Here is a 72089-nt window from a genome sequence, read left to right on the forward strand (position 1 = left end):
AATCACCTAAGGCCACACGGATTGTGAGACAAAAGGTCTAGCCCTTTGACAGCAACACATTGTTAAAAGGGGTAGACATAAATTTCAATAGCCTTGCAAGGTATCGTATATTCTCGGATCATTGGGATAATAATTGCATCCCACATCTTGTTGCTTAATTTGCAACAACTACCACTCATGGGGGCAACCTATAGATGGTCTTGAGGCACGGTCACTTTGAAACCTACCTCTCAACTAGGGGAGGGAACTATTATTATGCCTCTACCTTGATAGGGACATGTGACAACACGAAAACCAGTTGGAGAGATCCACGAGTAACCCTCTACCTTGTATTGTCTAAATGGTCACTTAGTGACCTACTAGCTCCCCCTCCCCTCCTCCCACAGAAGGAACCATCCATTCTTGGCCACCTAGTCGAGTCTTTTTTTAAGCCATCCGTTATTAACAAGTGTGCAATCTTCAAGAGAGGACCACCTTAGAATTATCACCTCTCCTATAAATACCCTCAAAGCACATTATAAAAAAATGGTCTCTCCTTTCCTTCTAACAAAGCCTAAAAGGCTAAGCCATCATCCTCTTCTCTCAATTCTCCCCTCTACCCTCCTACTTTTCCGAATCTTAGCCTGACATTGATGAATCAATCTTCCTCGATATCATCTCCTCCTCTTTTTCCAACATCATTACCATACTTTCCTTTTTTTCAACCTCGTTGATATCTTATATCAACACATAAATTTAATCCGACTATAATGCACGTAATAAAAACTACTCCCTAATTTAGCGACTAATTGATTATGTGCCAACCTCTTTGGCATGCAGTTCAATTCACTTAAATTTTCCCCCAACTTTGGTTTCTTGTTCAATCATTTTGTCCCATCTAAAAGGAAAATCACTTCATCTTCGAGAAGCCCTGAGAGCTAATGAATCTTTCTCGCTACTACAACTGAATTAGCTAAAAACCAAAAGCATTGTTAGCATTGTTAAATAATAATTCACTAAGATTTATAATTTCATATATATACTCTCTTTAGCCAAGTAATTCATCATATTAAAAATAAATTTTAATTTTAATTTTAAAATTTTCTAACGAAATGAATAATCTAATTAACTACTAATATATATATATATATATATATATATATATATTTGAAGTTACAACTAATAAATCATGAACTAAAAGATCTAACAAATTATATCAACCATCATAAATAAAATTAAATCATTACAAGTATTAAATTGATAGTGTTAGAATTAAGTGACCCAAATTCTTATTTAAATAAAATACGATGGAAAATAAAATAAAAGTAAAATCCATATAGAACTAGACTTCTTTTATTTTATTTTAGAATAAGGTTTTTAAACCTTATTAAACTCCATCTATTTTATATTGATTAGATAAGGTGTTTCAATCCTACTAGAATATGGCTTTGCAAGCCTATAAATAGACATAGTCTATTCCTCTTGTATTTGAGTAAAAATTTTTCGACATAGTGAATTTTCTTCTCCTCTGCTCGTGGTTTTTTTCCGAAAGGGTTTCACGTAAAATTTATGTGTTCTTTATTTTATTTATTTTATTCTATTTTATTTTTCACAAATTGGTATCGAGCATCCGGTTATTCATCTCGATCACGGTAATGGCGTCTTTGAAGTATGAAATTCATTGTTGGATCGCAACACCGATTTGCGTTGTGGCAAATTAAGATGCAAGCGCTTCTTGCAGATGGATCTAGAGGATGCCCGCTAGGATAGATAAGATGCCTTCGACATTAACGATGACGAGAAGAAGCGTAAGGATCGAAGGCATTAACACAATTACATCTCGCATTTGTCCAACGAAATTTTGCAGGATGTGATGAAAGAGAAAACTGCATTGCATTATGGAAGAGGCTAGAACAAATATGTATGTCGAAAACTCTAACAAGCAAGTTGCATATGAAGCGGCGTCTTTATGCTCATCGTTTGGAGGAAGGTGCGTCAGTACACGAACACTTAATGGTGTTTAAAGAAATTCTCTCAAACTTGGAGGCCATGGAGGTTCAAGATGATAAGGAAGATCTAGGGTTGATTCTACTTTGTTCGTTGCCCGTCTTATTCAACCTTTAGAGACACGATTTTATATAGCCGCGAGTCTCTCACAGTTGATGAGGTTTATGATTCTTTAACCTCGTATGATAAGATGAAGCATCTTGTGGTTAAACCCAACTCTCGGGAGAGGGTCTCATTGTTCGTGGGAGACAAGACCGGAATGTTGATGATGATCGTGGTAGAACACAGAACGGAATCCTCGTGGTAAATCTAAGGGTAGATCGAAATCTTCAAGCAGAGGTAAAACTTGCAACTTCGCAAGAAGAAAGGGCACATTAAATCGAAAAGCTATAAGCTACAAAATAAGATTAAAAGGGAGGTCATGAATCAAAAGGAAAACAACGGGAAAATTCGGTGAAGTGATGTTGTAGAAGACTACAACGATGGTGAACTTCTAGTTGCTTCGACAATGATTCTAAAGTAAGCGAGGAGTGGATACTTGATTCAGTTGCACCTTCCACATGAGTCCCAATCGGGATTGGTTTACAACTTATGAAACAATGATCTGAAGGTGTTGTTTTGATGGGAAATAATGCTTCATGTAAAATCGCGGTGTTGGAACAATTAAAGTTAAGATGTTTGATGGAGTTGTCGAACACTTAGTGACGTGCGGCATGTTCCGAATTGAAAAGAAATTTAATTTCGTTGAGTACTCTTGATTCAAAAGGGCAGATACACAATGAAAGTGGGGTTTTAAAGATTTCAAAGGGTCCCTTGTTGTGATGAAAGGGCAAAGAAAGATTGCCAAGTTATATGTTTCTGAGGTTCTCTCATATCGGTGATGCAATTGCCGCTTCTCTTCCTTGTCGATGATGATATTACTAAACTTTGGCATATCGCCTAGGGCATATGAGTGAGAATGGCATGGCGAATTAAGCAAAGAGGACTTCTTAATGGGCAAGGAATTTGCAAACCGAATTTCGTGAGCACCGTGTTTTTGGGAAGCAAAGAGAGTTCGATTCACTAGAGGAATCCATAACACGAAGGAAACGTTGGAGTATATCCATTACGATCGTGGGGCCGTCCGAGTGCCTTCGAGAGGTGGAGCTAATTATATGCTAACCTTTATTGATGATTTTTCCGAAAAGTTTGGGCGTTCTTCCGAAGCGAGAAAAGTGATGTGTTTTCCACATTTAAGTCTTGGAAAATTATGATTGAAAAACAGACGGAAAAGCAGATAAAATACCTCCGCATGCACAATGGCTTAGAGTTACGCTCGATGAGTTTAATAGATTGTGCAAGTCGAAGGGATCATGAGACACTTGACGATTCGTCATACTCTCTGACAAAAGCGGCGTTGCGAGCGAATGAACGAGAATGATCATGGAGAAGGTTCGATGTATGTTGTCAAATGCCAACTTACGAAGTCATTTTGGGCGAAGCGACCTCTCTTGCATGTTTTTGATCAACCGATCTCCATCCGTTGCCATTGAGAAAAAGACTCCACAAGAGGTATGGTCCGTAATCCCGCTAATTATTCGATTTAAAGATTTTTGGGTGTCTGCGTATGCTCATGTTGATAATGGAAAATTGGAACCGAGATCCATTAAATGCGTTTTCTTGGTTATAAAGTGGTGTAAAGGCTATAAGTTATGGTGTCCTGAAAATAGAAAAGTTGTGATTAGCAGAGATGTTGTTTTTGATGAAACGCTATGCTACCTAACTTATCTCTTAAAGACTCTTCCAATAAAGAAAACCAAAAGCGGTGGAGCATCGATTAATACGTAATCAACTCCTCAAGCCAAGACAAAAATTGAGAATAGAGTTGCTTCTTCACCGCAATACTCTATCGCCAAAAACAGGACAAGAAGAGAAATTAAACCTCCAAAGAAGTATGCCGAGGTTGATCTAGTTGCTTATGCTTTAAATGTGGTGAAGATATAGATGCGAATCAAGAGCCATTTAATTATTCGAGGCGATTAGTGTGAAGACTCGAAAAAGTGGATGTTTGCTATGCAAGAGGAGATGGAATCACTCCACAAAAAGCGAACATGGGATCTTGTAAAACTTCTTAAAGGTAAAAAGGTCATTCGTTGTAAATGGGTGTTTAAAAAGAAAGAAGGGACTCAGGAGTTGAAGAACCCGGATATAAAGCAAGGCTTGTTGCAAAGGGTTACTGATCAAATTCGAGTGGACTTCACAGATGTGTTCTCTCCGGTTGTTAAGCATAGTTCGATTCGAGCTTTGCTTGGTATTGTGGCCATGCATGATTTGGAGCTTAAGTAGTTAGATGTAAAACTGCATTTTGCATGGAGAACTTGAGGAAGATATTTACATGCAACAACCGGAGGGTTTTATAGTCTCGAAAAAGAGGACTATGTTTGCTTGTTGAAAAAGTCCCTTTACGGTTTGAAACAATCACCAAGACAAAGGGTACAAGAGGTTTGATTCCTTTATGACTTCTCATGATTTCAAAAGAAGTAGTTTTGACGATTGTGTCTACTTTAAGAAAAACGGTGATGGTTCTTTTGTGTATCTACTTCTTTATGTTGATGACATGTTGATAGCGACAAAAGATAAAAGAGAGATAAGAAAGGTTAAAGCCCAACTAAGTGAAGAATTTGAGATGAAAGATTTAGGACCAGCAAAGAAGATACTTGGTATGGAGATTCTCGAGATAGAAAAGCAAGTAAATTGTACCTAAGTCGGAAGGGTACATTGAGAAAGTTCTTTTGAGTTCAATATGCAGAGTGCTAAGCTCGTTAGTACTCCTTTAGTAGCCCATTTCAGACTTTCATCGGCCTTATCTCCTCAATCAGATAATGAGATTGAGTACATGTCACATGTTCCATACTCTAGTGCAGTAGGATCTCTCATGTATGCTATGGTTTGTTCACGTCCGATTTATCATATGCGATCGGTCGCGGTTAGCGATACATGGCGAATCTCGGTAAAGAACACCGGAAAGCGATTCGGTGGATTTTAAGATACTTACGAGGCACTACTAATGTTTGCTTACAGCTTTGGAAGAACTAAAGATGGAGTTATAGGGTATGTTGATGCTGATTTTGCTGGAGACCTTGATAGAAGAAGATCTCTCACGAGTTACGTCTTTACAATCGGAGGTTGTGCAATTAGTTGGAAAGCCACTTTGCAAACTACATCGCTTTGTCTACCAAGTGAGTACATGGCGATTCTTGAGGCTTGTAAAGAAGCTATTTGGTTGAAGGGACTATTTAGTGAACTCAATGAAGACCTTCAAATCAGCACGATATTTTGTGACGGTCAGTGCCATCTTTCTTACAAAAGATCAAATGTTTCATGAGAGAACAAAACACATTGATATTCGGTATCATTTTGTTCGTGATATTATTGCTCGTGGTGATATTGTTGTGAGCAAAATTAGCACTCATGAAAATCCTGCAGATATGATGACTAAGTCACTTCCTATAACCAAGTTTGAGCATTGCTTAGACTTGGTTGGTGTTCATTGTTGAAGTTAAACCCTTAAGGGGTTTTTGGAAGAGGTGAAGAACTTGTTTATTGAAAGTTCGCGATGAAGAACTTGTTCATTGAGAATTTGTGTCAAGGTGGAGATTGTTAGAATTAAGTGACCCAAATTCTTATTTAAATAAAAACGATGGAAAATAAAATAAAAGTAAAATCCATATAGAACTAGACTTCTTTTATTTTATTTTAGAATAAGGTTTTAAACCTTATTAAACTCCATCTATTTTATATTGATTAGGATAAGGTGTTTCAATCCTACTAGAATATGGCTTTGCAAGCCTATAAATAGACATAGTCTATTCCTCTTGTATTTGAGTAAAAATTTTTCGACATAGTGAATTTTCTTCTCCTCTGCCCGTGGTTTTTTTCCCGAAAGGGTTTCCACGTAAAATTTATGTGTTCTTTATTTTTATTTATTTTATTCTATTTTATTTTTCACAGATAGCTTATGTAAAAGTAATTCAACTCAATTAATTAATTAATCCATACATAATTTCGAGAATTAAATTTAAAACTTAAAATTCTAAAATAAATAATAATAAAGTTTCATTAATAATAATATATATTTTTATACCTTGTTTTTAATAATAACTTATATATTACTTTCTTGTTAGATTAATAAATGTATACATTGCCTCAAGTAATTAATTTGTTCATCTTTGAATCAAATCTAGTAGGATGGTCCACCGACAACATTGAATAATTAATTTAAATTTATCAAATGTTTAGCCGTGTTTTGTATTAAAGTTCGTTTGGTTTGTTTCATCTATTTAAACATGTTATTAAAATATATTCTAAAATAATTTTATTAATAAAATTGGCTTATTAGAAAAGTCTATCCAAAAGACTTGCATTCATCATTAGCCAGTTTTATTAATAAAATATTTTAATTATAAAATATATTATATGTTTGCATTCTTATTAGCATGTTTTGTTTTAAAATAGAAAATTATATTTTCAAATACATTTTATTGCTTTTTTGGGTTAACCCGTTGAAATGACATATTTTACACTACGATCCATTAGTTATTGCTTCACCTACTAGCTTTGAAATTGCATCAGTGAACGCCACAAATAATAGGCCCCGACCAACTCCCTCGCTAGGTGCGTGCTTGTGCCTCCGGATGGGCAGTTGAAGCTGTACCAAAGATATTTAATGCGACATTTAGAAACCACTTATCTCTTCTGCTACTATATATACACATCTATGCTACGAGGTGTATGTCAACAATCTTTCTGCCTTTTTCTCCCTTTTAGCATATAGACAATAGCAAATACAGCAATGGCTTCCAGTGGGCAGCTTCATGTGGATTTCGAGCTCAAGTCTCCTGCAGAAAAAGTGTGGGGAACCATTAGGGACTCCACCACGATTTTCCCTCAAGCCTTGTCCCATGATTACAAGAGCATTCAAGTGCTAGAAGGCGATGGCAAGGCCCCTGGATCTGTTCGTCTTATTAACTATGCCGAAGGTAACTAAAACTGTAACTTAAATTGCCAATTTAAATGCAGTACGAGGCATTCATTGATGCAAATGTACCTAAGGGTTGGACTTCAAATTCTTTTTTTTTTTTTTTTTTGCATTTTTGTTTGATTCATGGTAGGATCTCCAATCGTTAAGGTATCAAAAGAGAGAATCGAATCAGTGGATGAAGCTGAGAAGAAATATGTTTACAGCATCATTGATGGGGATCTCCTGAAATACTACAAGACTTTCATTGGCAAGATCATTGTGGTTCCCAAGGGAGAGTCGAGCTTGGTTAAATGGTCCTGTGAGTTTGAGAAGGCAAGTGAAGAGATCCCTGATCCAAGCGTCATTAAGGAATTTGCAGTGAAGAACTTTAAGGAGATCGATGACTATCTTCACGGTAAGGCTTAGAGAGGCCAGGCCATGCCATGCCATGCTATGCATGATCCTAGCCCTGTTTAATGGATTCTCTCATGTTTTATTAGTAATAAAATAACATGCAAGGATCCCACTTCAGAATATTTGTCTAGGATCCATCCTTAATTAGTTCATCTTGTTGAGTGGTGACTTCTTGCTGCAAAGTAATCCTGTTGCTTTGTATTTTCAATATTAATTTATGTATTGCCATGGGTTTTCTTAATTTCCTCTATATTGTCTTGTCTGTGAACTTATGTTGCGCTCTGGATTCAAAAAGGTAAAAGGAAAAAAAATGCAGCAAACAAGAGATAATTACATGAGCAAGTAAACAAATTAAAGAAACCTTCAAACAAACACCATAGCTGTTTTAAACACTCCAATACATAAATACAACATATACGATTTTTGTCATTTTTTTCACTGTTTTTTATTCACACAGAAACCACATATGACAGAGTCATTTAAAACTTAAGAATCTGTCCTCGAACCTCCAACAAGTAGGGGGGAAAACACAGCAAGAAGATTTACATTTTACAGTGAAAGGCCATCCTATCAAATGTATGTACATGTAATAGAAGGGGCTTCTACAAAATCACAGCACCTTCTGGTTTGACAGGCCAGGCCTCTTGCTGTTGAATCCTTCTTTTTTTTGACAGAAAAAAAGGGACACTTTCCACTTGATTTTTTAATTCAATAATAGTTGTAGAGGTTGCTTGGCCTGGCTCTAGACTTGGGCATCTTCGTTTTCCTGCAACAGAGGGGCCTTGAGGTCTGAAATATCACCCACTGTTCCAACTTCACGCTCTTTACGAAGTTCCTCTTCCCTGATTTGTCCAAACATCACAGCATAATATCCCGTTCCTATTATTATTGTACCTATCACACTGTACAACCTTTTTGTGTCAACAACATATAAAGATTTGAAAGGTAAGAGAAAAGGGAGAAAGATTTTAATTACCTTCCATAATGAAGACTGTTTGTAAAGAAAGAGGTTCCGAAAACTGTTGCAAAGACTACCCCAAAGGGCTTGAACATAGGCACATAAAAAGGGCCTTTCATTCTCGTACATGCTAAATGAACGTTGCTACGGATAATACTCCCAAATACTCCCTATAACCATCATTATGGAATCTATTAGTCACTAATTTTCTTTAACTTGTAATGTTTGGTGTTAGCTAAATTTCACTTTTTTTTTCTTTATTTTTTTTTTTTGGGGGGTCTTACTGTCACAATAATGAGTAGGAGATCCGGCTTGCGTTTCAGTTTCCATGCATCTAGATCTCCTTCCATGATCAAAGAAAAAACCAGGCACTGGATAGTCCCAACTAAGCTATAAGACGAGGCCACTTTCATCACTTGTGGATATTGTTTGACGGTTCCCATCTGACAAACAAAAAAGTTTTATTGTTTTTGAATGATAAAAGGAGGACAAGGTTTCAAGACACAAAAACCAAATACTGAGCTTAGTTTATTTGTGGACCAAAACCTTGTACCTGAACAATATTCCATACTGAAATCGACAAGGTAGCAGCCGCAAGCAAAATACCCCCAAGAACCCAACGATCTGGCGTCGAGTAGAAAACAAAAAGTTTTGGTATAACTTGAAGGTGGTGGTCAAGTGAAACAGGTGATGGTCGTGTAAACGGGCCTTTGTATAGTTCTACAAAAATTGCACCTGCAATTGATATAAAAGTTCCAATCATTTTGGCTTGGCTGCTTGTGCTTCTCCAATCCAGCCTTACCGTCCTGTGATAATTATGAAATTTCAGCCAACACTGAATAAGATGTTCCAATAGACAGTGTTTCTTTTTTCCTAAGCATCCCACCACAATGATTTTGACCTTCCTTCAACTGATATTTATTTTCTTTATTTACAATATTTGAAATTTAAGAGTTACTAACGATTGAGTCCAATGGGCCGTGGTCTTAACTTCCTCTACTCTTTAAATTGTATAATGGAAGTGATAGGTTATTTCGTTTATCAATTATTAGATTTAAGGTAATCACATTTGGATATATCTATAAAAAATCATATAAAAAGTAAATGATAATTTTATTATATGCATCTTTTTATTTTATATAAAATATAAAATGAAAATATATTCTCATAACTATATTTGTTATTTTATAAAAAATTTAATAATTTTTCAGCTTAATTAAAACGCGATGAATAAATAACACTAAGCTAACTCACCGTATATATACCATTCAATATTCTAACTATATCATTATCATGAATCATGCATGGGTGAACCCGTAGATATCTGTATTTTGAACCAAAAAGAAAAAGGATCTAGATAACTGTTTTCCGTTTGTACTCGTCAACTTTGAATATTAAATATGTTTTCTCACTTCTTCTTCTTTTTAAAAAAAGAAACTGAAATCGACAAATTAAAACAAAAAGGAAAGAAAAATGGAGATGGTTGCGAGAAAGTTAAGAACCTGAGAATGATGGAAAGCAAGAAGGAAATGGTAGGCATCAAGAGGCCCATTGCGCATACAACGATTGGTGAACTGTAGCTTAACCCGAGAAACGCAAGGTTCTGAGAGATTGCAACCCTACAAATCAACACCAGGATATAAAAAAATAAAAATAAAAAATCAATCTTCACTTTGAAAATAGCTTTGACAGTTTGTAGCAGCAGGAACATTAGAAAAGAAGAGAAAACTACCCTGTTAAACCCATGAAAAAAATACGAAAGAGGAGTGGGAAGGTGAAGAGCGATTGTTCTATTCTGCAATTAATGATAAAGAAACAATGGTGAAGAAGTGGGTTAATTGAAAATAAAGCATATGCATACGTCCTGTAAAGATACATGTAGAGCCTAGAGAGGGAGACACAGACACACCTTTCCCCACGATGATAAAGGAAGGAAAAAGGGAGTAGGAGAATGGAGCCAACAGCATTGGTATACACCACAAAAACCAAAGGGTTGATCCCAGCCGTTAAGGCTGTTTTGGCCAATATCGTCAATGCTATGGTGCAACCCTCCATTATGAGCATCACCGCAAATGGTGCCACTTCACTCCTTCTCTCTCTCCTCATCTCTGCAACCATCTTCTCTGGTTTGGCCGATAAATCAAAAACACAAAACAACGAGAGGTAATGAAGCCTAGCCTAGCCTCTCATAAAGTCAAGTTGCTCGCTTGTTCTTCTGGGACTGTGTGTGTGGCCTTGTGCTTGCGTGTGTGTGGGGATGCTATTTATAAAGAAAGAAAAGACTTTATTTTATGAGGAGAAGGCAACCATAGCTAGCCCTTGGAATAAGGGTGAAGCTACTTTGGAAGTGAAAAAGCGACTCGGTTAAATAGTTATCTGATTCCACCTCCAACGAGAGGCGGAGTTGCTGACATACGCTTTCCTTTCTCTCATTTTTAAATTTTCTTTTCTATTTGTTTAAACTAAAAAAGTTGGCTATATGTTTTCTTCTAATTCGGCATCAATAATTATGTCACACCATTGGGAAAATAGTAATATTGTTAATGATGTATCAAATGCCAAAAAAATCTTTAAAATATAAATCTTTAGTTAACTATGGGCCATAATCTTAATTGTTTTTGATTTTATGGTTGAAGTTTATGGTCGACATTCACAATGGCCCTACCTTAAATGCATTATAATAAGCATACTGACCCATCCACATGCCTCAAGGGACCTAAACTTCTCAGCCAAATCTCTATGATTAATCCTACAGGCCGAGGCTGGTACTCTAGATTCTCATTACATAAATTGGAAGCCAGCAATCTTAAGTTTACATGGATTTAAATTTATGGCACAGGTGAAAAATAAATATTATTAAAATTCACATAAAACTTAATTATGATGGTAAATTTAATTATTTATTATGTATGATATTTCAAGTTAAAATATAATTTAATTCATATATAAAAATTATTTTAATAATTGCTTAGGAGGGTAAATAACAAAACAAACGATAAAAGAAGGCTAATAGAAGAAAATAATTAAATATATGTACTGATTTGCTACAACTCAAAATTTACGCAGAATTCAAGTTATTCATTAGTTTACAAATGCTTGATAAGGTCGTTTATTCTACTTTACTCACTAGCGAAGCGTCCGCGCTGCTATTTTAGATATTTTTTTTATCTGCCATGTTTTATATTAATGATTTTTTTTTATTCTAATTTTACAAAAAAAATTATTTTAATTTTTTATCTTTTTTAGTCCTTAAACTTGTAATTTTTATTCAAGTCACTTTAAAATGAATGGAAAAGTTAATATTTGTTAACTTTTGTTGACGTAGATACACGTGAATTGCCACTTGAATAACATGTTAGCATTTAATTAATTTTTAAAATTTTAAAATTTTAAAATTTATTTTTATAAAATTTATATATTTTAATAATTTTAAAGATTTTAATTTTAAAAATAAGTTTTGAATTTTATGAATTTTAAAATTTAAAAGATTAATCAAATGTTGACGTGTCATCCACGAATATGCTATATCAAGAAAGTTTAAAAGTTAAATTTGTCATCCAGTTTGAGGTGAAAAGATAAAAATTAAATTGATGACTAAAAAAATTGAATTGGAAGGATCAAATAAGTTGTTATGCTTAAAAGAATTATTGTATTAATCAAAATTAGGATAACAAGCACAAATTTGAATATTTGTAAATATTTAATTTGTGTTTTACAAATTTAAAAATATTCAAACTCGTATATTTTAATTATTATCTACACTAAATCCAAAGCAAATGTGATTATTAACGTTCGAATATTCATAATTTAAATCTATTTTATTTTTATAAATAATAAATTTTAATTTTAATATTTGAATTTATCTTTCACATTACTCTTTAAAATTTCTTACTAAATACAGATATTTAATAGATTCAGATATCCGATGGTTAGTATAATTCAATTAATAATACTTAATTTAATCTAGATAATAAGTATATTTAATTTTTAAAGTAAATTTAGGAATTTAAATTCAAATGTTATAGAAATGGCAAATATTCAACATTCCTCAAATTGCTTTGCTTTTACATTAAGTCCAAAATTATTGGATTTAATTATTGCTATATTGGAGTATATGGTGGTGATAATTAAGGTTGAATTTCGTTAATGTTTTTCTTTTAAAATTTTCATAGTATTTATATTATTTATTAAGTATTGCATTTACACTATAACATAATATGTCAAAGGTGACAGATGACTTGAGACGTGTCAAGATCGCGTCTTCTTAAATTGACTGGCATTAATATGTAGAGATGCACATAAATAGCATTTCCTTAGATAGGCACTGAAGAGACATCATCGCGAAGCATCTCTTTAGGCCTAACTTAAGGAGACGCTTTTGTCGCGTCTCCTTAGAACAAACCAATAGAGACACTAAGTTGCGTCCCTCTAGATTACCTAAGGAGGCACTTTCTTACGTCTCCTAAGATGTCAATTGTAGAGACGTCGGTCATCATCTCTGTAGGTTTCTAAATTGTTTTGCACAACTTAAACACTGAGATGTTCTGTTCTTGCTTTCTTCGTAGGTCTCTTGAACCTTGTTTTCTTTCTTCTAATGCCAATTTCTCATTCTCCCCATTTTCGCTTCCTTACGAATTCACGATATTGGAGTAGAGACAATGGTATGTCCATCTTCACTATCTTGAAAATTTATCAATCTATACGATTTCAAATTTACTTATATCAAGTTTAATTTTTTTTTTTGCTTACTTTTATGTATATATATTGCATGAATGAATTTGTGATATAAGTATTTCATCTATACGTATTCAAATAATGAATAAGGTTGTTACTAAATTTGTTATTTTAAATCTATTCTTTTCTTCTTTGAATTGATTATTTGTTGTTTGAAATTGATTCTTTACTTATTTGAATCGATTCATTATTGTTGTTTTAAATCGATTATTTGCTTCTTTAAATTGATTCATGATTGTTGTTTTAAATTGATTCTTTACTTCTTTGAATCAATTGTTTGTTGTTTTAAATCGATTCATTATTGTTTGAATTGATTCTTTATTTTTTAACTTGATTCAAAATCCAACATAAATTCACTGCTGACATTCATTTGGTCTCTTATCAATACTTACACCGGTGTAAGTAAGTTCTTTTTCCCTCAAACCTCTTGTTAAACGTGTCGGATGTTCCTCCAATATTCTTTTAAGGGAAAATGCTTATATACACCGGTGTAAGTAAGTTCTTTGAGTTGATTGTTTGTTGTCAAATATATAGGTATTTTCCTTTTATTCATTGGAATTAACCAATGGAGACACTAGGCTACGTCTCTCTAGATTACCTATGGAGACGCGAGAAAGTCTCCTAAGCTGTTGATAGTAGAGATGTCAGCCATCATATGTAGCTCTCTTTCGATAATTTCTTTTATAAAATCCCACTGAAACCCTGCTCTCCTATTCATCAAATTGTTGCCTCCAAAGATTTTTCTGTCCTCTCTCCTCTTTAGTTTTCCCTTTTTTTCAGTTTCGTGTGGAAGAAAACAAGAAAAGAATGAAAGCTTTCAATCTTCAACAACTTTCTACACTTCTTCGTACCCCATTTTCAAATCATTTTCGGTTCCATCTCTCTGCAATTCCTCCTTCAATTTTTATTTCTTTATTTATTGTTTTTACTAATGAAAAGCTCACTTTGTATAGTTTATAAGACAGTAGAAAAAAATTATTTATGGTTAGAAAATCGAGTTGTGTCGCCAACAAACCCATCCCCAATTTTCCAAGAAGTGAGTGATTTCCTCGATTCTCTTTCATGGGTTTAGTTAAAAATGAGGGCATTTTTCTTACCTTAATCTTTTTAAGTAGGTTTGTGTGGATAAAGTGATGATACCTAGAAGGTAATGCTTGTTTGGATTTTTTTTATTTTTATTTTTTTGTATTTTTAGGTTTAATGACTTTTTGGCGATAAATTTAAGGTATCTAAGAATAGGGATTTGTCAAACCAAGTGTATACTTCAGATAAAGCTAGAGTAGAGGGTTTGGAGAAAATAAGAAAATTGGAATCTGGTTTGGACACTCATTCTCCTGTCTTCATTAAGCCCATGCTTCAATCACATGTTACTAGTAGATTTTGCCTGATTTGTTTATCATTATAATCTATTTTGTTGTTCCTTATTCAATATATAGATGATACTAGAGCTAATAATGCCAGCCACGACATGAAAATACAAAAAATGTCAACATTTATATAATTCAAAATATTAACCAATCAAAAAGTCTACACATGGACAAGAATATATACACGAATTGTTATGATAGCTATGTAATAATATCATTGATTTACGGCTTCACTGTTAATATACATGTTCTTGTATAAAGTTTGGGTTTGGGAAACAAAATTAATAGTATAGGTTAGTTTTTCCATCAAAATTTGGGATCTGTTACCATGTTGTATGTCTTCATTTTTCACTATTTGTGAAATTTCTCTTATTTTTAATTAAGTTTTTAACCTTTTTTTTCTTTATTTTACTAATAACAACTTAATTTCAATATTATCTATTTATCTTAAGAAATAAAAAAAATGATGAAAATCGTATGTTTGTGCAAATGTAGCACCATCATTGGTGCAATGAGTGGCACTTTCCACATGAGTTTTCTAATTTTATTTTCTCTTCAAAATTTGGTATGCTTTTAATCTAACATTATCAAATAGTAAGTTCTAAAAGGTGTTTATGAAGATCAATGGAAATGCTTAGTTGAGAAGTGAAGGGGTTGGCGACATGATATACGTAATTAATAGATTAAAATTATTTGTTGAAATGCTCATTACCTATTTTTACAATTAATGAGAATGATCGATAAGTATAGGTTGAATGTTGACAGAGATTAAATGCCTAGATGATTTTTTGGTAATGATTTGCAAGTATAGTCTGAATGTGACAGAGATTAAGTATAGCCTGAATATTGACAGACTGAATTTTATTGAGATGTTCACTACCTGGTTAGCAACATGTTTGTACATTAAATACATATTTGTGTACTTACGCATATATGCATATATATATACTATTAAAGTTGTGTGACTCAAATTCTAAGAGATTATTTGCAAGTCAAGTTAGACAAAATATATTTTCTTTCTAGAAGATTTAGTAGTATAATATATTTTTCATTGATTAGAATTAGACTTTTTCAACCTATAAATAGATGTGGTTGAAACTCCTCTTGTATAATCATTCGAATTCGGCATTAGTGAATTTTCTTCTCCTCTGCCCGTGGTTTTTTCTGAAAAGGTTTCTACATAAAATCTGTGTATTCTATTTTTTCTTTGCGATATTTCTACATTGCCATTATCGACATTCAATTTTTAACAAATTGGTATCAGAGCTTTTCGAGTTGCTTGTCTCGATCACAGTAATGGCAACAATGAAGTATGATATTTCACTATTGGATTGCAACACCAGATTCTCATTATGGCAAATAAAGATACAGATAGTTCTTTCGCAGATGGATTTAAAGAATGTCCTGCTAGGGTTAGATAATATGTCTTCGACATTGACAGAAGAAAAGAAGAAGTGTAAAGATCAAAAGGCTTTAACATAATTATATATGCATCTGCCAAATGAAATTCTACAGGACGTGATGAAAGAGAAGACTACTGTTGCATTATAGGCAAAGCTGCAACAACTACGCATGTCAAAAACCCTAACTAGAAAGTTGCATATGAAGCAACGGTTTTATGCTGATCGTTTGGAGGAAGGTACGTTTGTGTACGAACATTTAACTGTGTCTAAAGAAATCCTCTTGGACCTAGAGGCCATGAAGTTTTAGTATGATAAAGAAGATTTAGGATTAAATCTACTTTATTTGTTTCCCTAGTCTTATTCAACCTTTAGAGATACTATTTTGCATAGCCGCGAATCTCTCACAGTTGATGAAGTCTATACTTCCTTAACATCGTATGACAAGATGAAGCATATTGTGTCTGGATCTGGCTCTCAGGGAGAGGGTCTCATTGTTTATTATTGAAGAATACCCTTAAGGGGTTTCATAGAAGAGGTGGAAAGCTTGTTCGTTGAGAGTTCGTGGCGAATAACTTGATCGTTGAGAATTCGTGTGAAAATGGAGATTGTTAGAGTTGTGCGACTCAAATTTTAAAAGATTGCTTGCAAGTCAAATTAGACAAAATATATTTTCTTTCTAGAAGATTTAGTAGTAAAATATATTTTGCATTGATTAGAATTAGGCTTTTTCAACCTATAAATAGATATGGTTGAAACTCCTCTTATAATCATTTGAGTTTGGCATTAATGAATTTTCTTCTCCTCTGCTCGTGGTTTTTTCCAGAAAAGGTTTTCACGTAAAATCTATGTGTTCTATTTTTTTCTTTCTTTCTTCTTTGTGATCTTTCTATATTGCCATTGTTGAAGTTTAGTTTTTAACATATACATTATTTGATCACAGATTTTCTCACTTGATGATTCTTTGATGCAATGCTCGAATGATATTGAAACAGACTGTGAAGATAAGATGTGACACTTGACGACTACTACAAGTTAGTGGATACAAAATGAACTTCCTAGTGCTTTTGGATATTCTTGAGTTGGAATAGAGCTAAAAAAAACAATCACATACTTTCTTTTTGTTCATTTTGTAGACATGTAATGTTAGATTTTGATGCTCAACTTGTAACAAGCTACATTTGGAAACTTAATATATCAAGTTAATTTAATTATCAGATTTTTATATTTTTTTAGTGATTTATTTGTATTATTAATAATTGATTAGTAACATGGACTCGAGCCCCACCGAACATTATACTAGAGGCAATAGAAATACAAACCACATCTCTTTGCAAACTGTGTTATAGAGGCACACTGTGCCTCCACTAACTAAAGGTAGAGTCACAAAGAATATGTCTTCTCTAAAAAGTTATAGAGACACAAACGACATGTCTCTACAAACTAAATTATAGATACGTACATTTGCATCTTCGTTGACTAGAAGTAGAGACACGAATAATGTGTCTCCTCTAACAATGTTATAGAGATGCATGCATAGTGTCTCCATAGACTAAGCTATAGTGTTACGCACATGCGTTTCCACTTACTAGAGGTAGAGACACAATGGATGCATCTCCACTAAATAAGTTATGGAGACATGTGAGTTTTTACATCGCCAACCCTAAGAAGACATACCTAGTGGTGACGCATACGGATGTGTCACCACTCACATCACCAAACTTTATAGCGACGCCATTTTGCGTCTCCTTAGATTTCTCGGCGTGTCACTATTGACCTGTTTTGTTGTAGTGTTAGCTGATATCATTCATCAATCAGGTCTTAACTCAATAAGGAAATTACTAAAAAATCATTTTAAGTTATATGATTATATGATTGTTTTTATCTTTTATATTTTTTATAAATCAATAAAATTTATTCATAATGAAATTTGAACTAAGAGCACCGGGCATATAAAACTTTTTCATTTACCATTTAAACTAAACTAAAATCAATTTTAGTTTTTATAGGAACTTTAATAAATATATTGTTTGTTGATTCATGACACTAACTCAATTAGGGAAATTAGTTTGATGTCCTTTCATAATTAAACTAAGTTCTATAATTTGACGGTACTTTAGTTTTTTATTTTACCAAAACCAATAAAGAATGTATATGGTAAGATTTAAACCCACATCAATTTGATTAATAAAATTTTATATTTTCCATTTAACCAAATGCTACATTTTTACAATTTTATACAATTTTATATTAATATGCACAATATTAAAATAGAGTTATTACTTCAATATAATTCTAAGTATAAACAATAGAAAAAATATTGTGTTATAGGTTACAATTATTAGTTTAAAAATTTTGACTAAACAAAAGTTATGCTAATTATATTGAGGTAAAATAGAGTTTTACTTGAATAGAATTTTAAGCGTCTTAATTATCAGTTAATTAATATTAGAGTTAATTATATTAATTAATTTTTATTTTATATAAGTTTACTTTGAATTAATTACCTAAAATATAACTATATTGTATGTTGAATATTTTAAAAATGTTTTAATTAGTATTTGAATTGAAAAGTTAATATATTTTAATTTTATTCAATAATTCAAATAAAAATATTACTTTACTTATTGTAATTAAAAATAAAACATTTAAAAATTAATTAAATATTAAATGCTTGAAATCACATAATGCATGTGATATTACTAATACAAAATATAAAGTTTATCTACATAAAATGATAAATTAAACTTTTAAAGCAATAAATCAATTTATCAATAAAACGAAATTATGTGGATTGAGTTTTTACTTAATTGGTACAGTTGCTTTGCAGCAATTAGGAGAACATGATTTTGATTGCGCTTATGCATGCTTTTCTTCCAATCTAAGGTTTGAAAATGGTTATAAATAGAAGTAAGCATTCTATTTATATATATATATATATATATATATATAAAGGCTTAATACCATTTTTGGCTTCTATACCAAAGAGAGATTCTCATTTTACTCTTTTACTATTATTTCAGTCACTTTACCCTCTTCTACTTTCATTCTATCACTTAAATTAGTCCTTTGGCAGTTCCTGTTAAATAAAATTTCAATGTGTCTGTATGGCCCAAATTTTACCCGGGGCCCAATAAAACCAAACCCAAATAAACATAACTCAACTATCCAATTAAAACCCAATACCAAACCTAAAACTTAGCCCAAAACACTAACCCAACCCAAAAAAAAAAAATCAAAAAAGAAAAAACCTAATCTCACCTACTCCACACCATAATTAGCCACCCACCCCCATTTTGCTTCATTTGCCTACAAAAGAAAAGGCAAATAAATTAAAAAAAAAGAAGAAGAACAAGTGGTAAAAGCTTATAAAAAGCCACAATCTCAATGTAAAAAAGGGGGGAGGATTGGAGAGAGGAATTGATTGTATTTTGGAGAAGAAATTTTTGAGATTCAAGAAGAGATTTTTTTGAGATTCAAGAGGGATTTTTCTTTTTTTGAGATTCAAGAACAAAAATCAGTATATCAATAGCAATCAAAAGGTTCAAAGGGTTTCATTATATTCACTCCAATCGTAGTAAGAAATAAGGGATAGAATCAAAGTCTGCGCTTTTGGGTCAAAGGGCTATTGTCCGTTTAGTCCTTCCGGTTATTTGCATGTGCGAATTAATCCCTCTTCTTTTATTTATTACGGATTTGCCCTAAAATATTGCTCTCAGATTCGATTATGTCCTTCCTATTATTTTTATTTGTTTCATTTACCTTATTTATATTATTATGTTTGCATTTATCTCTTATTTCATTCTAATACTAATATTATTAGCACTTCTATTGTTTTTACTATTACTTAATGTATGTTTATTATAAATGTACGTATGTACATTTCTATATATATAAGTATTATTTTATTACGTCATTTTAATATTACTATTATATCATATTTACTTTACGCATTTTAATATTATTATTATTATTATTATTATTATTATTATTATTATTATTATTATTATTATTATTATTATTATTATTATTAGTGTATATTTTATGTACATATATGTATGTATATACTTTTATATATAGTATTGTTTTTAAATTTAATATTTTATTTGCTCTTTGTATTTCTATATTATTATTATTATTATTATTATTATTATATGGTAGTGTGTATTTGCATTATATGTATATATATATTGATATATAGTATTATTTTGTTTACTTTATTTTAATATTATTATTACCTTCATTCCATTATTATTATTACTATTATTATATTTTACTATCATTATTTTTCATACATATATATGCTCTTGTTTATATTATTATTACTATAACTACTATATTTTTTACTACATCTATTATGTATTACTAATATATTATTACTACTATTATTCTTTATTATTATCATCACTTGTTATTCTCATCACTATTATTATAATTTATTATTGTTACTTATTATTTTACTATTATTATCTAATATATCATCATTATCATTATTTTCATTATAACTTAATAGATCATCATTATTATTATTATTATTATTATTATTATTATTATTATTATTAGCACTACTTTTATTACTATTATTTAATATATTATTTTTACTATTATCGTCATATTGTTACTATTACTATTATATTATTATGTTATTATATCTTTTACTATTATTATTGTTGTATTTTTCTATTATTGTTATTATATTTTCCTTTATTTTTGTATTTACTTATACGTTATTATTTTATATTAACTAATTTGATAACTGTATATTTTTTAGCATATTTATTTTATTTACATATCATTACTTTTATTATTATTTCATCATCTATTCTATTTATAGTTTTTTTAAATAATTTCAAACATTTAGCTTATTCATTATTTCCCTTTCTTATTATTTATTCGACTCATTTATCTTACCTTCGTATTTATCGTTAGTATTCATATTTGTGTTTATGTTTATCCTGTTATGGTTATCAATTTTTATTTGTTATGCATTCTTTATTATCTCGTTTCATTACGAATTTAGGTTTTATCCAACCCGATAGTGATTCTTTCACTAAAGTAAATATTTCGTATTTGGTAATCCGAGACAATCGTTCCCTAACTTACTGGATTTCGATTTTTTTTTCTCTCACGTTTAATCTAAATAACGGCATATTCTTTTAAATCATAATACGAGTGTTAAATAAAATACTTACTCTCTGATATTTGAGGTGTTGTGTCATAACTCACTGGATATGACATCTTATTACCTCGAGATAAGATTTTTTTTGCAAATAAGGTGATGCTTGGTGTTTGGAAATTTCGAGAAAGTAGTGCCCTAACTTATTGGGTTGCCACTTTTCTCGTTGAATTCAAATAATTAAGCACCCTTCTAAGTTTTTTAAAGGTTTTCTAAATGCAAGCTAGTATCTTGGAATTTCAAAGCAATATGTCCTAACTTATTGGATATAGCGTTTTGTTGCTTTGAGATAGGAATTTCAAAAAAGGGGATAACTTAATGTTAATACTTTGACGCTAGTGAATCCCAATTTTCAAAGTTAAAATATTTTAAAGAGGACTACATCTTAAATTTTTTTTTTCTTTCGACATTAAAGACATTTGATAATCAATTAGGTACCAATTTTTGGGCGTTACGAGGGTGCTAATCCTTCCTCGTACGTAACCGACTCCCGAACCCGTTCTTTTACTTCGTGGACCAAAACTAATGATTTTAAAACAAAATGTTTTAAAGGTGATCCAATCACACCTAAAAAGATTGGTGGCGACTCCCGTTTTCATTTTTAAAATCGATTCCCATTTTCCAAAGCTCGATTTGAAAATGGTTTCGACAGTGTCTATTTACGCCAATTAAATCCATACACGTAGACAATTAATCCAAATCATTTCTAGCATTGGAATTTTTTTTAATAATAAAACATTTCACTTTTGTTTATTGTTTTATCGCTAAAGGGTAATAAAAGCCCTTATATTTTTTCAAAAAGAATTAATTAAATTCTTGAATTTTCTTGCACTCAATTAAGCTCTTGAACGTTAAAATTACAATCAATTACATCCTTTGACTGTTAAAATAATGTTACAAACCAAACATTAGTCATTTTTCCTGACTTTTTCACCACGTACCACATTAAGATTGTACCATATGATGAAAACAAGTATTTTATATAAAAATCAATAAAAATTATATAAAATCATAAAATATATAATTGATGAATAATTATATAATAATGATTATATTTAAAATACTTATATTTATAATTAATGCTTTTAAAATTTATTTTAATTTATAGTTTGACATAAATGTTTATAATTAATTACTTTTATTGCTAACAAATTCTTAATATAATTATATAATATTTATAAATATATTTTCATAAATTAAATAATAATTTATTCATTTTATTTTATTTTAAATATTATCGTATTATTACATTAATTATTAATGTCTAATTAGTTATAAATTTGAATTTTTTTAAAAATTTTAGGAGTTATCTCGAATTCAAACTCAAATCAGCTCGAGCTTCGATTTCTTTTGAGCTCAAATTGAGCTCAAATCGACATGAGCAAACTTAAACTTGAGATTATTAAAATTTGGAATTTTTTTTGTAGAGAGAAGTATTAGCTATGAAACATGCTTAATCAACTATTGCCATTGAATTAAAAAGAATAAATTAGAAGAAGGAAAGCATGATGTTTTCATTCACTATGTCAACTGTTAAAAATAAAATAGAATAAAATAAATAAAAATAAAGAACACATAAATTTTACGTGGAAACCCTTTCGGGAAAAAAACCACGGGCAGAGGAGAAGAAAATTCACTATGTCGAAAAATTTTTACTCAAAACAAGAGGAATAGACTATGTCTATTTATAGGCTTGCAAAGCCATATTCTAGTAGGATTGAAACACCTTATCCTAATCAATATAAAATAGATGGAGTTTAATAAGGTTTAAAAACCTTATTCTAAAATAAAATAAAAGAAGTCTAGTTCTATATGGATTTTACTTTTATTTTATTTTCCATCGTATTTTATTTAAATAAGAATTTGGGTCACTTAATTCTAACAATCTCCACCTTGACACAAATTCTCAATGAACAAGTTCTTCATCGCGAACTTTCAATAAACAAGTTCTTCACCTCTTCCAAAAACCCCTTAAGGGTTTAACTTCAACAATGAACACCAACCAAGTCTAAGCAATGCTCAAACTTGGTTATAGGAAGTGACTTAGTCATCATATCTGCAGGATTTTCATGAGTGCTAATTTTGCTCACAACAATATCACCACGAGCAATAATATCACGAACAAAATGATACCGAATATCGATGTGTTTTGTTCTCTCATGAAACATTTGATCTTTTGTAAGAAAGATGGCACTCTGTTGTCACAAAATCTCGTGCTGATTTGAAGGTCTTCATTGAGTTCACTAAATAGTCCCTTCAACCAAATAGCTTCTTTACAAGCCTCAATAATCGCCATGTACTCAAACTTCAGGTAGACAAAGCGATCGTAGTTTGCAAAGTGGCTTTCCAACTAATTGCACAACCTCCGATTGTAAAGACGTAACTTGTGAGAGATCTTCTTCTATCAAGGTCTCCAGCAAAATCAGCATCAACATACCCTATAACTCCATCTTTAGTTCTTCCAAACTGTAAGCAAACATTAGTAGTGCCTCGTAAGTATCTTAAAATCCATCGAATCGCTTTCCGGTGTTCTTTACCGAGATTCGCCATGTATCGCTAACTGCACCGATCGCATATGATAAATCGGGCGTGAACAAACCATAGCATACATGAGAGATCCTCTTGCACTAGAGTATGGAACATGTGACATGTACTCAATCTCATTATCGATTGAGGAGATAAGGCCGATGAAAGTCCGAAATGGTCGCTAAAGGAGTACTAACGAGCTTAGCACTCTGCATATTGAACTCGCAAAGAACTTTCTCAATGTACCCTTCCGACTTAGGTACAATTTACTTGCTTTTCTATCTCGAGAATCTCCATACCAAGTATCTTCTTTGCTGGTCCTAAATCTTTCATCTCAAATTCTTCACTTAGTTGGGCTTTAACCTTTCTTATCTCTCTTTTATCTTTTCTTGCTATCAACATGTCATCAACATAAAGAAGTAGATACACAAAAGAACCATCAACATTTTTTCTTAAAGTAGACACAACTGTCAAAACTACTTCTTTTGAAATCATGAGAAGTCATAAAGGAATCAAACCTCTTGTACCAATTGTCTTGGTGATTGTTTCAAACCGTAAAGGGACTTTTTCAGCAAGCAAACATAGTCCTCTTTTTCGAGACTATAAAACCCTCTCGTTGTTGCATGTAAATATCTTCCTCAAGTTCTCCATGCAAAATGCGCTTTTACATCTAACCGCTCAAGCTCCAAATCATGCATGGCAACAATACCAAGCAAAGCTCGAATCGAACTATGCTTAACAACCGGAGAGAACACATCTGTGAAGTCCACTCGGAATTTGACTGTAACCCTTTGCAACAAGCCTTGCTTTATATCCGGGTTCTTCAACTCCTGAGTCCCTTCTTTCTTTTAAACACCCATTTACAACGAATGCCTTTTTACCTTTAGGAAGTTTTACAAGATCCCATGTTCATTTTTGTGGAGTGATTCCATCTCCTCTTGCATAGCAAACATCCACTTTTACGAGTCTTCACACTAATCGCCTCGAAATAATTAAATGGCTCTTGATTCGCATCTATATCTTCACCACATTTAAAGCATAAGCAACTAGATCAACCTCGGCATACTTCTTTGGAGGTTTAATTTCTCTTCTTGTCCTGTTTTTGGCGATAGAGTATTGCGGTGAAGAAGCAACTCTATTCTCAATTTTGTATTGGCTTGAGGAGTTGATTCGTATTAATCTGATGCTCCACCGCTTTTGGTTTTCTTTATTGGAAGAGTCTTTAAGAGATAAGTTAGGTAGCATAGCGCTTTCATCAAAACAACATCTCTGCTAATCACAACTTTTCTATTTTCAGACACCATAACTTATAGCCTTTTACACCACTTTATAACCAAGAAAACGCATTTAATGGATCTCGGTTCCAATTTTCCATTATCAACATGAGCATACGCAGACACCCAAAATCTTTAAATCGAATAATTAGCGGGATTACGGACCATACCTCTTGTGGAGTCTTTTCTCAATGGCAATGGATGGAGATCGGTTGATCAAAAACATGCAATGAGAGGTCGCTTCGCCCAAAATGACTTCGGTAAGTTGGCATTTGACAACATACATCGAACCTTCTCCATGATCGTTCGTTCATTCGTTCGCAACGCCGCTTTTTTGTGGAGTATGACGAATCGTCAAGTGTCTCATGATCCTTTCGACTTGCACAATCTATTAAACTCATCGAGCAGAACTCTAAGCCATTATGCATGCGGAGGTATTTTATCTGCTTTTCCGTCTGTTTTTCAATCATAATTTTCCAAGACTTAAATGTGGAAAACACATCGCTTTTCCTTGGAAGAACGCCCAAACTTTTCTCGAAAAATCATCAATAAAGGTTAGCATATAATTAGCTCCACCTCTCGAAGGCACTCGGGCCCCCCACGATCGAATGGATATACTCAACGTTTCCTTCGTGTTATGGATTCCTCTAGTGAATCGAACTCTCTTTGCTTCCCAAAACACAAGGTGCTCACGAAATTCAGGTTTGCAAATTCCTTGCCCATTAAGAAGTCCTCTTTTGCTTAATTACGCCATGCCATTCTCACTCATATGCCCTAGGCGCATATGCCAAAGTTTAGTAATATCATCATCGACAAGGAAGAGGAAGCGACAATTGCATCACCAAGATATGATAGAACCACAGAAACATATAACTTGGCAATCTTTCTTTGCCCTTTCATCACAACAAGGGACCCTTTGAAATCTTTAAACCCCACTTTCAATTGTGTATCTGCCCTTTTGAATCAAGAGTACTCAACGAAATTAAATTTCTTTTCAATTCGGAACATGCCGCGTCACTAAGTGTTCGACAACTCCATCAAACATCTTAACTTTAATTGTTCCAACACCGCGATTTTACATGAAGCATTATTTCCCATCAAAACAACACCTTGAATCTTGTTTCATAAGTTGTAAACCAATCCCGATTGGGACTCATGTGGAAGGTGCAGCTGAATCAAGTATCCACTCCTCGCTTACTTTAGAATCATTGATGAAGCAACTAGAAGTTCACCATCGCTGTAGTCTTCTACAACATCGCCTTCACCGAATTTTCCGTTGTTTTCCTTTTGATTCGCACCTCCCTTTTAATCTTATTTTGTAGCTTATAGCACTTTCAGATTTAATGTGCCCTTTCTTCTTGCGAAGTTGCAAGTTTTACCTCTGTTTGAAGATTTCGATCTACCCTTAGATTTACCACGAGGATTCCGTTCTCTGTTCTACCACGATCATCATCAACATTCGGTCTTGTCTCCCACGAACAATGAGACCCTCTCCCGAGAGTTGGGTTTAACCACAAGATGCTTCATCTTATCATACGAGGTTAAAGAATCATAAACCTCATCAACTGTGAGAGACTCATGGCTATATAAAATCGTGTCTCTAAAGGTTGAATAAGGCAGGGCAACGAACAAAGTAGAATCAACCCTAGATCTTCCTTATCATCTTGAACCTCCATGGCCTCCAAGTTTGAGAGAATTTCTTTAAACAACATTAAGTGTTCGTATCTGACGCACCTTCCTCCAAACGATGAGCATAAAGACGCCGCTTCATATGCAACTTGCTTGTTAGAGTTTTCGACATACATATTTGTTCTAGCCTCTTCCATAATGCAATGGCGTTTTCTCTTTCATCACATCCTGCAAAATTTCGTTGGACAAGTGCGAGATGTAATTGTGTTAATGCCTTCGATCCTTACGCTTCTTCTCTTCATCTGTTAATGTCGAAGGCATCTTATCTATCCCTAGCGGGGCATCCTCTAGATCCATCTGCAAGAACGCTTGAATCTTAATTTGCCACAACGCAAATCGGTGTTGCGATCCAACAATGAATTTCATACTTCAAAGACGCCATTACCGTGATCGAGATGAATAACCGGAAGCTCGATACCAATTTGTGAAAAATAAAATAGAATAAAATAAATAAAATAAAGAACACATAAATTTTACGTGGAAACCCTTTCGAAAAAAACCACAGGCGGAGGAGAAGAAAATTCACTATGTCGAAAAATTTTTACTCAAAAACAAGAGGAATAGACTATGTCTATTTATAGGCTTGCAAAGCCATATTCTAGTAGGATTGAAACACCTTATCCTAATCAATATAAAATAGATGGAGTTTAATAAGGTTTAAAAACCTTATTCTAAAATAAAATAAAAGAAGTCTAGTTCTATATGGATTTTACTTTTATTTTATTTTCCATCGTATTTTATTTAAATAAGAATTTGGGTCACTTAATTCTAACATCAACAAAACCTTTTCTAATTTTTTTTAAAGTAGGAATGAATCATAGCTAAGTCACATGGTCATAGGCACTCCCTTGCAATAATACCAGACAGAATGTGTGATGTGCCAAACATACATCAACAGTATTAACTAATTATTCGAATCTATTTGCACCCATGCGATAGATATAAGGACGTCGATTTTGTAACCCTTCAATTCCCATCATTTTCCTTTTCCAGAATCTATATAGCTTATCTCTGTCCACAACCTCTGGAAATTTGATCTACCTATCAAACCCCAGTGCACATGAGACTAATACGAACAAATTGCCTGATTTTTTATGCACTACACTTACCCTAACACGTAGCTGACGCAAGACTAGGGCTTTCTCTACATAACTCTTCTGAGAGTTTACTGCAGACTGCACATGTATGCAATGCTCATATCCATGATCGTGCCTGCCATATCCATGTCCCTATATTACAGAAAATAATATGTTTGTGCATTCACATTGTTTCTATTGGACTTTATCAGCCCTTCAGGTATAGGCAAAGCAACTACATCACTATACTGAAGCTGGGAAACCGTCAAGGATTTGGATGAATCATTATAGGAGAAAACATATAGATTATCAAGGCGTTGACAAAGAAACTATAATTCTAAAGAATATGGAAGACTCTTAAAGTGTGCTTCAATGGTTTGAAAGGATAAATAACTTAGGTATTCAAGTTGTCCTCTCAAACTTGGGAGGCAGCGGATCATGTTTGAAGTAACCTTTACATTGTCTTCTGGCCTATAAATTAAGAGGGGGGGGGGGCGAACAAGAGAAAGCCACAGTGGATTAGAATGTATCAGGGGACAGATAGAAAGGGGAGTTTCAAATTTGATTATATCTACATGACAAGATAAAACACGAGCAATGTTAATATATGGCTAACTCAGACCGACCTTCGATACCAATCTGATGTAATCTATTCTGACAACATATATCTGAATGACACAAAAATATTAATAAAATATGGATACTTGTCATACCTTGTGATAGACATTAAATCATGATGCAAATCGATCGATTACCATAAATGATCAATGCTGCCTGCTCAGTTAAATTTAATCTAATCTAAAACCTTATCAGAACGGCTTTTCAGCTCTTAATTCAACCTTCAACGCTATCCTACATATAAAACAGTCATAGGTGCAAAGAAGTCAGGATATGCCCTCTGCTACAACTACGAGATTAAGAACAAATGTAAAAAGATAATGTGCAGCTCCAAAAAGATGCCAAAAGAAATGCTAAGTTGGTATTACTATACTGATGTATTGGAAAAATTGCAATTAATTCTTCTCACTAGAGTATTTTCCATCCATTCTCCCTATGGTAATGTCCATATTATTCATCAGAGAAAACAGTAAACAAAAGAGGAAAACAAGCAATTTAATATAATTATATGTATACATCAAAGAAACAAATGTAGAAGAAAGAAACATGTCAACCAACACTTATAGGTAAGGGCATATATGGAACTCAACTGTGGAGCAGGCTTAGACAGTAATAATTGTGAGTCAATATGACAAAGCAACGAAAGAAGAATTAATAGTCATCTTGGTTTTTTTTTTTTCATTTGCTTCATAATAAGGAAACAAATATGGGATGTTTTAATTTCAGTTGTCTAGATAGTACTTGTTATCCAAATTACAAGAATCATTTTCATTTGATATGGTGCTATAGTCTGCAGTGGTGGGTTGGGTATACATGGAAGAAGAAGAAGAGGTAGGAGGTGGTGGCAGTATGTGTGGGGTGGTGATGGTGGTGGTTCAGTAATTGAAAGAGCCCCAGAAGAGAGCGAGGCTACATGCGAAGAAGGTATAAGATCAGCTTCTCAACACTTAGGCCCCTTTGGATCACCAATGGCCCCTAGTGCGGTGAGATTTCGGCCTAAAGGCACCATTTTTCCGCCTTTGAATTACATAGCATCAGCACGATTGGAGAACTCTAATTTCACTGGACCCTTATATTTCGTAATTATATTTAGTAATTATGTTGTTATAGGTTTATAAATTTATATTTAGTAATTATAGGAAGTAATGGCATTAATAATTATGTTATTATATAATAATATATAAACTTTTTATTATGATAAATATATTTTAATTATTCAAAAGATATATAAATATTTAACCTTAACAAAAATATGATTTTAATTTTTTGAAATTAATATTTTATTGAATAATTTAAAAAACTTCTATTATATATAATTTTTACTCTAATGTCCTTAAAAGTCATTTTCTATTCTCACCGCTACAAAACACACACTCCACCGCTGTTTTTAATCTCACCACTATAATATCCAATCTCACCGCTACAGTAACTAATCTTACCGCCACCGCTGTTTTTAACCTCACCGGAGGTAAACACACCGCCCATCCAAACTAAGCCTAAGCCTTAGTATATTATTATCTCATCCCTCACTCCCTTTATTTCAGCTTGTAAAGATTGAACTTGCGGTTGCAAAGCTGAGAGTGCACCCATGCACCCGTACACAGGAACTCTTGGCCTCACATTAGCCTCTTAAACAGGACTACTCACAGTGTTAGCTCTTTGGCTATTTATAGGTCAATGGCTGCCCCTATTATTTGTTATAAATTCTGGCGCAAGAAAAAACAAATTGTGGTGCAAGAAAGGAAAAATGAGGGAAAGAAAAAGTAGATTTAAAGCGTGATTTGTTGTCATTAAGGCTTTTATTTCTATCTCTAAGATACAACGTATCTTAAAACTAAAATATAGAATAGTGAAAATAGCATTATAGAATTTTATATAGGCATATTATTGTATTTTATTGGAATAAAAGAAAGAATAACAAGAAAGTTAGAAAATCGGAGCATGAGATAACATTTCAGTAGGAGGAAAATAGGTGTTGTGTTGATTAAGTCAGTTTTACAGGCTATCCCGATTTATGCTATGCAATGTTTTATGTTGTCAATTTCTTTTTTCCGTGAATTAGAAAATATATTTAACAGATTTTGGTGGCAAAATTCAACAACAAATAAGGGCATACATTGGTGCAATTGGTCAGCCATGTTTACAGCGAAATCGCATGGGTGTGTGGGGTTTAGGGACTTCTCCAAGTTTAACATTGCTTTGTTAGCAAAACAAGGATGACAGTTAATTATGAAACCCAACAGTTTACTAGCACGGGTTATGAAAGCCAAGTATTACCCAAGAGGAGAATTTTTAAGTGCAAAGTTGGACCTTACCCTTCGCACACTTCGCGAAGTATCCGGAATGCCTGACAACTTCTGGAACAGGGGATAGGCTGGAAAGTGGAGAATGTTGCGTCTATAAACATTTGGAATGATTCATGACTTTCTGGACTTGGGAAAGGAAGAATATGTAATCAGAATATCAATGTGAATTTTTGAAAGTTATGGACTTAATAGAGATGGAATCATTTACTTCGAATGTTGATGTTATCAAGTGGTTGTTTAGCGAAGAACAAATCAAGCGGATTCTAGAGATTCCTACTGTTGATCGAAGTCAGCCAAACGTATTGGTGTGGAGATGTGATGATTCATGTGAGTACACAGTTAAAAACGAATACAAATGACTTTTTACAACTGACATAATCAATACGGAAGCCAACCTTACAATACACCAAGCAGAATCGAAGACCTATTATACATAATTGTGGAAACTAAAGTTGTCTAACAAAATAAAAATAGGTATGTGGAAGCTATCTAAAGAACTAATGCATACGCTCCACAATTTGAATAAGAGAGGGCTGGTAAGAGACGATCGGTGCCCATTATGTAAGTTGGATGTGGAGTCAGTGGCCCACTTGTTTCGAGACTGTAACTTCACAATTAAGATCCTGCAAGGACTGGGAGTCGCAAACTCCACCATTAACAGAAATCAGAGTTGGCATAATTGGTTAGTGGAAAAGTTATTGAGTTATGATTTACTGAAATGCAAAACTATAGCAATTACTTACTAGGCGATATGGTACAACAGGAACAGAGTGTATCATGAGGGTTTAAAATCGAATGTGTGTGAGGTGGTCTCTTTTATTAAAGCTTACATGATGGAAAATGAGTTAATAGAAAGTGTTCTGGTGCAAAAAACAGTGCTAAAAAATTTTAAATGGGAACCACCCGATGAAGACACGATTAAGATCAATTTTTATGCATGTTTTCATCAGGAATCAAACACTTCAAGAGCATGTACTATTGCTAGAAATAAAGAGAGACTTGTAATGGCAGCACGTATTTACCCGAGTAAAAATATAGCGACGCCTGCAATGGCAGAAGCCTGGGCGTGTTTGCATGTTGTCATATTTGGGGAAGATCTGGGCTTTCGACATAACTGTGTGGAAGGAGACTCCCTGTAATCAAAAGGATTAACAAGGCAAAAGATGACAAATCTCATATCAGTAATGTCCTCAAGGCAGTCCAAAACAAAATCAATAATTTCACACACATAAAAGTTTTGATTTGTACCTTGTCTGGCGAATAGCGCTTCGCACACTTTGGCCAAAGCAGGATGGCACCACGAACAACCGGAATACTGGATGGAGGAAGCCCCGGTTTCTGTGGTGGAGTTGGTTGAAAGAGAACGGACAGGGAATGAGAAGGGGGTTAGAGAGTGAGGGATGAGACCAGAAATATATCAAGGTAGTTCCGAAGAACTCAGTCATTTTACAGAAGGCTTCTAAAGAGCTTTTAATGTTTTTTCTAAAGAGCTTTTAATGTTTTTTCTTTTTTCGCCGGAGATGGGTGGGAAGCTTTTACCTCTGGTGCTGATGCAGCTAGGGCTCGTAGATTAAGGAAATTGATCGAATGCCTCTTTTTTAGTTCAGTTTAGGGTTTCATTTTCTTGCTTTTTGGATTAAGTATTTGACTGTTTTGTTTTTCCTTTTATTTGATGGTTTTAATGGTGCGTCGTTTGAGTGCCCAATAGCTGTTGAACAAGTACTTTGTGTTCGTGATAGGATTGAGGCTGTTTGATTTCTTTAATTTTAATGCATCAGTTTTGGTTAAAAAAAATGTCACTTACCATATAACTTGTGTCACAAGCCACGCTTTTCCATAATATTGGAATTTTTCAAAGCTATGTTTATCCATTACAAGTCTTCTCTGAAAGTTTTGTTTATTGGAATAAATCTTTTAATTTCAAAAAATATATATTATCACTTCAAAAAATAAAAATAAAATAATATATAAATATTATTTACACCACAAATTTAAAGCCTAAGTGACTCAAGTTCTTGTCTTTTGAGCTTATAAATACGTAAACAAAACCCAATAAGTAATGCCACTTATCCAATGAGTTACACAAAATATAAAAAAAAAAAAATTGTCTATTTAATCTTTATATTTTAAATATGTTAGCAATGTGAAAATATATTAGCAATATGGGATTACTAACATTGTAAACTACTGACATTATTTGGCCTCAAATTTGCTCAAAGTGCTTTTTCTAGAAAATAGTCCAGTTTAAACTGAGTTGTAAGCTAAAACTATATGATAATAGGTCTAATATATATGGTTATTGTGTTTAATTTTGATAAATTCTTGAATGAAACGCCAATAGTTTTGAGTTTATTATTTGATTTTTGATTAGTTGCAAAAGTAAGATCGAAAAATAAAAAAGAGTCAGAAATCGAACTCTCATAACCAAGATATATTTTTAGAACTTTATTTTGGAGATTTATTTGTAAAACTAATACTTTTAATTTTTTAAGATAATATTTAAATTTTCTATTATTTTCTATTTTAATTATTTTTATAACTCTCTAAATCCATTATCTCCTTAAATGGTATATTTACCATTCAAGTCCCTTAGTTTAAAATTTCATAGCCATTGGACCCTTTTAACTAATAGAACGGAACTTTTATACATTTTACGATTTACTCTTTTCACCTAATTAACCATTTAAACATCAAAATTTCTTAACAAAACTTTAATACGACCTTAATATAATTCTGTAGGCATTAAAATAATATAAAATAATAACTTGCTCATTGAAATTGTGGTCTCGAAACCATTGTTTCCAACATTATTGAAAACGGCCTATTACACAAATACAATTTTTTCATATGAAGAGGTCTATTATTTGTAAGCAATATACTCTAGCCACTGCTAGATATGGACAAAGATTGGCCATTAGCAACAGTCAACTTATCTATACCAATATATGGAGCACTATTTGACACCTTGGAGGCATCACGACTGAGGTGGGAAGTGGCCATTGAATCAGGAAACCAGGCATGTTCTCCAGCAATAGCAACATTTACAAAAGTAGAAGAACCATCAGCAGAAATGAAAGCACCTACTACATTCTATTTATTATCACCATCATCATCACCCATTGAACAATGATTAGCACTTGCACCTCTATGACCTGCATCAAGCTTAGGAAAACCAATAAAAGAAGTATCAAAGCGATAATATCACTTTTGTACAATAAGCCCAATTTTTCCACACAAATGGCATTGAGGTCTGTTTGAAGCATTTCCAAAACGACCTCTACCTTTACCTCGACGAAATGAACCTCCTCTGCCTTGGTATCCAAGTAAACCAGACACACCTTCTGTGGACTGCTTATAAGCTTGTGCACTATGAGAACTAGACTGACTTGTGGCAAGATTAACATTAAAAACCCCAATCATAGCACCTGACTTTTGCCTAGCTTCAAGATTAATCAGCATTGAAGACAAAACAGGTACATCATAGACTTTTCTGCTAGTGGTGATTAAGGTAACCACCGAATCAAACTCACTAGGTAAACCATTAAGAATAGTTGCAATATGCTCTGCATCAAATATCTTTTCTCCACATATACCAAGATTATTCTTAATCAATTTAAGCTGTCTCAAATAATCACGAATGTTTTGATCCCCTTTCTTTTGAGAGTACAAAGAATACCTAATATTCATAACCTTGGTAGTTGTTTTAGCAGAATACAACTGACCAATGACTTCCCAAATTTCAGTAGTCGATTGACACATGACCAAATCTGGTAGGAAATCAAGACTAACAACAGAAAGTAACCAAGATGCTATGGATTTATCTTGTTTATTAAATGAAACTCTTTCAGGATTTTTAACTAGATAACCAAACTCATTAAAAACAAACTCAGGAGGTATAGCCTGAGTACCATCAGTGTAAGGCTCCAAACCATAACTCTCCAAAGCAAAAGATACCTGTTGTTTCCATAGAGGATAATTGATTTCATCAAGCTGAATATTAATCTTCTTGTTAGTGAAATTCTTAGAAACATTGGTGGAACTGCTACCAGCAACTTCTTGATCTTCAAAAGCACCAATTGCCATCACGAATTTTAGGGAAAAAAATCAAAAGAATGGCTCAGATACCATATCAAAAGAATATGAACGGGATGAATAGAGAAAACAAACTTGTATATCATATATCTACCTTACACTCAGGTAACCATCCATATATATACATGAAGAGAATCAAGAAAGCATAACAAAGATAAACAACTGCAATTAACTAACATTAGCTAACTAACTAACAGTCTTAACAGCTAACAGATTGAACCAACTGTACATTTACTACTAACAATAGAGGGGTGGTATTACAAGTTGGAGATTTAAAAGGATTGATTTAGGATGGAGTCTTAAGTGATCTTGTTACTTCTTTGGTTCTCAAGTTAACAAGTTTAATGGAAGGTTATAGAAGGAAATTATGGTTGATTGGAGATGTAGACAGTGATGAAATATATAGAAAGTTTTCTGATAAGTTTCCCAATTTAGAAAAAGATTGAGATTTGCAATTGTTGCTCAGTGCTTCTTTCAAGACTTCTTTTGATGGGGCTTACCCCAAATTCAGGTGGGTATTTTTTACTTTGATTACAATGCTTCGAATATCTTTCATATGGATTTGAAACCATGTTTTTTTGTTATTGTTTTAAAAAGTTGGTTCTCTTAGCAATTTTTATCTACCTGATGTTGTTGTCACTCTTCTGAGTACAAAACATTCAACAAAGTAATCGTAATGTACTACTAGTTTAGGAAAGAAGGTTTTATGTCTCATGGTCTTGTCCTTTAGTACTAATTTGCAGCAGCAACAATAGAGAGCGAGAGGGATGGTGGTAGGGACGGTGGTTGTTGAGGTTTTCATTTTATTTTATTTTAATACAATTATATTTATTTAATATTAATATTAATATAAAATGTATATTTATTATTATATTTTAAAAATATTTATGTATTTTTATATGTTTATTTGAATTTTTAGAATTCGAATTAAATTGAGATCATTTGTAAAATTTGAAGGTTAATTTTTTAAATTTATGACTAAATTGATATAATATGTAAAAGTTGTGGCTAAATTTGTTATTATATCGATTTTTTAACTACCACGTTAGCTTGCCATTTGTGCATTATGTAACGTGCGTGCTTAAATTGTAACAATTTTTTTTTATTTTTAGTGCCTAAAATAAAAATTATTGATAGTTGAGTGATTATCTGTGTAGTTTACCTTTTAATTTATAAAAAATAATTTGATATACTACCTGTGGAGTTTTTAAACTTTACAAATAGAATCAAGAGGTTGATAAATGTATAATCACCTTTAATTTATTGTAATTTGAAAAACTAATATAAAAGTATTTAGTTCAACTTGATTTTTTATGATATTCACCTGTTAAAGGAAGCTGTTTTCTTTTTCTTTTCTTTTCTTTTTTTTTATGGGAAAGGTGAGCACAATATCGATGATGTTGGATACTCTTCTTTGGAGGAACATTGAAAAATGGGGCTGTTGATGTTATGTTTATTAGACCTATTCAAATTCGTGATCCAAATGGGTGTGAGCTGACTGTCATTAGGCTTGCTTTGGAGGTGTTTCTTGAAAACATCATAGAAAGGAAAAGTGGTACTTTATGTTGAGATTGATTACGCGATTGCAATAAAATGGTGTCTTGAGGCACATCAGCCGCCCTCGAAGTTGTCTTATCTGTGCAGTCATATTGAGAAACAGAGTTGGTGATGCGGAGATTGACGAAGTCCCAAAGAAAGCTACTAATATGCCCAATTCCTTGGCAAAAGGAGCCGATTGATCTCTGCTTTTTGCTGGTTGGTGGTGAATCCACTAAGATTTCTGTTTTGTAGTGTTTTTTTTATATGTTCTGTAAGGCAGCAACTTTATTTTAATCAATAAGTGGTTTATTCTTGGAAAAAAAAGCGAGAAACCTTCCGACCCAAGACTGTAGGTAATGAAAATCTGAATCACAATTTTGCTAGAAGACTTTATTTTGAGAACTGAGGTTAAATAGAAAAGGATCTATAATCTCTTTATTCCAATATTTCCCCTTCACACCTTCTAGCACCTCTCCTTTTCTATTTTTTTCCCCAAAATCATTATACCACTAAGGTATGAGTAGTATTTGGGAGTAAAGGATCTTTATTTGAGGACCGTGCGTCATGGACCATTTTCTCTTCTTGAGCTTGCCCCCAAATTACAGCATAAAATCCAATGGCTATTATCGCTGCTCCTAGCAAACTGCACCCACACATATCCAATTCAAAGCTTAATAATGCCTATAATGATTTTTATTTTTATTTATTACTGCATGAAAAAATTGCACTGACCTTCCAAGATAAAGTTTGTCACCTAGAAAGGCGATCCCCATAGCAAGAGCAATGACCATCTCAAGTGGCTTAAACATGGAAACGTAGATAGGCCCTTTCTTCCGCAACGCCCATTTGTGAACCACACTTCGAAATGCTACTGCGAAAGCTGCCTACAAATCAAGAGGTGCATCATCAAGTTTCTTTCTAGGCCTAACTATTGAGTTTGTCGAGTATTTTTATTCGAGTCTATGCTTACTGTGTATACGGTAGCTATTAATTCCATATTAAACCCAATTTTCCAAGCATTCGGGTCCTTCTCTACCATCAAAGAGACAACAGAGGATAGGATGGCCACAATGATGCTGCAAATGAGTGTTACTAGCATCTCTGCTGGGTATCTCCTTATTATCCACGTCTGCAAAATGAGTGTTACCAGCTAATTATGCATGAACCTCCTCAAGAAAAAAACCGAATGGTTGATTGTGTATTCATTAGGGGTGTGTGTACCTGAACATTAAGAATAATTGCGAAGATAACACTATGAGAGGCTAGGAAAAAGCCGCCAATGATCCAGTTTGAGTGAGGAATCCCAAGAACTTGGTGAAGGAAGCTGTACTTCCTTGGAGAAGTGGTGAGTGGAAGGCCTTTGTATAAAGTCACAACAAATGCCCCCGTGATCGATACCAAAGTTCCTAAAGACTTGGCTTGGCTGCTTTTGATCCCTAAGTCCAGCTTTTCCATCCTACAGACACCATTTCAAATCGTTTGCTAATATCAAATCAAATTAAAAATACAATGAAAATCTTTATATTATGAGTTAGATTGCATTTTATTTTTTATTCAAAAATTTAAGGTGAAATGGTATCCAAAGCGAGCATTAGAGATTTAGGCGGTTAATATTATTTTTCAAAATTTAATATCTAAGCATTTTATTATATAATTTTATAAAATTTAAAAACAGACAATAGGTTAAATTACTTGCGAAGCTATTGTATTGTAAGTAGAAAAGCAAATTAATCCATTTATGACTTAAAATGTCTGGCTAAATTGATATAATAAGTTAAGTGAACATGAGCACATTTGGAAAATAATTAAAAAATTATTTCTCTAAAAATAAAGATTAATTACGTTTATAGTCACACAATTATTGGTAAGTATTTTTAGTTACTCAATTATAAAAAGTTATAAAATAATAATCTAAATATTTAATTTTGTCTTTTTGGTGGCTAACACAAATATGACGTGATAGTTTCTAAAATTGGCGTAGTATCAACTTTAACTATCAATATTTATATATTGTACCAATTTAGTCTTGATCTTAAAAAATTAATTCTCAACATTTACACATTGTGTAATTTTATCTTTTGCTGTTTTGTTTTCTTTATCACCCTTTCACCTAAAAATTAAGGAAAAAATAAATTTATTAGCTAAATTTATCCTAAAAACTAAAGAAAAACTTACCAATAGTTAGATGACTACTAGTGTAATTTATCCTAAAAAGTAATAAATATTATTAAGAGAATGCTTTTATTTTTAATATAAAATTTATAAAAATACTTTAAATCCAAAAACCAAGACTTAAATAGAGTACCTGAAGATTTTTAAAATCTTAATCTTATCATTTCAATCAAAATTAGTCCATGTTTTATATGTTTTTTTTTCATAAAGAGAGGGGTAAAAGACTTTAATAACTATTCTTTTATTCTATTCTAGAGATGTTTATGGGTCAAGTCAAGTCGGGCTCATGTAAGGATTTAAATCAAATTTTCAAACTCGAGTTTGGCCTAACCTGAGAAATGAGTTTACTTTTTTTTGTTCAAATCTGACCCAATTTAAGAAAGATAAAACTCAAGTTCGACTCGGTCCGCTCATATGTAACTTTTTAAATTAATTTTAATTTATTTTTTAAATATATATATACTGCACACTAAAAAACCTAAAATAATTTAAAACCCTAAAATAATTTTTTTAACACATTAAAAATATTTATATTAAAAAATTATCATAAATATAACAAATATTTTATTATATTAAAAATAAAAATAAATATAATAAATATTTTATTGTATTAAAGATAATTTTAAATTTTTATATTTTGGGTTGAGTTATTTAATTGGGTAAATTTTTTTAGGTTTTAAATAATAAATTTAATTGTTATTGAATTAGTAATTTAATATAAATATATATAATTATTATTTAATATATATATAATAAACAATATAATATTTATTATATCATAATATATTCGGGTAAGGTAAAACTCGTAAAAAAAAATCTTTCTACAGGCTTGGCGAATAAAATTTAATCGCCCAATGCCATCATACATTATTATCTTATCTCACGAGTGAAGGGAACCTTGAACCACTAGTACCATTTTTATAGGCCACTGATAAGTAAAAGTAAGAAAAAGGAAACCACAGATAAAGGATTATCTAGGTAAATGATGGTGATATATCAATGAATCTGAATGAATCATCAGCCATTGACCATAACAAATTAAATAGGCAGTGAAAATAAACAGAAATAAGAGCGCACCCAGAGATGATGGAGAAGATGAAAGTGAAGGCTGGAGTAAGATCAGCCATGGCGGATGCCAGAGTTGGAGATCCATATCCTATTCCAATATATGTGCATATCTGTCCTCCATAACTGAAACCCATGTTGATTAGCAATTTCTCATCATCCCCCCATGTCCGCCTTTCTTTTATCTCTATTTCAAAGTCAACGGAAAACGTACCTGAGAACGCCTAGAAGGAAAATTTTGCAGATGGTAGACCAAGTAAGCACTGGTGGGCTTCTTTTTCTGTCATCAATTCATAAATAACTTGGTTCAAATTTCAATTCCCATTGCTACCCAAGAAGCTAAAAACTGTATATAATATATATATGGAATTAATTTATTACCTGTAGAAGATGATAATACATGGGGCAAGCATAAAGATGCCAAGAACGTTCGAGTAAAATACTAGCACGAAATCACTGAGTCCTTTGTTCATGGCAGCTTTATTTACAGTGTTTAAGCCCACCTCTAAGAACTCTGTTGCAACCATTATTGCAGTAACACTTTTTTCCCACATTATGTTATCCTCTCTAATCTAAGGGTGACTTTTGCTTTGGGGATTGTGATATTCGGTGTTTGAAGCCGAAGATAAAAGGGATCACTTTCCTGACATATAGAAAAAGAGATATTAAGTAAGAAAAAGGAGGGAAGGGGGAAGAATTGGATTTTTCAAAGATGCCACGTCCATGACATTTTTGTACCGTATAGTGGAGCCTAAATTGGTGGCCAGTGGCCACTATTCAGACACACCATACACTTAAATAGATTAATCTCAGCTCTTGACCAGCGCATAAAAAATTGATGTGTTAAGGTTTGAATAAAAATGACAACTTTTGTTAACACGTGACGGAGGTGTTTGTTTGAAGACAGTCTTTCACCTCTTGGTTGTTGGAGTGTCATTCATCGTTCAATCGCCCGAAATTAATTATCTGTTCATTATAGTTAGGTTATCCACTTTTTAATGTAAACATTTATCTAAATATAAACACTCTTTTTATGGATCAATAAAGTCGACTTGAGCATAACAACTTTATACTCTTTCAAAAGGCATAATCGAATGAATCTCACTCTGCATGTCTTTCACATACTCCAAGATAGTAAACATCACCTTGTAATGTCATTACTATCAAACAAGAGGTATCCTTATAAATACCCTCCAATTCAAAAAGAAACAGATCTTCTAAGCAAACCCTAAGCACTCATATTCTGCATTCAGCCTTTTTTACCCCTATAACAATCTCTTTCTTGCTTTTGTACTTCTTTTACTTTCTGCATGTTTTGATGAATAGGCATCCTTTATACCACTACTCCTCCTTAACTCTTCTTTTATTGAGACTTGTAACAACAATGATTTATTTTTACACAAATAAATAAAAAAAATGGTCTCTTATGGTTCCAATTTTATTCATTAGGAATATTTATTATAATGTGAATGATCCACAATCATCAAAAGATTAAACTCATGATTATGAATTGCATGTACAAGGGGAAAAAAATCAATAAGATGACGATAAACATAATAATTATAATAGCATTTGTTAGTTTTGAGCAAGTCAATTCTTTCGTATAAGAATTGCATATGATATATATTGTGAAATGGATGTGAATTATGGTTCTAAATATATTTGTTTTTGGTTATATATATATATAACCAAAACAAATATATTAGAACCATATAACTAAAACAAATATATTTAGAACCATAATTCACATCCATTTCACAATTGCTTTAGAGCAATTGGCCAACTTGTTGAGAAGTTTTATGGGTATATATATATATATATATATATATATATATATAACCAAAACAAATATATTTAGAACCATAATTCACATCCATTTCACAATTGCTTTAGAGCAATTGGCCAACTTGTTGAGAAGTTTTATGGGTATATATATATATATATATATATATATATATAACCAAAACAAATATATTTAGAACCATAATTCACATCCATTTCACAATTGCTTTAGAGCAATTGGCCAACTTGTTGAGAAGTTTTATGGGTATATATATATATATATATATATATATATATAACCAAAAACAAATATATTTAGAACCATAATTCACATCCATTTCACAATTGCTTTAGAGCAATTGGCCAACTTGTTGAGAAGTTTTTATGGGTATATATATATATATATATATATATATATATATATAACCAAAAACAAATATATTTAGAACCATAATTCACATCCATTTCACAATTGCTTTAGAGCAATTGGCCAACTTGTTGAGAAGTTTTTATGGGTTTTGACTTTTGAGCAAGCCAATGCTTTCATATAAGATTTGTATTGCTGAAGTTATAATTAAGCTGGTATGGGGACAAATTGTCATATAGGTTATCCATGTATCTTGATATATACTAGAATCATGGTAATCCATGTATCCTGATATAAACTAGAATCAGACAGCAGTGACAACTAGTCCTCCAATCACACCGTAGAGTGATGACTGATATAATTAACCAAGTTCCAATTAGTAACTTCCTTCAGTCTTGGTAATATATATATAGCAAAACAGTATTAGAACTTTTATAAACAACGGCAATGATGAAGGAAAAAAGAATCAAAATCGTAAAATAATCATTGTAATTATTGGTTGAGATCGTCCATGCTACTTACCAAGGAGTGTTATATTTCGGTTTTATGTCCCAACACAAAAAGTTTTGTTGCCATCCATATAATTTATGGCGACTAATAGTATAAAATGTACGTATGTAAGATGCCATCCACATCTAATGTTGTCGCTCTATGAATTACAGACAATGAAGCGGCCATCCTACTGACCTTCCTCACCCACGAGCAGTACTTGCATAAACAGAAGCCATTTCGCAATAAGAAGAAATCTTGATTTTGGTGTGACAATGTCCACTCAGATTTCTTCATACAAATACAGGGTTCTTTTCTAAAGAAAAAATAAAGGGCTTCAAAAGCAGCAGAATTCTTTTGTGGGAAGCGTAAAAAATAAAGCAAAACATACATATTTCCCGGTATATAGTGCTTTGAGACATGGATAATATTTTCTCTAAGAATATCCTCTTTCTGTTGTTGGCTCTACTATTTGGTATTTGTGAGTAAAATATGGCTGAATTTTGTATATGTGCAGGGCGTGGCTAAGGAAGCTGGCCGGGGCCGGCCTCTTTAAAGATGAAATTTTTTTTATTTAGGACTTTTAAATTTTTAAAATTTTAGATTAATAAAAGTAAAACTTCCTAAAAATGATAAAAATTTGATTTAATATTTTAAAATTATAAAAATATAAGTTATTCAAATGGTAAAATTATATTTTTACTATCGTAAAAATTAAAATTTAATTTTGGCCCCCCTATTTTTTTTTTTTTTTGCCTTTGCCCCTGTATATGAGGGTCCTGTTCTTTATTGAATGGGGATTATTCTAGGTGGTATCAGTAATTGATCTTGTATTATGTTGGGAAAAAAAAAGGAGAACAGGGTATTAAGAAGTTGAATTTGGGGAGCTTATATTTTTCTTCTAATTAAACTCTGCTATCTTTTCTCAGTTAAACTTTAATTATTCCAGTGATATTTTAGTATGATTAGAACTATAATCTTAGCCTATTTAAAGGGACCTTGTATCCCTATTTCAAGATGCCAATTAGAAAAAAGGTTTTCCTTTTGAGAGTAACAAGATATAGTCGCATATAAGTTTTAGTGAGAGTTTCACGGTAATTATGGAGAGTATTTTATATCCCTTTTGTGAATGCCTTATAAGATTTAGGGTTTTATTTTTTGGTTTGCTCTTTAGGATTTTGAGCTTTATTTTAGGGGTTTTGGGTAATGTACGTTTAGTACATTTGGGTTTATTTTCTTCATATTGTACTCTCATTTGTTTATTCATTTAGTGAAAAGTCAAAGCCTCATTTGCTCATAGTTTTTCCTCTTTTGAGGGTTTTCCATGTAAAATATTTGTGTTCATTATTCTCCAATTTTATTATCTCGTTGTTTATACAAGTCGATCCCTAACAAATTGGTATAAGAGCAACTGTTCAACTTTTGCAGATCGATTCTTTTGGTGGCACAACAACGTCTTTGAATATCAAGAAATTCAACGGATCACAAATTTAAGTTTTTGGCAGTTTCAGATAATTACGAAGGTGTGGTTGAGGATAAGGGTGATGATTCATTGCTCTCCACATAATTCGATTGAATGTGGAGTTGTGTTAAATGGTAGGCATGTGCTTGATTTAGAGAAAAATCTCATCCCCTTTTGATTTTAAGGACTTGAATGGTTCGCATAATGTTTTGAGGCAAGGTTGGTTGCAGAGGGTTACAGTTAGGTGGAGAGAGTTAATGTTTTCTCTCCTGTTCGGGCATTACTGGCCTTTATTGCATTATACAACTTTGATTTGAAGGCTAGGAGTCTTTCAGTTTTCAAGTTCGAGCACAATTTTGACTTGGTTGACATTCTCCAAAATTCGAGTTAGGCCCGTGATAGGAAATGAAAAAGGAGGCATGATAAATATGAGTCAAGGTGGAGATTTGTAGGGTGCCCCGTATTCTTCTCCCAATTAAACTCTGTTATATTTTTCCAGTTAAACTTTGATTATTTCAGGGATATTTTAATGTGATTAGAACTGTAATCTTAGCCTATTTAAAGGGGCCCTGTATCCCTGTTTCAAGATGCCAATTAGAAAAAAAAAAGGTTTTTCTTTTAGGAGCGACAACATGTAGTCGCATATGAGTTTTAGTGAGAGTTTGTGGTAATTATGGAGAGTATTTTATATCTCTTTTGTGAGTGCCTTATGAGATTTAGGGTTTTGTTTATCGATTTACTTTTTGAGATTTTGAGCTTTGTATCCGGGGTTTTGAGTAATGTGCGTCTAGTACATTTAGGTTTATTTTCTCTACATTGTAATCTTGTTTATTTACTCATTTAGTGAAAAGTCAAAGCTTCCTTTGTTAGCGATTTTTCCCTTTTTGAAGGCTTTTCACATAAAATATTTATGTTTGTTATTCTCCACTTTTACTATTTCGTTGTTTATATGGATCAATCCTCAACATTATTCTATTAGTCATTGCTCGGTTCATATCATATAGTGAAATAAGTCTTTAACAATATCATCAAAATGTACAAACCCCCACAAGCCCACTATCAACAGTCAGCAGAGTACAACTCAATCTTTTTGTTTTCAAATTAAACGAATTTCAAGTTAAAGGAATAAAATTATTCGAGTTAATAGAGTTATTTGAATCAACTCAATTTTTTTTTCAAATTTCGAGTTCAAATCGAGTAAAGTTTTCAAATTCGAATAATTCAAATTAATTGAATATCAAATTATAATATTTTACATTTTTACCCTAAAACCCAAATATTTTATTTTTTCCCAAAACTTTTACTCCTTCCCACTTTCCCCTAAAACTTTTACTCCATTCCCATCTCATCCCATCCCATCTACCCCAAACCCATTTCCCCCCAATTTTTTTTTTGAATATTTTTTCTCCAAAATTTTACTCCCTAATTTACTTTCCCCCAAAATTTTGAACAAATATATTTTGAGTTAGTATGTTAAAATAAGATTTGTCACCTCGATTAACTCAGAATTTTTTTATTCAATTCGATCGAACGCTCACCCCTAACTTAATGTTTAATCATTTCGATTTGATTTAATGTATGACAAATGGACTTATTCAAGAGTTAGAAGGTTTGTTCAAAATTTAAGACGGTTTGCACAAAAATATTAGACTAAAAAATGGATTTGAATAAAAAAATAGGCTCATTCAAAATATGGGCTCGGCCCAAGCTCAACCCATTTTCTAATATTGTAATATATTATATTGTGTAGTTTAAAACATACAAAAACTAAATCTATAGTATTATATGATACTACAATTTAAATATATTAAGAAAATATTTAATTGCATCTGTATAATTTCAATAAATTAAAATTATTAATATTAAATTACAAATTATATATATTTTAAAAAATATATAAAAGGCGTAAAACGACTTGGACTAACCATTTAAAAATGAGCTAGGCCTATGGACACAGCACTTCATATGATAAATTGTTGAAGTAATTTAATAAACTATACTTGAGTTTATAGTTATAGATTTATGACAATCTTTTACTACCATTATATTTGTGATAAAATTAAAAAGAGGATAAAGATTTATTTTTACTTATGTGTCTATCCAAATAAATAATTAATTTTCATGTAATTTATTAATTTTTAAATTCCTTGCCATCACAAAATACCAAGCAATTAAAATAAAAGTTTTTATACGTATAGATTAAAGAAAAAGAGCTTATTTAAGAAAACAAAATTATAATTTCTTATTTAAATAAATAAATATATCTATATATAAAAGGAAGGTTGACAGGATCTTCTTTCTTTGACACTTGTCTAGCTATTCATGCCTTTCTTCTTTTATTTTACATTATGTTGAGAATGATTAAATTGCAACTTTGGTCTCTATACTTTTTTAGGTTATATTCTCCCTTCTTCTTTTTTGGTTTGCATTCTATTAGGTCCTTCTTTGACAAGTGTCCAGCCATTCATGCTATCTCTCTCTCTCTACATTATGTTAAGAATGGTTAAATTACAATTTTGGTCCCTCTTTTAAGTTATATTTCTTTCTTTGTATTTTTTGCATTTGATCAAAATGGTTAAATTTTAGTTTTGGCCCTTCTAATATGTCTAAATTTGAGATTTTATCTCTATACTTTAATTTTCAATATATATTGGTCCCTATGTTTTTTAGTGTTATTAATTAGTCCAAGTAGTTAATATTGTTAACTTTTCAATTAAAACATTACGTTGTTATATATAATTTGAATACCCTAAAAGTCTTACATATTGACACTTGATTTCCTATTTCTTTTAGGTTTGCGTCGGTCTTACCCTTTTTTCTTTTACAATTTTAGAAAAATGATTAAATTTCAAATTTGATACCTCTATTATGCCTAAATTTGGGATTTAACTACAACACATTAAATTCTAATGTAATTTGGCCCATGTGTTTTATAATGTTATTAATTAGTCCAAATAGATAATATCTTTTATTAAAATATTATGTGGTTATATATAAATTTTCTAAGTAAGATTAAAGTATATTTTAACCTTTAAATTTTTATTTTATAATTTGACACAAAAAATAATCAACTTAATATGAAACGAGAGAATCGTATTAATTATTATAATTCAAGGGCTTTTTTTAAATATATAACTCGAATGAAATAATCCAATAAGATTATGGAAGGGATGGATTAGACCCCATTATAAAAAGGGGAGTTTGCAGTATCAGTTTCAAAATCTAAAATTGGGCTGCTCCAAAACATAGGCTTGGCCCAATTAATCTTGTTGTATTGGGCCCTCCTTAAAGTTACTGAAGAAACATTCAATGAAATCGAAGAAATAAATCAGATTTGAGTGTATTTCAATAAATATAATGATCATAATGACCAATAAAAATTGAATTGCAAAGTTTTAAGGGAATGTACATTCGAACTTTAAATTTTGGCGACGACAATGTTGGAAGGATTAATAAAATGGATGTGAGCGGTATAAAAAAAATGTTATTTATCTATCCTTTAAACTGACCAAATAAATATATTAAAATTAAATTATACCTAGACAGGGTGAAATCATATATATATATTTTAGGCATCGAAATTAAGTTATAAATTTTGATAAAAGTTAAAATGTAATTTTACTATTGTATTAGTTAATATATTTATAATATTTTAAAAGTATCATTTTGAGATAAAAATATAATTTTACTATTATTAATTTATAATTTTATATATTTTAAAGGATAAAAAATATAAAATTTCAATTTTAGGGCCAGCTCCTACCTCCCCTTCTGCTACCCTTATTATGTCTAGATAAAATCAAAATCCAACAAACTAAACTAAACGAATTGAATATGATGAATTTTAATTGATTCATTCAGTAAGCAAATGTTTTGGTGGCCTCTACTTTCCCTAGTGGCTGAAGCAGTTAATACACATATTACGTCCAAAGAGAATTTCTCAAATAAAGGTCTATCACTTGTTTTTTTAAAAGCTCAATTCTTGATGTGTTCTATGAGTGAACAACTCTTGGCCGTCAAACCAAAAATGAGAGTTCAATAATATTTCTTTTAAATAGTAATTTTTTTTATCAATAATATTAATTTATTATTTCAAGAGTATTAGTTCTCTAATCTATTTCAAAAACTGAAAAAAAAGAAGAAGAAGAAGAAGAAGAAGAAAAAACACTCAATTTGGCAATTCATATTGAAACTTGATTATTTAACATTGACATTAGAACTATTGCGAAGTGGCCATTCATGCAGTGGCGAATTCAACATTAGAAGATGCAAGCTCAAATAAGCTTGCGAGCTTTACATTTGTGAGCTCAATTGAAGTTACAAGCTCAACAACAAAATGCAAGCTCATTTAGAGATGTGAATTCAATCCAAGATGCAAGCCAAGCTAAGTGCGAGCTGTTATGGAATTTGGCGAACCACAAGATGTGTTGCAAGAAGGGTTCACATGTGTTGATATTTTGTCTAAGTTTGCTTACTTAAGGTTACTTGCTAGATAAGTAGAATTAGTATTGAAATAACCTTGATTGGTACAAATTTACCTAATTAGGTTGTGCTTTATGCTTAATTTTCCTAGAAGATTAGATATGATTAGTTGATAATTTGTAATCATTTTCATATATATTGCAATTTTTGGAATGAACAAATTGAATGAATGCACAAGCAATTTATTCCATCTGCTGTGTCGTTTCTTTGTATTATGCACTTAGATAGAAAAACCCCAACAATTGGTATCAAGAGCTTAATCTTTGATGGCCTTTTTTGAGTGTCACCATGTCATCTGGAAGCTTTCCACAACCTTCACCTCCTATTTTTGCTAGTGAAAACTACCACATCTGGGTAGTAAAAATGAAGACATATCTTCAAGCATATGATTTATGGGAAGTGGTTGAGATAGATAGAGAGCTAGCACCTTTGAGAGCTAATCAACGATAGGTCAAATCAGACAACATAGTGATAAGTATGCTAAGAAATACGAGGCTTTATCATGCCTTCAAAATGGTGTGTCAGATGTTATCTTCACAAGGATTATGGCTTGAGAGACATCAAAACAAGCTTGAGAAAAGCTGAAAGAGGAGTTCCAAGGGACTAAGAAGATAAGGCAACAACAACTCTTGAACCTGGAAAGAGACTTTCAGAACCTGAAGATGAAAGAGATTGAAATGATCAAGCAGTATGTAGACAAGATTATGTCCATTGTCAACAACATAAGGCTGTTTGGCAATCAGTTCAGTTGTAACACCCCTAACCCGTACTCGTCGCCGGAATAGGATTACTGAGCATTACCGAAAAATTTTAACTTAAAACTTTCGATTACAATCATTTAGAAAACACATCATATTCCATTCAAACACATGTTTAACGTTCCTTTTTTCGAGCCCTCAAGGCCTTAAGAACACTTTAGAAATGATTCGAGACTAAATAAAAAACATTTAAAACTTCAAGGCAAAAGATAGAAAAATTCATACTATAGGGGTCACGAGGCCATGTAACTCACACAACTGAGATACACGTTAGTTTCTCAGGCCGTGTAGGTGAATCCCTGATTGTCTCATCATTTGTGCAATCTTCTTGGCTTGTTTGTTTTTTTGACAATTTTTTGAAAAATGTCCCTTTTGATTACATATGTAGCAACGATCAGATTTTTTTGACTTTCTTTTCTTCTTGAGATATTTCCATTGAAACCTGATTCTTTTCTTTCTTTTTGAATGTCCTAACCTGTGCCCAAGCCCATGCAACTCTTTGACTTGGTTCACACGGCCAAGCCACACGCCTGTGTGCTAGGCCGTGTAACTCTCAAAATGCAACCTTAAAAAAAACTTACAAGGGACACACGACTGTATTGCATGGCCGTGTGTCACACACAGCTGAGACACACGCCCGTGTGGATAAGAAATAAACCAATTTCAAACCATTCCTTTTATCCAAATCAACCTTGAACCTACAAGCCAAAAGCATCTATGAACAAAACACAAAAACATACCAAAATATGCATAATAAGACTACTTTCAATATGTCATTGAAGCAACTCAAACACAATTCATCAAATTCACCCAAAACATATGCATAATTGATCATTCATTTGGCATTTATATCTAATCTATTTCCATACCAAAACTTACCTCAAATGACCTTAATGAAACCTCATCATCACATACCAAGTTTGGTCATAAAACCTTGTATCAACTTGACCAAATAAACATCAACCATTTAGCATCAAAGTACCACAAACATACCAACCATCAAGGTATGAAAATACCATTAATTTCGCATTTCAAAACAACACTACAAGTCATACACATTAATTAAACCTTAAACCTAATTCCACTTATACATGCCATTATAACCATGACCCAAAACGTCAAAATCTACTGATATTATCGCTGGATAGTGTGATAAATTTACGATGAGCTTCCAAATCGATCGAGCTTCCGATAATCTGTAAAGTAAGGTAAATACAACTACGTAAGTAATGAATACTTAGTAAGCTTGTATAAACTTTAAACATAACATTCCATTTTCAAAAATGAACTTTGTAGATTAAATATAAACCTGTACCCATGCCTCAAGATTTATCAACTACATAATCATCAACTCATAAATGAGTAAGTCTATCAACACCATATATGTTTTTCATTCCTAACTTAATAGGATTTTATAAAATAATATACACCATTATTAACCTTTTCATAAAACTATGAATTACTTCATTTACTTACTTTCCATTCCATTTACTAAGCATAAACTTAAATAACAACATCAATTTACTAATTAGTATATTTATTCACATCATAGGTAAGTTCGTCCATAACATATGTAATTTCTCATATATAAGTATATCTTTCAATTCATCAATCCCTTTTTCTTCATATCATATTTCATTAATGAACTTACCGTTTCATTTGTATAATACCATACATAAGCATAAACATCAATCATAATCTCAAGATTGACATAAGCCTAATCACCATCATCAATACACAAGTTAGTGCATTTATGTATACAACTCATTTGGGTTCAATCACATGCTAAACCATTTTATAAAAAAAATACACCTTTTGAATCGTACCACCTTCTCATGAACATAAGCATATTCTTATTTTTTTCATTTACCATTTCAATGTATATCATTAATATTAAACATGATATAATGTATCCTTAAGCTTAACATAAACCTAAGCATTATCCACAGTCTCAACTATTGAATTCTTTTATGTTGAGATTAATATTCAATAAATAACAAATCTTTCAAATTCATTATGTAGATTACCTTACCGAGATTTTCCATTTGAAGAACGACTTACGAATAAGAGTACATCATCAGTCCAACCAAACACACCAGATGCTCACACGAGCCAATCCCTCCAATACACCAATGCTCATAAGAGCTAATCCAACCAGCACACCAATGCTCATAAGAGCTAATCCAACTAGCACACTAATGCTCATAAGAGCTAATCCAACCAACACACCAAACAGAGAGTATAACACGAAAATCGCAACAAATGCTGAACCTCTGTTTACTCGAGTAATATGAATATACACCAATCCATAGCCATGTCCACTTCAATCCCCCTTAACACACCAAATCACGACTGTATTCTATCCCGCGTTCAATCCAATTCGAACATCAATTTTCAATAATATTTCTCAAATAATCATTCATTATCATCAATTGAATAAATACTTATTGTATCATCTTATACAATTTAACAATTCATATAGATATTCAAATTTTAAACCGTACGAACTTACTTGACCAAATAGCAAAAATGTCAAAGTATAGGGGCTATTTGGTAATTTTCCATTCTCCTCGATTTTCCATTCAATCTTGATCTAAATTTATAATTTCATTCAATTTATTATTTTAGACATTAAAACAATGTATTTTATGCAATTTAGTCATTTTGACATTTTTACAAAATTGCCCCTCAAATTTTACTTTTATTCAAATTAACCATTTTTATTGCAATTTCCCACTAGCCGAATATTCATGGCGTGAAAAACAACCCATTTTTGAAATAATTTCACAACTACTTGTACTTTTATTATTTCAATAATTTAGCCTCTAATCGGAAAATTCATCAAAATTACTTAACAAAATAATTTTAAATATCAACCAACATTTCAAATTTATCATTTAATAACTAAAATCACATAGATTCATCAATGGCAACATTAAATATCTTTAACAGTTTCAAAATCGAAGGTAGCTGGACCTAGTTGCAATGATCTCAAAAACATAAAAATTAAAAGAAATGAACGCAAATTTAGCTTACATGCAAATGAGGACTTTGGCCGAATGCTTAAGCTATCATCCATGGCTTATTCATTCTTCAATTTCGGCAAAACTCATGAAAAAAAAGATGACAGCCTAATTGTTTTGTTTTTAATATAATTTAATTTATCAAATTACTATTTTAACCTGGGTTAATAATTAAAATAAACATCAAATTCAAGCCTATAATTGTCCACTAACTCCTTGAATAGTTTAATTACCATTTAAGCCCCTTTTCCTTTATCCAATAAGCTATTTAATCACTCAAATCAAATAGTGGTCAAATTTTACATCTTTTACGATTTAGTCCTTTTTAATTAATTAACTATCGAAATGTTAAAATTTCTTAATGAAAATTGAATACAACCTTAACGAAACTCCGTAAATATTTATAAAAATATTTACAACTCGATTTATAGAAAGAAGGTCCCGATACCTCATTTTCTAAAACCACTAGACTTTAGGGTTTTACCACTTGCACTTAATAAATTGTTTAGAAAACATAATTTATCAATCAAAAACCTTTTAAAAACCATATTTGGCTCGTAAATCCTTGAAACCACTGTTTCCGGCACCACTAAAAAATGGGCTGTTACATTAATGATTGGAGGATTGTTGAGAAAGCAATTACAACTTTGCCTGAGAAGTATGAGTCCAAGATTTCATCCTTGGAGGACTCAAGAGACTTAACAACAATCTCTATGTCAGGGCTTATAAATGCTATGTATGCACAGGAACAAAGAAGAGCAAGCATAGAAGAGGGGCACGCTGAAGGTGCTTTCCAAGCAAGAAATAATGAGACTCCATATTCTTTAAGCAACAAAGGCAAGAAGAATGAAAGAAAAGAAAAATAAAAAAATATGGTGAGAAGAAAAAGTATCCATCATGTAGTCATTGTAAAAAGACAGGTCACTTAGAAAAATTCTGTTAGTTTAGATCTGGTGTGTAATGTAGAAACTGCAAATAATTTGGTCATATTGAAAAAGTTTGTAAAAATAGAGAGCAACAACAACACACCAATCAAGCTCAAGCTGCTAATGAAAATCAAGTTCAAGAGGAGCTCGCATTCATTACCTCATCTTTTGCAGTCAACAACCAAATGAGGAAAAACTGGTTGATTGACAGTGGTTGTACAAACCATATAGTTTCAAATGAAAGCATGTTCAAGAGAATTGACAAGTCCTTCAGTTTGAGAATTAGATTTGGAAATGACCAGATAATTAAAGCAAAGGGAAAGAGAGATGTTCAGGTTAGCACTCCCACAGGTACAAAATTCATTATTGATGTTTTGTTTGTACCAGATATTGATCAGAACCTGCTCAGTGTTGGTCAGCTTATTGAAAAGAACTATTCTGTCATTTTTGAAAGCAAAAAGTGTATTATATCTGAGTCACATGATCATAAGCTTATGTCAGTTGAGATGAAGGATGCGAGTTTTGTTCTAATGGAACTTAGTTGCCTTATAAGTGTACTCTAGTTCTACTAATGATTCTGACTTATGGCACAAGAGATTGGGACACGTTAACTATAGGTCACTGGATATGCTGTATAAGCATGGTTTGGTTGAGAACATGTCTGAAGTTAGTGAGCAAAATGAAGTTTGCGAAGTCTGTCAGTATGAAAAGTAAGCAAGGCTTCCATTTCCTACGAACAAGGCTTGGCGAACTACTAAGAAGCTACATCTGGTTCATACTGGTGTATGTGGGCTAATGGAGACTGTTTCACTTAGCAATAGCAAGTACTTCATTTTGTATATTGATGATTATACTAGATACTGTTGGGTGTATTTTTTGAAGGCTCAGTTTGAAGTTGCTGAGATCTTTTGGAAGTTTAAAGTTGCTGTTGATAATCAAGCTTGTTGCAAGCTGAGAATACTCAAGTCTGATAATGGGACTCAGTGCACTTATGAAAAGTTTCAAAAGTTTTGTGAATATGTTGAGATTGAGCATTAGTTGACAAACATGTACACTTCTCAACAAAATGGTGTATGTGAAACAAAGAATATATCTATGATGGATATGATGAAATGTTTTTTGCTTGAAAAGAAACTACCAAACAAGTTATGGGCTGAAGCTGCGAGCGCCTCTGTTTATTTGCTTAACAGATTACCAATAAGAACTGTGAAAGGTAAGACACCGTTTGAAGGATGGTTTGGATTTAAGCCATCAGTGTCACACTTAAAGATATTTGGTTGTTTGTGTTATGCACTCATCCCTACTGTTAAGAGAAATAAGTTGGAAAGAAGAGTACAATCGAGTATCTTTGTTGGGTATAGTAGAAGCAAGAAAGGGTACATGATTTTTAGTTCATTCACAAATAAAGTTTTTGCAAGTAGAGATGTCAATTTTAGTAAAGAAGCCTTATGGAATTGGGAAGCTACAAAAGCAAAAATGGTTGAACAAAGTCAGATTGAGCTAAATGTGTAAACTGATGAAGTTCAACACCAAGATGGTGATAGTGTCAATGATTTGCCAATCAGAGGCACCATGCCTATATTTGAGATTTATGAAAGATGTGATGTTACTATGCTGGAGCCTACGAGCTATTAAGAGGCATTAAGAGAAAATGGCTGAAAAGAGGCTGTGGAAGTTGAGCTAGCTATAATTAAGAAAAATAAAACTTTGGAGTTGGTTGATAAACTAGTTCACCAGAAGCTTATTTGAGTAAAATGGGTTTATGGAACCAAGTTAAATGTTGATGATTTAGTAAACAGACTCAAAGCTAGGCCGGTCGCAAATGTTTATATTCAACAATATGGGGTAGATTATGCTGAAACCTTCGTACTAGTAGCTAGATTGGAAACCATCAAGTTGTTACTAACTATGACAACTCAGAAAAGGTGGAAGTTACATCAGATTGATGTAAAGTTTGTGTTCCTCAATGGTATTCTGAAGGAAGAAGTATATGTTGAACAACCATAAGGTTTTGTAACTGATGGTGAAGAGCACAAAGTATACAAGTTGAAGAAGGCTTTATATGGCCTAAAATCAACTCCGCGAGCCTAGTATGAAAGAATTGATATGTATCTGGTGAGCTTAAGATTTGAGAGGAGCATTAGCGAACCTACCTTATATGTTAAGAAAGAAGGAAGGGAGACTTCACTGATAATGTCTTTGTATGTTGATGACTTATTGGTAACTGAGGGTTATAAAAGACAGTTGATAAAGTTCATGAAGCAGATGCAGGCTGAATTTAAGATATCTGATCTAGGAGGCATGACCTATTTCCTTGGTTTGGAAGTGTTTCAATCTGAACAAAGAATCTTCATCAGCCAAAAAAATTAGCTTTAAAAATCTTGAACAAGTTTTACATGGAAAACTGCAAGCCAACGAACACTCCTATTGCCCAAGGAGAAAAGCTCGCAAGCCAAGGTGACTTTGAAAAAGTTGATGAAGGCACCTATAGAAATCTTACTGAATGTTTGCTTTATTTAACAACGTCAAGGCTAGATATTATGTTCATTGTTAGTCTTCTTTCAAGATTTATGCATTACTGCAATGTGGTTCACTTTAAAGCTGCGAAGTGAGTTCTCAAGTATAAAGGAACCCTGAGTTATGGAATTGAGTATGTGAAGGAGAATAGGCTGAATTTAATTGACTTCATGAATAGTGACTGGGCTGGTTTTGTTGAAGATATGAAGAGCACTCCAGGGTAATTCTTTACTTTGGGTTTGAGTGTATTCAATTGAAGCTCAAAGAAGCAAGAGACTGCTGCACAATCAACTATTGAAGCTGAGTACACCGCAGTAGCTGTAGTAGTAAGCTAAGCATTTTGGCTAAGAAAGTTAATGTCTGATTAAATTTTAAGCAAGTGGAGGAAACATAGATATGTTGTGACAATTAATCTACTGTTGCAATTGCAAAGAACCTCGTATTTTTGGAAAGACAAAGCACTTCAAGATAAAGTATCATTTTGTTAGAGAAGTTTAGTAGTTAAATGAAGCTAAGCTGGTTCATTGTAGTTCAGATGTTCAGCTTGCTGATATTCTCACAAAACCTCTTGGAAGAATGAGATTTGAGAGGTTGAGAGATGATATTGGAGTTCGCAGCATTATGGCCAATGAGGAGTGTTGCGAACTGGCCATTCATGTAGTGGCGAACTTAGCATTAAAAGATGCGAGCTCTAATAAGCCTGTGAGCTCTACATTTGTGAGCTCAATCGAAGCCACAAGCTCGACAAAAAAATGCAAACTCAATCCAAGATGCAAGCCAAGCTAAGTGTGAGCTGTTATGGAATTTGGCGAACCACAAGATGTGTTGCAAGAAAGGTTCACATGTGTTGATATTTTGTCTAAAAATGCTTACTTATGATTACTTGTTAGATAAGTAAGAGTTAGTATTGAATGACCCTAATTGGTACAAATTTACCTAATCAGGTTGTGTATAAGTTTTATGCTTACTTTTCCTAAAAGATTAGATAGGGATAGTTGATAACTTGTAAGCATTTTCATATATATTGTAATTTTTAGAATGAAAAAGTTGAATAAATGCAAGCAATTTATTCCATCTATTGTGTTATTTCTTTGTGTTCTACAATTGAATAGAAAAAACCCAACAAGAACTTTTGAAATTTTTTGAGAAAAGGGAATAACAACTAAACAAGTAAGGAACAGAGTTTGAGTATGGGAGATAATTTCCTTGGAAAATAGAGACGACCTTAGTGGCCTACATCATGTAGTACATTTAGAAGTTCGAGTATCTAATGTAGTTTGTCCCATTAAATGCAAAAAATTAGGAATACATATTTTATTTTTGATAACATCAATTGAAACCCAAATTAAAGGTTCTCAAGTCCAAAATATGATGAATATATGTTTACAAGTAATTTTTTATTTATTATTTGTATGTAGAGGGTAATTTGGTAGGAGGAAAAATGAAAAAAAATGACGGTAGTAAACCCTGAATTATTGGGTTAATAGTAGATAGATGATGATACGTTAGCAGAAGTAAGAGTTAGCTAAGTGGAAAATGTAAGATACTGTATTGGTCTTTGATAATAGAAAACAAGAAATGAGAGAGATGAATTAATTGAGTAACTGCTTAGTATTCTTTATCTACCTTCATCGTTTACACTGTTGGTGTTTATATATTTGAATTAAAGATAACTGCTCTTAACCAAGTATACACCAGACTAAGTAACAAACTAATAACAGACTAACAGTCCCTTGCTATACTTTAACATTCACCTAACTTCTCAATAGGTAAAACCCGAAGCAAATTTCGAAATTGAGAAAATGTAGAGACCGACAATGGCTTAGTAAGAATGTCTGCAACCTGGTTACAAGCTGGCACTTCACTCACAACTAATGAACCATTAGCCACCTTCTCGCGAACAAAGAATAGATCAAGCTCAACATGTTTGAATTTGGAGTGTAATATCGGATTAGTAGCAGTAGCAATTGCGCTGGAATTATCACACCAAATAATAGGAGGATTAGTAGAACTGATTTGTAATTTTATAAGCAGAGAGAGACTAACCAAGCAACATCACTGGTGACTATAGCCAAGCTCCGATATTCAGCCTCTGTCGTGGATCGAGAAATAACTTTTTGTTTCTTAGAGCACCATGAGACAGGTGTATGATCAAAGTATACACAATAGCCTGTTTTAGACTGACGGTCATCAAAATCTAGACCCCAATTGGCATCAGCATAACCAACTAAAGACAGTTTGTCAGAGCGATGAGAAACTAGTCCATGATTAATAGTACCAGGTAAGTATTTCAGAATAAGTTTTAAGGCTACTATATGAACTATAGTAGGGGAATGCATGAACTAACACAATCAATTTACTGTATACGCAATATCTGGTCGAGTTAAGACCATATACTAAAGAGCACTAGCAAGACTTTTGTATTTAGTAGAACCAACAAGATGATCACCCCCATCTTTAGACAATGTAGATGAACTAACCATCGGTGTATGAACACTCTTGGCATTAGTCAAAGAACACCTGTCAAGAATATCTCAAATGTATTTGCGTTGGCATAAGTGAAGACTTCCATTAGAGGAGCGATTGACTTCAATACCTAAAAAGTAATGAAGATCGCCCAAATCCTTTAGAGAGAATTCATTATGGAGCTGCTGAACAAAACAATGTATTTCGTCAGTCGAATTTCCAGTAATAATAATATCATCCACATAGAATAGAACATAGAAAATAGACTTGGTTGTAACTTTAACAAACAAGGAGGCACCAGATTTTGATAAGACAAAACCAGTTGTAACAAGAAATTGTTTCAATTTGTCAAACTAGGCACAAAGAGCTTGTCGTAACCCGTATAGTGCCTTTGTTAAACGACAGACCAAGGGGTCTCCATTTGAAGCACATTGAACATAGCCTGGAGGTTGATGCATAAATACTTCATCAATGAGATCACTGTTTAAGAAAGCATTGTTTACATCCACTTGATGAAGTTGCCAACCATTGGATACAGCAATAGATAATATGAGTCGGATAGTAATAGGTTTGACCACCAGGCTAAATGTTTCCTTGAAGTCACAACCAGGTATCTGGGAACATCCTTTAGCCACCACCCGTGCCTTTCTACGATCAACTGACCTATCAGGATTCTTTTTTACTTTAAAAAGCCATTTGTACGTAATAACTTTCAAACCAAGAGGTAGAGGGACAAGCTTCCAGGTAGAGTTAGCAATTAAAGCATCAAATTCAGCTTGAACCGCCAATTTCTACTTCTTATAAAAAAGGGCCTCCTCAATAGTTCAAGGTTCAAAATCTACAACCACAACTGTCAAAACCTTAGGTTTAAAAATTCCCGCATTAGACCGAATGACCATACTGTGAGTATTTTCCAGAGAAGCAGAAGCCTCAGTCGATGGAACATCAAGACGATTATATTCTACTTCAATTGATGGATTAACAGAAACGGGCTGTATCGGAGTACATGTAGCTGGTGAGTCAACAGAAATAGATTGCATAGGATTGCAACTTTTAGTAGGAGACGACCGGAGTGTGGGTGAAGATATAGTAGTCTCTCTGGGTCCGGTAGGAGATTGAATAGAGGAGGGTTGAATGATAAGCACATTAGTGGCGACATAAGCAGAAGACTGAACAGTGTCCAAAACAGGCTAAGAGAACAAGAATTGGCGCTCATAAAAAACAACATGCTGAGAGATGATAACCTTGCCATCCAATATGAGACAGTGATAGCCCTTGTACTGAGAACTATATCCTAAAAATGTAAATGGTTGCGAACAAAAATCCAGTTTGTGATGCATAAACGGACGCAAATACGGAAGGCAACAACACCCAAACACTCTTAAGTGATCATATGTAGGTTCATGACCATAAAGAGCTTGATAAGGAGACTGACCTTTCAGTACAGGAGTAGGTAGACGATTAATAAGATGAACAGCACTGCAGAATGCATAACCCCAGTACTTCACGGGAAGATTGGCTTGAGCTAAGAGGGTAAGACCGGTTTCCACAATGTGCTTGTGCTTACGCTCAGCAACACCGTTCTGTTCTGATGTCTGCGGACAAGAGAGGTGATAAAGAATTCCATGACTAGCCAAAACTGAAGCAAATGCACGAAACTCACCACCCTAGTCACTCTGAAAGTTTTTAATATGCTTTCCGAACTGGGTGAGAACCATTTTCTGAAACTGAAGAAAACACTCAATCGCTTGAGATTTACGTTTAATTAGATAAACCTAAGTAAACCAAATGCACATGTCAATAAATGAAACATAGTACAGACCACCACCACAAGCAACAAAAGTCGGTCCCCACAAATAAAAAACAACCGAGTCAAATAATTCCAAATATTCAGTAGTAGAAGGACCAAATGACAATTTATGTGATTTTCCTTTCTGACAAGCAATACAAACATTCTCTAAACATTTCTTATTAGAAAAAAATTTACATTTATCAAGAACAAGCTTAACAATTGCAGCAGAAGGATGACTAAGTCGTTTATGCCACAATGCAAAAATATCATTGTAACAGCCGGTTTTAGGTAAATCAAAACAGTGGTTTCGGAACCAAAAATCTGATGTCAAAAAATTATTTTAATATTATTTTTGGTGTTTACAGCATGATAGTATATATGTTTGAAAATTTCATGAGTTAATTTTATCGTTAAATAGTTTAATTTGAGAAAATAGACTTAATCGCGTAAAATGCAAAAGTGCGTTTTATTTGTTAAAGGTGTTTAATTGCTATGATTTATTAAACCAAAGGTCCTCATGATGATATTAAACCATTTGATAGTTAATGGATGACAATGGCATGGCATTTGGTGTTATTATTAATGTTCATTAAGGTTAAAATTGGTATTTAGTTATTAAATGATATATTAATAAAACCAAAATGAAAATTAGGCTTCATTATCATCTTGTTAGCCGAATTTTAAAGGAAGAACAAGAAGAACTAGGGTTCTTCATTCGGCCAAGTAAGTTCAAGCAATTAAGGTTTGGTTTTGATCCGTTTTTGATGATTTCTATGTTTTTGAGATTGTTGTTTCATATTCTAGCTAGCCCATACATTAGATTTTGAAAATGTTAAAGGTTTTGAGAGTTTCCATTGTTGAATCTACGAGTTACTTAATGTTTTAAGATGAAATATGAAAGCTTGATGATAGATTTTAATGTTTTGTAAAGTGATTTTTGACAAAAATGTCAAATAGGGATTAAATTGTTAAATGTGAAAATTGAGGGGTTTAAATGTGAAATAAATGATAGTTATGGGCTGCTAGGGACCTATAGGTAATTCGGCTAAGCATGAGTTAAATTGAATTATGTGACTTTTGTGCATTTGTCAAATAGAGATTAAATTGATAAAATGTGAAAATTTAGGGGCTAATATGCAAAAATGGCCAAATGTGTATTTTTGGACTAAATCGAATGAGTATAAGATTAAATGAGTTAATTTTAAATTCATTAGATCAAGAAAAGAGAAATCCAGAATTAGATCAGGGGAAAGGCAAGATTATCGAGTAATTGACTCATTTCGCCGTTTTCATACTTGAGTTAAGTTCGTATAATTGAACTTAAATGTGTACCTATCTATTTTGATGGATGAAATTGAGATATTAATTATTCTATTGAATAAATTTTGAGATATTAAATGAAAAGTACGAATTGAGTAAGGCAAGTTGCCGTATAAGACCATAGTCGGGTTATGGCAATCAAATAATAAGACTATGACCGGGTTATGGCATACGAATGAAAGACCACAACAAGGCCTTGGCAAGGTATGTGTGTAAGACCATAGTTGGACTATGGCATCGGAAAATTGATGAAATTGTATCGTGAGAATTTGTAAACCAGAGTGGTTTGATAGAGTATTGATGAGAAATAGAAATGTATCGGTACAGGTATGTACGGATAACTATTCAAGTATTGAGTTGATAAAGTTGTGAACTTATGAATTGAGATATGGATAAGTTTTATGTTAATTCATGAATTGATGCTTTAAATGATAATGATATTGTCCAATTTGAGCTGTTAATGAATGTTGTAATTATTTCATGTTCACATATGAACTTACTAAGCTTATAGCTTACTTTGTTTAATTATTCCTATGTTTTACAGTTCTATGAAGCTAGCTCGGATCCGGAAATCGTCAGAGACTTCATCGCCCTATCGAACATCTATTTTGGTACTTTTGAAGCTATGTATATATGGTATATGGCATGTATAGGCTTGATTCATTTTGGGCATGTTTGATGAACATGTATTGTATTGGCATAAGTTGATGAACTTGATGGTGTTTATGAATATGTAAATAGTTCTACTCTTAATATTTAATAATAGCCCTATGTTGAATAAAAGTGGTTATGTATGTTTTAATTGGTTTAGTTAAATTAAATATATATATGTGAATTATGCTTAGCAAAGCAAGTTAAATTGTTTGGTATTTGATTGAGTAAATGGTATAGAATTGGGTATTGAATTTAGTTAAAATGGATAATGTATGGTTATGTGTTGGTTGGTGAACTTTGGCTGCATTTTTGTGACTTAAATTTTTTTCATATGAACTTGTGTAGGTATGTGTAAAAAAAGTGGCAAATTGGCTTTGCAAATAGCCTATTTTTGTCCACACGGGTAGACACACGGGTGTGTCCTATTTTTGTCCACACGGGTAGAGACACGGGTGTGTGTCTCAGCCGTGTGCGATACACGGCTAAGTTACATGGTCATGTGTCCCTTGGTGTTTAAATTAAATTGAAGTTAGTATGCTCCACACGGCCTCACATACGGGCGTGTGACTGTCCGTGTGGCACAAGTTAGTATACCCTCTAAATGGCACACGGCCTACCACACGGGCGTGTGACTTGGCCGTGTTGAATAAGTCAGTATACCCTACAGGTTTGGCATGGCCTAGTACATGACCTGATACATGGGCGTGTGTAGCCTATTCGAAGGTCATATGGCCTAGACACACGGGCGTGTGGTCGGTTGTATGACCCAAGTCAGTATGTATACCATGTTTTCACACAGTTTGGGCCACGGGCGTGTCTGGAGCAGTGTGAGGCACACGGTCAGTTCACACGGGTGTGTGACCCTTGTATGTTTGAAATTTTTATAAGTTTCTAAAATTTTTGTATGTTATCGGTTTAGTCCCGAACCACTTCTAAAGTTTGTTTAAGGCTTTGTAGGCCCTTATAAGAGACAATGTGTATATGATTGAATGGCATTTGAGTATGAATGCATAAATGTATGAATTATGTATGTTAAATGATGTTGATTGATCGATAATACCTCATAACCCTATTCTGACTATGAATACGGGTGAGGGGTGTTACAATCATCTTTGTCAAGACAATCCTAAATCCCAGTATTGTGAATAGAAAGTACTGTAGCGGACGAAACAAAATCGATCAACCATGAATTGATAGAGACCATCACGAGCTTGGCCCCACAGTAAGATTTCCTATGTCTGGACATCCTTAATAACACAATACAATGGATGAAATTCAAAAAATACATTATTGTCAGTAGCAAACTGAGAAACTGAAATAAGATTCTTTCGGATACTCGGCACACACAGGATATTGGAAAGATGCAATAACTTTTTCTTCGTGGGTAGAACAGAATTTCTAATAGAGGAGATTTTAGTGGGGGCCCCATCCCTATTAAAAGAGAAGAATTACCTGAGTATGGAGTGGAGTCATTTAATCCCAAGGCATTTTGGCAAGCATGATGCGTGGCCCTAGAATCTAGATACCAGGACGAGGTTTCAACAGGCACAGGCACATAGGAATCATTATCAAAGTTAAACCCGTACTCAGTAGTGGCTGAAAAATTTAGTGCACAAAAATCAGGAATACGAGGCAGTCCAATACACGGTGAAGAATCAAAATCATGAATACGTGCGCGAGGTTTAGTCGGCCATAGAACTCTGAAATTATTATTTTGCATGTTTGCCGCGCGGGTAAAGGCTATGTCAGACCTAAAAGACCCCTCAAGAGCAACACAATTAGCTGCAGGCCCAAGGGAATTCTGCCCAAAATTCGGCCCAGCACTAGTTGGCTCACCAAGATGGAATGACCCACCAAGTTAGCCTGCTTCAGGTGCTTTGGTAACGCCAGCAGATAGCCTAAATTGTTGCTGGCCCAATTGTTGCACCGTGGGTGATCTGCCATACATGCTGGAAGGCCCAAACCTGCGTTGGCCCATGCCTTGTGCCACAGTTGGTCTGTCATATAGAGCATAATAAAGATATGGGCCACCAATAGCAACAAAACCAAAGTTATTTATTTTAGAAAATGAAAAGGGATTGGAATCCCTAGCTTGCGACGACCATCTTCTCCATAAGGTCCCATTCGCAACTTGCGCCGAGTCGATTCTTGCCGAGCCAAAGTGTTGACCAGAGTTACCAAGCTCAGGATGCCATCCTGGACCATCATGCACTGAAGCAAATAGTAGTGGAGGTGGAGCAGGCGGACCGCCATAATCTCGATTAAATCTGTAATAGCAACACTGTGCCAGGTGGCCGTACCGACCACAAATTTGACACTGCATGCGCGGCTGAAAACTGTGCCCATGCGAGGAGCCAGTGGCAAAACGCCTACTCACATCACGCAAATTGGGCTCTGTTACCACCGTGACCGGAGGAGATTCAACCAGATGGGCATGCATCGGCACATTACGCACTGCTCACAACTTATGATTTTCAAATTCCATTAACACATCAACAATTTTTTGGAAAGAGGGGCTCCGACGAGAACGACACCAAGTTTAAAATTGCGTCAAATTCTGACGAAAGACTAGCCAAAATGACTTCCCCTTTTTTAGCATTCGAAATAGTAGATCCAATAGCCTCAAGTAACGTACAAATGTTCTGAATTTTAGCAATGTATTCTCTTACCGTTGATTCACCTTTCTTGATCGAATGTAGGTCATGCTTGATTCTGGAAATCTTAGCACCAGAAGAGGCGGCAAAAAGCCGATTGGCAGTGCGCTAGGCATCGCATGCCATTTTAGCGGCTGTAAAGTAAGACAACAATGATGAACTAATAGTAGATAGCAACCAAGATGCGAGGAGCTTATCTTGTTGAGTGAACAAATAAGCTTCAGGGTTTGAAGTTAGAGTCCCATCCGAAGATGCCACGAAAAGAGGAGGAACAGGTAACGTACCATTGAAAAAGCCTTGCAACTCATACCCTTCCATGATTAACCTAATGTGTTATTGCCATTGCACAAAACTCCCTTCATCTAATTTCACTGTATCGTGACGAGGGAAAGACTGAACTAAATGCGAGCTAGACAGAGATGGACCAGAGTGATCAACAGACGTGGAACCGGTGGGGTTGGCCATGACTCAGTAGTGGAAGCACACCCCAAGAGGTCAGGCGACTGATACCATGTAAGATACTGTATTGGTCTTTGATAATAGAAAACAAGAAATGAGAGAGTTGAATTAATTGAGTAACAGCTTAGTATTCTTTATCTACCTTCATCGATTACACTGTTGCTGTTTATATATTTGAATTAAGGATAACTGCTCTTAACCAATTATACACCAGACTAAGTAACAAACTAATAACAGACTAACAGTCCCTTGCTATACTTTAACAGAGAAGGTTAGACCTGCTAGAATAGGTAATTCTTTGCTTTGATACTTTAATATATAACATAACAATATATAAACTAAATGCTGTTATTTTCAGGTCCATTCGGTGTTGCTGACTCTAATATAACGGAAACTCACGCTGGTAAAGTTGCGTTGCAGTAGTTTACCAAGACGGAATATTGGATCCGACTCATTCACAGTGGTTTCTCGTTGCTCTGACGACAGGACAGGCTTTGGAGGCTTTGGGAAATTTTCAACGCCATGGATCATTTGATTTGTGTGATGTCAGTTTTGCCCATGTTTTACGTGAAGTGAATTGATTTGCAGACGCTCTCCCCAAAGCTGGTGTGGGATGGAACAGGATGTTTATGGGAATATGTGTTTTAGATTCTCTAACTTCATATCTTCCAACAATGTGACAGCCAAGGCTAGCATAGTGGGAGCCTAGTAAATCAATATGTTTATCGTTGCATTGTGAAGTCATCATTTCAGAGAATAACATATTCGAAGAAACAGCAAGCCATTAGCCAGCCCTTTAGGCATTTAACATTCCTGTCACCTGCTGCTACAACAACTACCATTGTTGTTCATTATTTTGAGACTATCTTTTTCTCCAGAAGAAAGCTTCAGCTAATGATAATGCACGGATAACGTGCAAACAATCTGGAAGTAATTAATGGAAGGTTGATAGCAGTGTCATAATTCAGCCACAAAACATTACGAAATTGAATTTTGTGTTGCATAGCCAAGTTCAAGTGTGGTTGAGGTTAGACTTTATCAAGGTAGTGGAGTTGTTGGGGTAACATGATGCAATGAATGCTCTGAATCCATTAGTCAAATGCAACTTGATGGTTGATAGAGATGGAATGAGCTAATAATGGAGAATGGAAAAATTTTCGCCTTATGCCTCACTTGATCTTCTCGCCTTACAGAAAAGGAATGAGTGCGGTATCTAGAAACCTTGATTGTGACCGTAGTTGATATCGACGTTGTAGTTTTGCCAGCTAGATGGCTTTTGAAAATGGGGAAAACCAAAACAAGACAACTTATTAGGTTTATCTTTTACCTTAAACATGGTAAGGAACTTTGAAATGCAACTACTGTAACAAATACAACACATTCAAGTGACTTCACATTTGAAATGCAACTTATGGACGTTTTAACATATATTTTGATCTTGATATTTGCATAAATATAGGGCGGATCTAGGTCATCGTAGTTAGTCCCTTTAGCTTCTAAGTGCTCTTCCCTTTTTAGGCAGTAGGCGCTGGACCAAATATGTTACCATTTTCAACTTTAAAGTGGTCCAGATGTTTGAACTCTACGCACACACCTCTTACGGGACATCACTCGAGAAATTCCCAATTTCATTTGTGTTTCCAGATCAGCTGCTATGGATTGTCACCATTTAAACGATCAATTTCGAAAAAGGTTCACTTTTCCAGCCACACGAAAGTGACATAAGATTGCAGTATTACAAAATATTGGCACGCTGCAGTATTTCTTTCCATTATAATTTAAGACACAAGACTACGTCCAAGCATAGGTTAAAAAGAGGTCAATTATTTGAATTTTTGACTTCTCCTTAAGAATTGGGTCGACTTGGCTGCTTTTATTTTCCCACTATCATATATACGTGTTTCTTATGCGGCTGGCATGCCAAGCTCTAACAACAGTTGCAGAACAACCAATTTGCATCAGGAAAAAAAAAAAAAAACTGTGTTAATGAGTGTAAATTCTTATACATTTTCATGCATGCACATAAATGCATAATATACATATGCAAACGAATATTATTAGATGTAGTTCATCTTATTCATATCAAGTAACATCAGCTAATTAGTTACTCTATATATCACTTCATGTCTAGTTGAATGGGGAAAAGGGAGTGGGACTTGATGCATAATTGAACTTGGTAACTTAATTTCGTAAAGTTAGTTGGTTGGGATCAGCCTTTAGTGGTACTGAATAAGTCAAACAAATTAATGAGCAGAGACAGATGAAACACAAACATCAATCAGACCTATATTTCTGCTTTACTCGATATCAAATTCACCAACATTTTGTCCTACAAACTCCCTTCCTTTCCTTTCTTTCTTCATCTGGTCCACTTGAAAAAACCAGGACTGCACGTAAATTTAAGCCTGAGCTTAAAATCCCAAGCCAAGACTGAATATTCAACCAAAAAACTCCAACCCAAAACATAAAAAACCATGTAGTTCTGAGTATAAGAAAACAAGTGGAGATGTATGGGACATGTTGGATCCATGACTGTCTTTTCAAGCTAACTAATATATCAGCGCTGATGTCACTGTTTGCAAGAAACCTCAGGAGAGCATTACTTTTTCCGAACAGAGACAAATTCGGAAGTGAATTATATTATTATTGGAGCTCTACTCGTGGTAATTACAGTGATGAGGGTATATCATATATGGTCCCTTGTGGGCCGATGGCCATCCGAATTTTACTGTTCATTCCCTGGTTTTACCGATGTGATTTGCAGTGCTTGCCCTTAAATAAGTACACCCATAAGTTGGTGACTCCTTGATACTGTTATTGTCTACCCAGAGAATGGAAATTAAAATTGACAGGCATATAAATACAATTAATTGGTGCTAACAGACACAAATGAATGCAAAAGCTTGCTAAAAAAACTGACTTTTATTATTAACTTACCTAATCGGTTAAATCAAGTAATTAATCTAATGTGCTCAGATATTTTATTTGTCAGTATCAACCTATATATGCTTACATCCATGTTTTAAAAATTGTTTTGAGTGGTTCTTAGTCTAAAGTTTTGAAGCATCTGAAAACTGTATATTTTTATTACTGCATAGTGCATTCGCTGCATTTTATAAAATTATTAGTGCTGAATTTATGCATCATGTTATGACAATTTCTTTTTTAAAAAAATAGCTTCATGATTGCTATTTTTTTTTTAAAGTAGCAATAAAAACTCAAAATAAAATAGAAAATAATATTTAAATTTCTTCGAAATCTTGTTTGTTCAACTGTTGACTGATTCTAGCAAATTTAAGGAATGTTCGATAATCCAACTGTTGGCAGAGCACAAAGCAGAAATAATTGTCAGTCACTAAAAACGAATAACAAAATACAAATATATTTACCTCCCACAAAATATACTATCTGCCGTTAGTTATATATACCAACTCACTTGCACTATTTTCTTTCATTCATACACACGCACACTTCTTTTTATATCTCACTCACATTTAAACACTTTTCTTACTCACTTCTACACACAATACACGTCTAAACTAGTATATATGGGCTTAATATAGTATCTTTTTCAGGCTAATCTTTGTTGCCATACTTATCCATTATTATTTTTTATGGATCTTTCGATTAGATTTATGCGACACTATCGAATGGTAGTATAGCTATAGTGAGTCGGGAATATCGTATCCACGAGGACTAAAAGTACTAGTGGTTTCTATCTTTTTATTATCTAGCCTAATAAATTTAAGGGATTTATTTTAAACTAATCTTAATTAACCTAATTACTAAGACGACATAGAGAATAAAATAGGAAAATAATTGAAGAAAACCGATGAGAGAGACAATACCCAAGAAAGAATCTACCTAGACTTCACTTATTATTCTAAATTTAAATTAAACGATTTATTCACTTGTCTTGATTTGTAGAAATCCCTAACTTATGTTAATATCTCTTTCAAGAATAAAAACAAGTGACTCTAGGTTGATTAATTGAAATCTCTTTCTAATCAAAACCTCCATTGTCGCATTAACTCGATCTATGGATTCTCCTATTAGATTTGACTCTAATCCGGTAGATTTCTGTCGTCTTATTTCTAGGATTGCATGCAACTCCACTCAATTATGCCAGATCTATTCTTAAATAGGGACTTTAATTTGCTCCACTGAATAAGCACATCAATCATGAATTAATATCCTGAAAACATTAAAACATGAAGTAAGAACACATAATTGAGATCAAGAACAAATATTTATCATGTAATTCAGAAAAATCAAATAATAAGATCCGTCTTAGGTTTTATCCTCCCTAGGTATCTAGGGAATTTAATTCATACTTTTATGGAAAAACATCTCAAAATTAGGAAAACAACAAAACATTAAGAACCCAAAAACTTCGATAGAAATTGAATGGAGATATTCAGTCTTGAAGGAGATCTTGCTTTTGAGTTGAATCCGTTGGCGTTCTTTGAGTCTTTTCTGCATTCTACTCTACGTGTCCTTTTAGGTCATCTTCTAGTGTGTATTTATAGACTTTAGAATGCTCAAAAACCTTCAAAATTGGTTTTTTTCCCGTGTTTAGGAAGTGATATCGACACGGGCTGCCACATGGGCGTGTGGCCAGCCCGTGTGGGAATGGTCATGGCTGTATGGGTCCTTAAATTAGCCCGTTTTGTTTGTTTTTGGCCCAGTTTTCTCTCCTTTTGTTCCCCTATGCTCTCCTAAGTATAGAATTATGAAATTAAAGGATTAAGAGCATCAAATTCACTAAATTATATAATAAATCATCCAAAAACGTATTAAGAATGAGATTAAAACATGTTACTTTTATGGTTTATCAAATATCCCCATACTTAAGTGTTTACTTGTCCTCAAGCAAAATCCTCAACTCACAATTAAAATTAAACTTTCTCAATTCATAATTCTCATCAATAGTTTTTTTTTCATAATTCACAAATAATCACACATTGATAATTCAACTAAAAGAGCACTAAAGATTTAAACAATCCAAGTCATACATTTTTAAAGCATGAAAACATAGGTATTTCCCCTAATCTAAGTAATTACCTTTAATTCAAAACCGACAAGAATTGACTCACTCAAATCACTCAAAGTGTTTAAGGTTCAAAAATTAAGCAATCAAAAGGCAAACATGAAAAGTTATTACCATAGGCTTGCATGAAAATCAAATCTCCACCACTATAAAATGAGTTGATACACAAATCAAAAGGTCTTTAAAGGGTTGTAATGGGGTTTGGGTTAAAGGTATGGATTAAGGCTGAAAAAGAAGGTTAGAATCGAGATCGAATTGATAAATTACCTAACTAGAAAAATAAACTAATATTGAATAATTACATCAATTGAAATTAGTAAAGAAAAACACGAGCTTCTTCTCAAAATATGAAATTAACTACTTAAGCTCAAACAAAAAAAAACTAGTAATAATCAAAATATATGTATTTTTTTTTACTTTTTTTTCACCTTTTTTTTTCAATGGATAATAAGAGAAAATTTAACAACTGAAACAAAAGAACATAGTTAGGCAACTAACCAAATCAAATCTCGACAAAAAGGGAGTCAATAAAATAGGAAAAATTCTCAATGAATCAAAAAGAATGAGTTATGGGTTAATATTACGGGTAAATCAAGAATGGTGTTTTAGGCTCAAAGGGTCACTAAGGGTTAATTATGAAGGTAGGCTTTTTATGGGATAAGTGGGTTAAAACCTAAATGTCTTTATCATCTTAGTATATCAAATCAAAGGTGTGGTTCCAACATGTATAATCGAAGCAAGTTCTAGAATAACCAATCGGTATTGACACACTTATAACTAATAATAAAGTAGCAAGAAAAGTGTATGCTCTAAAGGCTCAAAATCTCACAAAAATTATGATTTTTGATGTCAATCTTGCAAATCTCAGACTTCAAGGTAATACTTAAATTTAGGGAAACAACCTAACAAATCTTTAATTCTGAAAATAGACTTATCATGTTTGATTTTCTCATGTCTTAAAGTTTAAACAATCAATGTACAATTACCTATGAATTTAATCTAAAACACATCAATGATAATCACAAATCAAAAAGAATTCATTCTAATAGTAATATGAGAAAATTACTTAAACATAAGACATAATTCAGGGATTTTCAAATAATCATATAAATAACCTCCCCACACTTAAGATGTACGTTGTCCTCAATGTACAAAAAAATATAATCACAGTATAAACAGAATATCATAAGAGAGGGAGAAAACTGAAACTGCCCTGAATAATAGATGAAATTCCCAGAATAGTGAAAAACGGAATGGTAGACAAAGCTAAATGTAGAGCATGATTTTGAGTAACTGATAAGAAAATAAACATAAATGTTGAAGATGATTAAATGATTAAAACTCAATTAGGAACAATTATTAGAAAGAAAAATATAGTTCAAAAGAAAAAGAAAAAGAAAAAGAAAAATAAAAATAAAAATAAAAATAAAAATAGAAATAAAAATAAAAATAGAAATAAAAATAAAAATAGAAATAAAGACAAATGGACTTAATGGTCCTCATCATCAGACTCATCAATGTTGTGAGCCAGTGGCATTGGAGAAGCAATATGGAGATGCTGACAAATCTGTTGCAAAGTCGCATCAATACTGTCGAACCGATGAACGTAATATTGACAGAAGCTAGATACTCCTTGGAAGTTAGCAGCAGAGGGAACATATCAGTGACTCGAAGGTGGAGGTTGTGGTAGGTCCTCGTGATAGGGAGGAACATCATCAGTGAACTCCTGGGGATCATTCTGATCGCCAAAATGAAACAATCTGTACTGAGGAAGATCCACTCCACGACGCTGCTCGATCATCCTCATGTGGATCATACTCAAGATGACCTGGGGGACATCTGGCCTACTAATGTGAGTGTAGAGGACTGCTCTGATGTGTTGAGGAGACCGAAGTGTCGAGCAAGGCAAGTCACATAAGGGTTTAAATAGATGGGGCCCCTCCTGTGATGGTCAACCTGATGGCGGAATGATAAAACAATAAAGTATGCCAGATCAATAATATGGCTATGGGTCGTGCTCCAGATATAATAGGCGTCGTGAGTGCTGACGACTCTAGTGCTCTCTCTGTCTTGTCAAAGTGTGAACGAGGAGTGCGTGGATGTATCGTAAGGCTGAAAAGAGAGAAGTCACCTTCGAGTGACTCGCGTCATAGGGTATCTGGCTAGCTGTGAGATCAGTCTAACAACACAAGGGTGAGTAATAGATGTGCCGATGAAGCTGAAGGAAGTCCTCGGTGCTCATGAATTTCTATGTGTAGAGTCCCATAGCAGCACCAAACTCTGGGATGCTCATATATCGCACCAAACCACCTAGGCGAAAAGTGATGGTGCCTGGATCGTCATGAATTGTCATGACCTACTGTACCGAAAATATAGCACAGAACTCCAAGGTAAGCTTCGTGTAAATGGGCTCGATGATGGTAAAGAACCTATCCCACAGAGCTATTGCAATAATGGCGTGCACATGATCAGCTAATTGGGCCTGCTCCAACGCGGC

General features: G+C 33.1%; 4 protein-coding genes and 1 long non-coding RNA gene across 7 annotated transcripts; 2 read left to right on the top strand and 3 right to left on the bottom strand.

Moving 5' to 3' along the window:
- Positions 1–6723: 6723 nt before the first annotated feature.
- Positions 6724–7640, top strand: LOC108475491 (MLP-like protein 423). Its single transcript, XM_017777462.2, has 2 exons — positions 6724–7004; positions 7137–7640. The coding sequence occupies exons 1-2, from the start codon at positions 6818–6820 to the stop codon at positions 7409–7411; spliced, it is 462 nt and encodes a 153-aa protein (XP_017632951.1). The 5' UTR covers positions 6724–6817; the 3' UTR covers positions 7412–7640.
- LOC108475603 (WAT1-related protein At1g70260-like) lies at positions 7141–10889 on the bottom strand. The gene is made up of 7 exons (XM_017777583.2): positions 10267–10889; positions 10090–10152; positions 9860–9976; positions 8911–9163; positions 8642–8800; positions 8376–8527; positions 7141–8301 (listed from the first exon to the last, which is right to left on the bottom strand). Exons 1-7 carry the CDS (start codon positions 10473–10475, stop codon positions 8142–8144), a joined length of 1113 nt encoding a protein of 370 aa, XP_017633072.1. The 5' UTR covers positions 10476–10889; the 3' UTR covers positions 7141–8141.
- A 1802-nt stretch (positions 10890–12691) lies between these two features.
- LOC128290091 (uncharacterized) lies at positions 12692–17069 on the top strand. The gene is made up of 2 exons (XR_008279733.1): positions 12692–13018; positions 16802–17069. It is a non-coding gene; the product is annotated as an uncharacterized LOC128290091 (long non-coding RNA).
- Positions 17070–30815: 13746 nt separating this feature from the next.
- On the bottom strand, positions 30816–32227 carry LOC108475668 (uncharacterized). Of its 3 annotated transcripts, none has more exons than XM_053026188.1 (3): positions 31772–32227; positions 31546–31656; positions 30816–31146 (listed from the first exon to the last, which is right to left on the bottom strand). In XM_053026188.1, the coding sequence occupies exons 1-3, from the start codon at positions 31966–31968 to the stop codon at positions 30951–30953; spliced, it is 504 nt and encodes a 167-aa protein (XP_052882148.1). In that variant the 5' UTR covers positions 31969–32227; the 3' UTR covers positions 30816–30950. The 3 variants fall into 3 exon arrangements, with proteins under 3 accessions (XP_052882148.1, XP_017633144.1, XP_017633143.1); XM_017777655.2 differs by having other exon boundaries at positions 30816–31169; XM_017777654.2 differs by having other exon boundaries at positions 30816–31155; positions 31772–32224.
- A 4181-nt stretch (positions 32228–36408) lies between these two features.
- Positions 36409–40142, bottom strand: LOC108474882 (WAT1-related protein At5g40210-like). Its single transcript, XM_017776919.2, has 7 exons — positions 39773–40142; positions 39606–39671; positions 39404–39517; positions 37376–37610; positions 37125–37283; positions 36887–37038; positions 36409–36797 (listed from the first exon to the last, which is right to left on the bottom strand). Exons 1-7 carry the CDS (start codon positions 39943–39945, stop codon positions 36656–36658), a joined length of 1041 nt encoding a protein of 346 aa, XP_017632408.1. The 5' UTR covers positions 39946–40142; the 3' UTR covers positions 36409–36655.
- Positions 40143–72089: the final 31947 nt, after the last annotated feature.

Source organism: Gossypium arboreum, chromosome 3 (genome assembly GCF_025698485.1).
Source record: "Gossypium arboreum isolate Shixiya-1 chromosome 3, ASM2569848v2, whole genome shotgun sequence".
Classification (NCBI taxonomy): Eukaryota; Viridiplantae; Streptophyta; class Magnoliopsida; order Malvales; family Malvaceae; genus Gossypium; species Gossypium arboreum.

What these genes read in the sequence shown, in the direction of transcription:
- LOC108475603 (XM_017777583.2), bottom strand. Translation starts at nt 10,475, where the DNA reads ATGGTTGCAGAGATGAGGAGAGAGAGAAGGAGTGAAGTGGCACCATTT. An exon ending in CTTTATCATCGTGGGGAAAG is followed by an intron (nt 10,153 to 10,266) that starts GTGTGTCTGTGT and finishes CATTAATTGCAG; the next exon opens with AATAGAACAATCGCTCTTCA. An exon ending in CAGTATGGAATATTGTTCAG is followed by an intron (nt 8,801 to 8,910) that starts GTACAAGGTTTT and finishes TTTGTTTGTCAG; the next exon opens with ATGGGAACCGTCAAACAATA.
- LOC108475668 (XM_017777654.2), bottom strand. Translation starts at nt 31,968, where the DNA reads ATGACTGAGTTCTTCGGAACTACCTTGATATATTTCTGGTCTCATCCC. An exon ending in AGCGCTATTCGCCAGACAAG is followed by an intron (nt 31,657 to 31,771) that starts GTACAAATCAAA and finishes TTTTGATTACAG; the next exon opens with GGAGTCTCCTTCCACACAGT. An exon ending in GTCGCTATATTTTTACTCGG is followed by an intron (nt 31,156 to 31,545) that starts GTAAATACGTGC and finishes TGCGACTCCCAG; the next exon opens with TCCTTGCAGGATCTTAATTG.
- LOC108474882 (XM_017776919.2), bottom strand. Translation starts at nt 39,945, where the DNA reads ATGTGGGAAAAAAGTGTTACTGCAATAATGGTTGCAACAGAGTTCTTA. An exon ending in ATCTTCTCCATCATCTCTGG is followed by an intron (nt 37,611 to 39,403) that starts GTGCGCTCTTAT and finishes TGGTGTCTGTAG; the next exon opens with GATGGAAAAGCTGGACTTAG. An exon ending in CAATTATTCTTAATGTTCAG is followed by an intron (nt 37,284 to 37,375) that starts GTACACACACCC and finishes CTCATTTTGCAG; the next exon opens with ACGTGGATAATAAGGAGATA.
- LOC108475491 (XM_017777462.2), top strand. Translation starts at nt 6,818, where the DNA reads ATGGCTTCCAGTGGGCAGCTTCATGTGGATTTCGAGCTCAAGTCTCCT. An exon ending in TCTTATTAACTATGCCGAAG is followed by an intron (nt 7,005 to 7,136) that starts GTAACTAAAACT and finishes GATTCATGGTAG; the next exon opens with GATCTCCAATCGTTAAGGTA.